General features: G+C 47.8%; 1 protein-coding gene across 1 annotated transcript; it reads left to right on the plus strand.

Annotated features, from left to right (window-relative positions):
* The first annotated feature begins 780 nt into the window (after positions 1 to 780).
* Positions 781 to 49739, plus strand: LOC119110029 (rhomboid-related protein 4). The gene is made up of 8 exons (XM_037233776.1): positions 781 to 942; positions 3237 to 3363; positions 4361 to 4548; positions 5159 to 5298; positions 5681 to 5920; positions 10098 to 10200; positions 43919 to 44028; positions 49672 to 49739. The coding sequence occupies exons 2-8, from the start codon at positions 3241 to 3243 to the stop codon at positions 49737 to 49739; spliced, it is 972 nt and encodes a 323-aa protein (XP_037089671.1). The 5' UTR covers positions 781 to 942; positions 3237 to 3240.
* Positions 49740 to 72089: the final 22350 nt, after the last annotated feature.

The raw sequence follows: 72089 nt of genomic DNA on the forward strand, positions 1-72089 counted from the left end.
ATACACCGCGGCCGTGGGGCCTAAGTGCACTCGTATCAAGTGATGATTAGTGACGTCACGCACTCAGGTGATTCGGTCAAGCTTTTATTCGACACGCAAATGCTTGCAGCAGACAGGTACGAAAGGTAAAGATGGAATAAGGCCTGTTGCGCCTGATGTTTCATTGAATGCCAGCGACGACATATCGTCAGGTGATGCTTTACGGCATTCATTACACCCAAAAGATCCCTAAAGCCTCACAACCAGTGACGTCACACATCCAGTCGAATACCAGTGACATCATATCGCTAGCAAATGCCTTGTAGCCTTCAGTTGGCCCAAAAGAACCCCGATCGATGGAAACCCATTTTCAGTGACGTCACTACGTCGGCTGATACCTGACAGCATTTCTCCATCACGGCAGTACAGGAACCCTGCAGCCAGCGTAGCTCTCCCCACCGTCGGCAATACAGGTACCCAAGTAAAAAAAAGCCGCTAACTCAACATCGGAGAGGCCAGAGCCCTCACTACAGAATTCAAATCAACACCCGTGTGTCTGAACCATATCATCCCAAAAGTTCAAAAATTATGCATACATGAATGCACGTCTATTGCGTCACCAGTAGTAAAAGCACTAATGCCCTTTTACGTCCACTAGCATTTATTCTTACATTCATGAATTTATTGTGTCTTTTAGCCGCCTCAACTTATGAGTTAATATGACGCACTAATGACGAAACTTGGGAGTGCCTGCCGCGAATCGAGTAATAACACGTAACGCTACCTGCTCTATGATGTTCTGGAGTGGTGCCGACAGCGCGAAGCGAGTCTGATATTCGACACATTCTTGGTTGATTTGAGCTTCTTCCTGCTGGTGGTGATACGGAAGGGAGGTCCGAAGCTTTGAGGAGGAAGAGTGTTTTTAAAAATCTGCTCGAGGCGCTGGTGCGTTTGGAAGCCTGTGTGAGTAAATGCTTGCCGCTGTGTCTGTTCCTGCTAGTTAGGGTCTCATTTTACGGTATTCGGCAATTTTTGGAGGATTGTTTTCAGCTCCCTTCCTGTCCGACGAACTTTTTTGTCCAGAACATGGTGGATCGACATTCCAGTGTATGCAGTTGTGCTAGGAAGCTCGTGCAGATTGCTGTGAGTTAGTGGGTAAACTCATCAAACCTGCACCATGTTGTCTCAGAGGCTACAAAAACTTACATGGCAAAGCCTCATATTTTCTAGATTCAAAATTCTCTGTTGTGTAAGTTAACAGCTTATTTGTCAACATTGGTTAGCTAAAGTAACTCAAAGTCAGCAGAAATATTGCTCTACTTGTAGTGGTGGCTCAGTCATGGTTGGAATATCCCTGAAAGGGAAGAGAAAAAGCAATTTGATTGTAGTTGGAATGTTTGCTGTGAAGTGTATTTGTGAGTAACATTATGCATGCAAATGAGATCATGTTAATAGCTGTATTTTGTGGAGAATAAGCAAGAGGATGGAGAAATAGATGTAAACATATATCTCTCTATTCCCCTGTTTATTCTACAAGAACTAAGACTATTAATATGTTTTCATCTGTACTTGGTGCAGGAATCATTCAGCCTTTAGAACCAAGCTGCTCATAAAAGTTACCAATGTACCACCCTACATAATAATCCATTTTCTGTGCAGCCAGTCTGCAAACTGTGGCATATTTTGATGAGATCTTGTTTAGACATAGCTGGGGCACAACTTACAATTGGGAGGCTGCTCATCAATGTTTTGTAGTAAATGTTATTAGGTTTGAATTGAATGTATGAGAATATATTTTGTGTGATACAAAACCAGTAAGATCACTGAAAATAATTGAATATTATAGCAAACCATGTGTTACAGAAAAATGAGTTGCTCAAGTTCTGCTGCAAGTGAGACAGCATGCTACCCTATTCTGGGCATAATTATGTTTGTCACAAACATCTAATTGACATGTTGCCATGATTTTCAGACCAGCCAAGCATGGCACCAAAGTGATGGTAGGATGCTGAGCATTGCATATGTGTGTGCCAAACACAATTTGTGTTAAATAATATTGAATATCATACTTTTTCTCCAAACATGGTTATGGGTAGATTATGGCATATTGCTTGAAATTATACCTACAGTATTCCTTCTGTCTACCCCAAGGTGCTCAGGTATACAGCATACATTTTTTAAAACAATTTTGGTTCAGTTCTGTAACTTTTTTGTCCCTCAAATTTTGCTGCTGTTAGACAGTTGTGCAGTTTAGTAGTTATAGCACAACACCAATAATAATCATCTAACAGGATTTGTTGCATCAAGCAGGATTTATTATATCATGATAAAAAGGAAACAGTCTCATGCTGCTATTTCCCAATACCAATGTTGCACTCAGCCAGTGATGAAGTGCTGTGGGAGGTGTAACCACAACAACTGTGGGCTGATGAAAAAACTAATGAGAGCTGCCTCTGAAGAAATATTAAAGCACCCAAAGCCTGCCTGGGTAATTGTTGCCCACAGCAGATTTTCAGTCTGTTGCATGCTCAAGAGATATGCATCAATTGATGTGTCAAGTGTTTCAGATCCCAAACAATACTCTTTATATACTATATATTATTCTAGTGTGAAGTGCCACAAAATGTTTTGCTGTCCCATACTTTATATCCAGTGTCTGTTTGGTGGAACATGCATTGTTTGGCATGTTTAGCCCAAGATTATGCGACCATGGTCTGTTTTTGCAACACCTTAAGGGTGTTGAGATTTTGTGCACAGTTATGTATTAAAATTGCTTGCATGCTGAAAGTTCATTGAAACTCACTGAAAAGTTAACTGCAAGCTGGAAAGAATCATCTAGAACTCCCCAAAATGCTATTTTTTGTGGTGGTGTGCAAGCTTGTAGGGTGAGAAGAAATCAGACATTGAAATCATACTGAAAACATCCTTGTTTGCTCATGCTTGTTGCCCTCCATATGGAAGCTTTGGAAGATACACCACTTATGTTCATGTCCATGACTTGTGTTTGCTGGTGTCACTGTCTTAATATTGAAGCCATCTGAATGATGCATCTTATTCTGTAAGCAATTGCGACCCTGCCATGGTGTCAATATAATGCACTTTTGAGGCAAAAGTGCCTTTGATGTCAAGCCAAGCCCAATGCCCTTAGTGTTTGCTAAGGGTTTAAATTCCCACCTGTTCCATCAAACAAGACAACTGGGAGACCAGCACAGTCCAACAACAGATCACTCACATCTGATTTGGCTAACGCATTTCAGGACGATGCAGCCCAGGCGGCGCGGCCAAAGCCAGCTGGGGTTAGGGGTGATCATGCTGGCCTCCCAGCTGCTGAACGTCGGTCTGGACCGGATCCCGCCCGTCACCCTGGCCACCATCGCCGCCCAGGTACGGACCGCCGCCGGTGGACCCGTCCCGTGCCGCTCTCTGTCGGCCAGCACGCCGAGCAGCGCCGGCCGCTGCCGCCCGGTCGGCGCGAGGAGCGCGGGGAAAAAGGGGTGGAATCGCCTGTGTAGGTGTCGCTGGTCCGCTCTGGCCTCTGCTGGTACTCGGGGATGGGCCGTGCTGGACACCAAGCGTCACGCGTGTAGTGACCGGGAGGTGACACTCGCTGGGAAAGGGGGGGGGGAGGCAGCTGACTTCTAATCTTGCGATGTTTGGTGCCTGTTCAGCCGGCTTCAAAATAGCCGGACTGCGCTACGGCTCACTGCCAAGAAGTGCCCGCAGGCCATAATGAGCTGGCAGGTTGGCACGACTGGTACTGAGCCATAGCAACGGACGGACCTTGCCTGCGAACGTAACGGATCTGAACGGGGCACTTGTGGGAACGCTGAGTTAACGCCCCGAGGGCACCGGGCAGCATTTGGTGGCCATGGTGCATAGGTGGCGCCATGGTAGCTTCCCCTCCAGCCTGTATAGGTGGCACTGTATGTGCATCCTTCGTGCCCCCGCCGAGCTCGGACGAGCTGGACTGAAATCAGCTCAGGCCATCCAGGGATACATCCGAAGAGGCTGCCGACGCTTACCGACCTTAATCACAGCGCCCGCTCGTTTTCAGTCCTCGGCTAAGGTCACTACTGAGTCCGTCCTGCTGCCCTTGACGTACTCGTCGCCGCGTGCGTCTCTTCGCCGATGACTCGGCCGTTGTCAGCCGCCTCCCCGCCCTGTTGAACCCGCCTGACCACCGCTGAACCCGGACCACACCTGAGCCGAACCCTGACCACACCTGAGCCGAACCCTGACCACACCTGAACCCGCACCATCACGCCATACGTCTCAGCGAGCCCCTCTCCCCCCCCCCCCCTCGCGGGCAGCGTGCCGACAGCTGTCCCTGGGCGTCTCCTGCCGTCACTGCCGTCACCATCACACGCCCACTGCTCAACAGGTGGCGCTGTTCCTGAACCTGGTGAAGCCGCCGTGGCACCGTTATGACGCCTGCATCAGCGTGTTCACGGTGCTGCGCCAGGGCGACTATAAGCGCGTGCTCATCAGTACGTTCGAGCACGCCGACGAGTGGCACCTCTACTACAACATGGTGTCCTTCCTGTGGAAGGGCATGCGGCTGGAGCAGCGGTAGGTTCAGCGATGTCTGACCTTCATACCGCTGCATTGCGGTGTGACGAACAGACGAGGCTAGAGCCGTCCATTACTCTTCTACTGCGTTACGCCTTCGCGTTCAAACTTTATTTTGCTTGGGGGGGGGGGGGTTCCTTGGAGCGCAAATAAAAAAGCCTAAATAAACAATGAGTGCCGATATTTCTCGCGTTGATCCAGCTCTTTCGATGATTGAGGCTTTTAGGCATCATAGCACACCTACAGCAACCTTCAGTCTCCTTGCCGGTCCGTTATTGTTAAGGTCGAATATGTTTCCGTGAAGTACGCCTCCTCACGCATGTATTAGCTGCAGAATGTGCAATCATTAAGCCATTTTCTAAAAGGTAGATATGATCACCGAAGGGGATTGCACGTTATCACAAGAATAACCGGCGGCTTTCTTTGTGCCTTGCCGCTCCACGCCTTGCATAGTCCGGCCCTCGGGCAGCAGCGATTGGCTGCGTTGATGACCGGGTGAATACGGATAAAAACCATTCAGCTAAGAATGATGTGAAGGCTCATTGCAAGTGCTTGATTCTTGCGAAGCTGCCGGTGTCGCCGTTGTCCAACTCCCGCCCGCGCGTTGCAGCATGGGAAGCCGCAAGTTTGCCATTCTGCTGGGCGTGTTCTCGGTGTCGTGCAGCCTGACGTATCTGGCGCTGGCCAAGACGGCCACCGAGTTTCTCCAGGACGAGAGTTACTCGAGACAGTGCGCCATCGGCTTCTCCGGTGAGGACCGGCGGGTGCGGCGGTGCCATTTCATGGACGGGTGCATCATCTGGTGTTACAGCGGGTGTGGTGTGCTGGTATATTGCTGCTTTGGGATATTACTGATACCTTAACTGGACAATGAATGTTGAGTTTGCTCCGTCTGTGGCTGTCACCCCGAGTCAAGCACAAGGAAAACATTAAAGCTTTTGAACTTTGAACTCCTGCACTCGCACTTCAGAGTGATGTCATGTGTGTTCCTGTGAGTGACGCGTGTGGCGCAGCATTTCCGCAACCGCCCGACACCCAACTTCCACCGGCTTGTGCTCTGTGCTCCACGCCATGCCTCTGTGCGTGCGCCCATCCCGCCCGTGACGCCCAACCGCCGCCCGCGCGCCACCAGGCGTGATCTTCGCGCTGAAGGTGCTGACCCAGCGTCTGGAGTCGGCGTCCGACTCGTGGACGTACCTGCGGGGCCTGGCCGTGCCGGCGCGCTGGGCAGTCTGGGCGGAGCTCGTGCTCATCCACATACTGGTGCCGGGCGCCTCCTTCGTCGGCCACCTGGCCGGCATCCTCGTCGGCCTGGCCTACACCTACGGCCCGCTCGAGTACCTGGTGGACACGCTCGACAAGGCAATCGGAGGTGAGCGCGGCCCGCTCTCGCGTGACCGGAGGCGAGGCGGGTTGAGGTGGAGGACAAGCATTTCAGCTTCAGGGACTGCTGGATGCTTTTGCTGCATGTAGGCTGTGGTTGAGAATTTTGGACGCGACCTCGTTTGTCATTTCGTTATCCAGCTGTGCGTGCCTACAGTCGTGTTTTGCGCGGTTGTTGCGTGAGTTATTACGGCGGCTTTGCTTTTTTTGTCATCTTTGCGTTCGTGGGGTATTTATGTGATGTGTGCGATATATGAAACATGTTGTTGAATGTGAGGCCTGTTTTTCAGGCCATTACCCACATATTTCATTCGTATCGTTTGAGTGCCTTCCACACAGACGAGCCGTTACCTGTTACCATCCTTACATACTGTCACCAGCTTTTTGGTTCGATTGTACACGCCGCGGGGCCCGAAGTCGACAGGAGTGACTCAGCCATATCAGAGCCGAACTTGTCACGCGCGTCAGACACGCCGTGATTACGGTTGTGTGCCGGGATTTGGTTTGGATGCATATACACTTGCAGTCGTTGTGCGCTGCTATTTTGGCACGGTGGACAAGCATTGGCATACATTTCACCCCGTCTATGTTCCTCTGAGGTGCTCTTTCGTTCCCCTGAGACAAGCATCTCCTATACGCGAATGATCTTGGCAACCGTGATGGGTTCTTAAAACATAACCTGATCTTGTGGATCCAGCATGTTCCGAATGACACCAGCTCCGGCGCTCCCTTCCGTAAACCGCGTTTCACCCACGTACCGTGCTGATTTTGGCTCGTACGCCATATTCATGCTATTTACTGTCACGGGTTGATCTGGGTGGTCTGTAAGTGGGACGGTTGGCGTTTTTTTCTTCCTTGGGCTGGAATATCCTCATCAGGTAGTCAGTCTGCGGCTTCCGAATCGTTTGTAGTGAAGTCGCAAACTCTGTCATATCCCTTAAACTGCCAGACGTCGCAAATTGGATGGATGCATTGTCGACGCACGAGTGACGCCGGTTTCCACCAATCAGAAGCACGCCTTCACGGAGGCTAAAAAGCAGGTGACCCCATTTTTCAATGCGGCTTCTTTGACGATTTGTTTGCGCGTGTTTACGTCTTCCGGCGCCTGTGTACTCCATCGCTAGCTCGTGGTGAACAACTAGGATGTTCAGGCAGCTTTGGGATGGCTAAAAGCTTCTACAACACTGTTTGTGTACACCAGTGGCCAAACACATTAACGCATCGAGTTACGATTAGTTTGTGTTCTTGTACGATCACTTGATTTCCGACACGACTCGGTGCCAAGAACTTAAACATCTAGATTGAATGTCATTGGCTGTTTTTTGTGGGTGATGTCACACTGACTTCACCAAACGGTGCTGAAAATTGGACTGTCTCATTTGATTGCGAGCGGTTATGTGTGCAGATCCGGACACAGTAGAAGGGCTTCTTCAGGAGGAAGCCCTGTCGCTTTTAAAGCATGTTTGCGCGTCCGTTCTGCTCACGTATGTCAAAAGCGTGCTTGTGCTTTTGGAAGCGACACAACGCGTTGAGCATTACCGAGTCCGGAAAGCCTCGTATTGTTTCTCTGCTAACGCTGTTCCAATACATGAGTTCTCAATGCCAAGCAAATGGCAATGCTACTCTACCTTGTTGAAGAGCGCCGCTACTCACCAGAACCACTTCTCTCCACGTTGAGCCATTGACAACTAACTCAGTCACAAGTCACAGCACTTCAGATTGGTTGTCATTAATACTGGCTTTAAAAACAACGAACCTTTGCTGGGCGCCCGCATTGACATGAGCCATCCACTGTCGCCCTGTCGCCCCGCCCTCCCCGCCGTCCGCTGAGTGTGCGCTGTCGCCGCCTAGTGGGTCACACGTGACTAACGAACGAGGCCGTTCTCGCCGTTCGCTGGACAGACCGTAAACACCGCCTCGTCGCCCCCACCCCTCCCCCCTCCCCCGCTAATGGTGCTCAGACCCGTCTGGGACCCGGGACTCCCTCCCTGCTCAGACCCGTCCGCCAGACCGTCTGGCACGTGTTATCCGCCGCTGTGCGGAGGGCCGACAATCAGGTAGAGCAAACAGGGCGTGGCGTTGGTGTCAGCACCTTCCTACCTGTCTCGCCCCTCTGCGAAAACACGTCAGCGACGGCCCGATCGATATCATTCGCCCTCGCGCGTAGCCGGGGGTACCCAAATAGGTGCGTCGCCCGCGCCGTCATTGACGCGTTCTGTGACGTCACTGAAGCGGCAGAACCGTCCCGGGGGCGTCGGAAACGGCGCAGTACGTCTCGCGGCGACGTGAGCGGGCACGGTGGCGGGCCGTGCGTGTGGCACCTTTGTGTGTTTTGGCATGTGTTTGTCTGGCTGGGGCGCGGTGTATTCTGGCTGGGTGGGGCTGTGGTGGGCGTTTGTCTGCCCGCAGCGCTCCGCCCGCCCACCCCCGCGCACGAGTTTGACGATGTGGTGTCCTTGACACTCATCCGTCCCCGTGTTCCCGTCGGCCGTCCCTGTCTAGCCTTTGCGTGCGTCCTTGTCCCTGACTCGGTTCACCGCGGATGTCGTGAGCGTCTGACGTGGCCGATGTGGCGGCCCCCGCGAGACTGAATGTGGCGGCTGCTGGCGGATCGGCTGCGGCTTGCCCTGTTGGCGTCCCTCGGTCGCTACCGTGTGTTTGACCTGCCCGGTCGGCCTGCCGTGCCTGCTCGCGCCTCGCCTCGTCTTGCCTCGTCTCGTTTCGTCTTGTCTCCGCTAGGCTGGCACCGCCTCAACACGGATAATCGTGTCCATTCATACGCAAATAAGAAACTTGTGTGCCCGAAATGACAAAGTTGCCGAGATAAGTTTCTTGGCACGTTGCCACGGACTTGTTGATGAGCGGCGCCTCTGCTATTTCGCCCAAGGATCACAATGGGTCCTTTCGTCCGTTTTTCTGGACCCTGCCGTGAGGCTGCCCGCTTGTTGACGTTCTGTTTCAATATCGTGCCTGCGTCGTTGGCGCGGACCTGGCTGCTGTTGGGAAGCCTTGACGGAAGATAACCGTGGCCCCCGGATGCATGGAGGGTTTCTCGCTCAGGATATGAAGAGAGAAGCACGTTACATATTGGGGCCCGACGTGGGTGTAGTCCGGAGCCGTGTCGGGGTTTCCTCCTGGCATGGCTTGCGATCGACGTTTCCTTTAGGCGGAGCCCGGCCAGGCTCTGGGCTGCTGCAGGAACTTTCCGATACAGTTATGGCTGAGCACGGCGACGCTGGGGCGGCCTCTAACCGAGTAGTGTGACGCTCGTTAGCACCAAACTTGCTAACAACCGCGACGACGTCGACATTCGAGAGTGTTGTGCAGAAAAGCCGCGTTCTCTTCAACGTTTGGATGTTGCATGTGGGTACGAAACCAAACGTTGTCGTCTGAGCGTTTTTTTTTTGCGTGTTTGCGGCAGGTATGGGTTGAGCCACCAGCAATGGATCTGTATCCGTGCGGTATGGGAGTCACGTGTGTTTGTTGTCAGGAATAATCCGCCGGAACTTGTTGGCCAAATATATTGTGATAAATGCGCAGCGTCCCCCCCCCCCCCCTTCCCCGATGATCTACGACTACACAACTCCAAGGCAAACGTGATAAGTCGTAATTTTCAGCTGTTCTTTTTTGTTACGATCAGCTACTCCTGCTTTGTTTTGAAATGATGCAAGAGTTTGGTGAATTTTCGAAACAAAAAATGTTTCGTGGATTCTACGTGCTTTACAGGCCACCTCGTAAATATGAAGCCGACATTGGCGCAATATCGTCTTTGATGTCAGCGCGCCCCATGCCTCGAAGCTATCATCGTAAATACGCGTGTAGTAAAATATTATCTAGCAGATCTATCCCACCTATGAATTTAGTAATTTCCAGTGACCCTAGCACAACCAAATTTTTGTCGAATGTGCTACGATTTGCGAGAACAGTACTCTGCAGCTCTCGTTAGCGGCCGCATTGATTGCAGAAATAATTAATCGGTGGAGCAAATTATGCAGCTCGCCACGAACCTCTAAAATGTGTCAGACCCCGTTACCCATGCTCCCCCGATGTTTGCACACTGTTTCAGTTAATCTTGAACCGTTCCTCTCTATTACTTGAAACACACGACTGTCGCACTCCTTTTTGCGGCAGCCGCCGCGTCGTTGACAGCACGCTGTTGTTCGCAGTGCCGATGGCGCGGGCGAGCACGAGCCGTCCGGCCGGCGCCTCCTACACGTACCACAGCAGCCGCTCCGGCCGTCGTGCCGAGCCCGACGAGCGTGAGGCGTCGTGGGGCAGCGGGGCGACGGGGCGCGGCGGCGCGCGGCCGAGCTCGTTCTGGGGTGCGGCGCCGGCCTACGGCGCGGCACCCGGCGCGCGGCCCGAGCCGACGGCGCCTCCCGCCTACGGCTGGGCGCCGCCGCCGCCGCCGCCGCCGCCGCTCGACGACGACGAGGACGCCGAGCTGGCGGAGGCGCTGCGCCGCTCCCGTCTCTCGCACGCCGAGGAGGCGGCGCGACGGCGGCAGTTCGCGCCGTCGGCGCCGCCGGCTTGAGGTGCCGGCCGTTGTTGTTTGTCGGCGGCTGACCGGCCGGCGCTTCCCCCCCCCCCCCCCCGCCCCTCCCCGGCGCCCTGTTACCGCTCACTGGCTGCTGCCGTATTGATCTGACCCAGCCAAATCGCATATTAAAATCGCCGTTTGGTCGGCGCCGCCGCCTGTTTTGATGCCGGGTGATTTTCGGCACGCACATTGCGTGACCGGGGCGGGTGTGAGCCGGTGACCTTGACCTAGAGCGATGGCGCCCCTCCCCGCGGAACGCCTTGGCACCCTGATGACTGGGCGCCAGCCGTGTGGCAGTATTAAGAAAGTTTCCTGACGCGACGGGCTTGCATTGATAATATGTTTGAGTTTGGCAGATGATGCGGTTTTAAGGGCTCATGTCATCGGATTTAGCAATATCTGCCGTTTTCTGAATTCAGGGATGGCAGCGTTAGGCTGTGCGTCATTTATGCGAAAGTGATAACAATGTGACGTATTACCTCAACGGAGAAAACCGAAAAAAGATCGAAAAGTCGACTTCACAATGCGTGATGAGCGACTTCCTCGATCCAGGATACTCAGCTGCTTACACTGACCGTCCGTGGCAGCTCCACCTGCGCCGTTACATACGGTCGCTGCTGTAGTGTGACAGTGCGCTCGGCATAGGCGTTGTGTTGGTCTGACCTTTTATGACACTACAGCCGAACAACCGAGTCCGGGGTTTGCCGCTCCGTTTGAGTGCTCAGACCGGCACGTAGTAACGCCGACCCGGCATTGGCCTCGGGCGTATCAGGAAGTGTTACGTGCAACGGCACCAGGGGGTGCGTTTTTCAGGGGTGTATCCCGCCGTAAGTGGGTCTCCTGCAACGGCCGTCGGTATAAGGACAGGTCAAGCACGATGGTGTTTTTTTTTCACATTGTATGCTTGTCGCCTTGCGTGCATTACTATTGTTCGCATGGGGTATTGCTCGGCTGCTTTCTGAATGTGGCTGAGATGTGCATGCTTTGGAGCCTGTCGCCCTATGGAATCTGGTGAAGTGCTGTGATGATTGCCGGGCAGGTAATACAAAGTAAGTTGCTGGCACTTATGTTTGTTTTTTACCGCATTCGTTTCAATAGTTTAAGTAAAAGGTATTACGTCATTTCTCATTCAAATGCACCAGAAATTCCTGAACCTCTTCCGATTTTCACTATGTTTGATGCACCTGTTGTAACCTGTGAAAGATCACAACACCAGTTTTAACTCACTGTGATCTCGGAGGTCAGAGTTACAGGTAACCTCAGGTCACGAAATTGGGCTGAGATGGGGTCATTCAGGTATGCTTATCTCTGCGAAGAATTGCCCTAGGCAGATGCAGTTGCCGCCACTTGGCTAAAGAAACTCAAGGCATTTTAGCACAGATACTTGGTATCGCATGACCTAAAGCTAACCTAGTCTGATCTAGCCAGGCTACACTAGCAATCTGGGCTTTGACAATGTTTCCCAGCAAGTTTTACGAAGACTCGTCAAGTAAGGCAAGATCATTGGCTAATTGTGTGCAGCGGTGGACCCAGGATTTGGTCAAGGGGGCGGGGCACGAAATACTGGGACACGATGAAAATATTTCTGCATCTCGGCCATTTAATTTGTACATAAGCATATATATATATATATATATATATATATATATATATATATATATATATATATAGCATATATATATATATATATATATATATATATATATATATATATATATATATATATATATATAGTCATACGTACTACGTGCGTGCGTGCGTACGTACGTACGTGCGTGCGTGCGTGTGTGTGCGTTTGATAAAACGGGAGCCCATCTTACTGTGCGCGGCCCTATAAAGCTAGGCGTGCTACGTGTGTACATACATGGAACTCACTCGTTTTCTTCCGATCATGTTAGATCCTATGATTATGCATCTAGGTTTCGGAAAAAACAGGCAAAAGAAACTCAAGTTGGCTGCTAAATACCATCAAAGCCAAAAATAGCTTCGTTTTTAGCTTATTTACGGATAGTCGACTGGACGACACAATCATCTGATGGCTGATGACTAATGCAGAATGTTTCCTTTGTTACAAAGGAGTGCACAATATCCTAACATTCAAAATATGTTAAGAACGCGATGCACAAGCATGATAGGTCGCACGCTTAATAGCCAAGGGAAAAGCCACGACATCGACTGCACGTAACGTCACGCTTGACAATTGCGCGTAGAAATTCATCGGCGCATACCCAACTGCTGCTCAGAGGCTAAAGCACCAATGCCAGTAGGGACGAAACCTGAGCGATCGTGGGTGCCGCAGGAAGCGGACAAACAGACTCCTGTCAACAAGTATGGGATCCTCAGAGCAAGCAAAAATAACTCAAGACCAACGTGGTGTGTCCGTTAACGACCGGTAGTGCCCCGGCAAGCTGACATATAAGGCCCCGGTCAGAGCACGGGACCCTCTGAGCCATAGGCGTAGGAACGTTTCAAAAAGGGGGGGGGGCAAGTTCAGAGTGTACTTCAGGAACTTTTCTGGAAAGCGAGCCCACTGACCGGGGTGGGGGGGGGGGGGGGGAAGGCAGGGATGGAGATTGTTATCGCTCTTATTCAAATGTCATGGCTGCTATGCTAGCTATGCATCTAGAGCTGTTTATCAGTGGTGCACAATCTTGCCTATTCGACTCATCTGGCATTTGGCAAATAAGGCTATCCAGCTTTCCTAGATTATTCGTCCAGTTTAACATTGTCTTTTCTGGGGAGACGAAATTCCACGAGCGGGTAGGAATTTTGGGTCATCAAGGAAGCATTTGCCTCCACAGCGTAGACGCCAAAATGCGGAATGGATATAGGCTGATGAAAATTTTGAAGGTGGATCGATGGCTCTCAGTGCGCCAGTTTTTTATGCGCCTTTATTTCGCTGGCTGCTCTTAAGAAATAAGGCTTGTCGCAGCATTTTAGGCGAAAACAAATTCGGGAGCTTGAAACTGCAGAAACAATGAGACAAAATCCATCAAACTTAAAAAAGTGACACGCTTTTCTTCGTTTTATTGCTATTTTGACCGTGCAACCAGAACAGAAACCAGGAGCTACCGTGAGCCCGATTCTGTTTGCATTTTGAGGTCAATAAGCTGCAGAAATCAGGCGTTGAACGACTGCATGGAAGAAGTCACCGGCGCTCTTAATTTACAATGATTAGCTGACTCTTTCTAAACCGATAGAATTCAGAAGCTTCGTCAATTTTATTATCTAGGTTGTACAGACATTGAGGACATCGCGAAGGTAGATTGTAGATCAATATGTTTGATCCAAATTTGAAGACGAAAATTTGATTGCAAATTGAGTGGTCAAAAGTGTGTACTAGCATGGCCAAGCCATATTTGCTTGGAAATGTTCACCATTCAGTCAGAATCGATGAGTGGTACAATTCATGTAACATATTTTTTGACATGCTCGCAAACCCTAGCAACAAAAACCTGGGTACCAGGAGTTGCAGTCTCCATGGTCCGCGGAGCGCTTGCCCAGTAGCTAACATTTAGCCGTGGCCCACCGGTGGACGAAAATGATGACGCTTCTGAAATGATTGTCCTTAAATACTTTAATCAACTGAATATACAAGTTATGTGGCGTAATTTTGAGCATGCGCACTGGAACATTTTAGAAACACCAGCCTCGCCCCCAGGCGTTGCAGTCTCCGTAGGCCGCGCAGCGTCGGTCTAGCAGCTAATATTAGGTTGTGGCCAAAAGGTGGACAAAAATGACGACGCTTCTGAGAAGGTGTTCTTGGACGCTTCATGACATCAGATCTTGTATTTAGAAGGCAGTCTGAGGGCATATTTCACGCGGACAATTTTTAGATTGATGAAGGAAACGGATCGGCCCCTTAGGCACCGCGAAGTGGGGATGGAATCTGTTGGTTGAACTGGAGGAGTGAAGTTAAAATCTATTTTTAGTGTTTCCGCAGCTATTTATTTGTCCAGAAGACAGATTAACACGGCGCCCGCCGTCTGGTGGCACTTGCAGTGGCCGAGACTTATCGATTTTACGGAAGTTGCAACCCAGACCATCCTTGTCCTTGCTCTCAATGTTGCGGGCGGGCATGTTCAAGCCTTTTGATGTAATTTGTTTCAATAATACATTCTGAAAGAAATGAACGTTCTCAGGCAAACATGGCATGACCTTGCCCTTTTTTAAGCTTACTTCGACCCACGTTATTCGACCATAATGAGACACCCATTTACACAACAACATCCCTGATCACCACAGGCAGTCCGATAGTTCTCACATAGACTCCAGTTCCATGTTTTTCTGTGTTCCTCAGAGATATCGAGTTCTCCCTGATTGTAGATTTCAGATGAAATGGGGTTCATAATTTGTATTAACATAGCTACCCCATGTTTGTCTTATAATGCTCAAGATCCTGTCAGAGCTGATTACTGATAAGAAAACTTCGTAATATGGTGCTGAACATGCGTGCTCGCAAGTCATAGCAATAAAAGCCTCGGCACCCGGCGTTGCAGTTTCCAGGCCGTGCGGCGTCGGCCTTGCGGCTGTAACATTAAGTGATGGCCAACGAGCAAACGAAAAAGATGACTCATCTTAAGGGAGATGGCTGGTGAACTAGGTAAATCGGTATGCATGTTTATGCGGTCCAAAAGTAAGTCAAATGCAACCTTAATCTGAAAAGTGTTAAAAAAAGGTTTAATCTGAAAAGTGTTACAGAAGCCGTTAACATTGCTGGCCCCCACCTTGAAAAGTGGGGGGGGTATGGCCCCCTGGATCTCCCCCCCCCCCCTGCTCCTACGCCCATGCTTTGAGCAAAGGGGAATTACCCAAGACCATGAATTAATGCCCCTGTGCGAGCAAGAGCATCCGGGCAGGTTAACAGTGAGAGCCTTGACAGGAGTGAAGTCTTCCGACACTGAAACAGGGCAGGGGCCCTAAATCAAAGAGGAGGGTCCCTGAGCATCGAGTGTCTCAGTGCCTTACTATATGTAAGCTCCAGCAGCAGCACAAGGCCCACCGAACAGGTGAAAAGAACCCGATACTAATGTGATGGGCGCTTGAGCAACTGAGTGTACCCTGGCACGTGAGGCCTCGCAAAAAGCGTACAGAGCCTTTCGGGAGAACGGGAAAAATCTGTGGAGGAAAACCTAGTCGATCACGAATGCTCAGGCGTGGAAGCAGATGAGATCAAGGGCAACGTGAAAAGCTCATTAGCGACCAGATTGACCCGGCAAGTGGACATATAGGGTCCGGGCAACAGCGTGATGTCTCTGGACAGCGTAATGAACCCCAAACTTTCCCCCAAGAAACACCTCAATCCCTCCAAACCAAACCTCCAAATCCCACCAAACCCTCAATCAGCGAAGAATTAACTTTGTCTGCTTATGAACTCTTCACTTTCGCCAGCATCCGTTCTTGGCCGCCCGTAGGCCCAAACACTTCCCATTGTGTTGCGTGCAATGTTTTGTAAGAAAACTACGTCCGTTCGGCCGTCCATATCCGCCTATATCCCCGTCTATATCCGCCACCGGCCCGGGCAGCTTAATAGATAGGGCCCGCCAAGAGCACAGGGCCATCCATTCAAATAAGAAGTAACCAAAACACAGCATGGAGAGCCTCGGAATGATCGACCGTGCCCGAGCAGGTAAAAGATGGGGGCCCCGACAAGAGCGCGGGGCCAGTTCCCGAGCAGCTTATTATACAGGGCCCCCGTCAAGAGCGTAGGACCTCCATTCAAATAGGAAGTCCCCAAGACCCAATATGGCCCCAGAATGATCGAGCGTGTGCGAGCAGGTAAACAAATACGACTCCTAACAACAGCGTAAGGCCCTCCATTCAAATAGGAAGCACTCAAAACCTAATGGAAATGGCCTCTGAACGATGGGGCGCATCCCATCAGAAGAGGCCCGACAAGACAGTAAGGCCCTCCATACAAATAAGAAGTGTCCAAACCCTGTGCAGAGGGCCCCTGAAAAATGGAGTGTGCCCGAGGAGATAATCGGATGGCCCCCGGCAGGAGTGCAGGGCCCTAAATTCAGAGGAGGTGAACAGATGTGGCCCCCGACGAGAGCGTAGGGCCATCCATTCAGATAGGAAGTCCCCAATACGCAATGTGGAGGGCCCCCGAACAGTCAAGTGTGCCCGAGCAGGTCAATAGATGGGGCGGCCGACAAGAGCAAAGGGCTATCCGTTCAAATATAAAATACCCACGACACGATGTAGAGGACCCCCGAATGATCGAGTACGCCAGAGCAAGTTAGCAGTTAGGGTTCCCGTCAAGAGCGCATGGCCCGCCATTAAAATAGAAAGTACCCAAGACCCGACGTAGAGGTACCCCAACAATCGAATGTGCCCGAGCAACTTTTCAGAAGGGGCCGCGACAAGAACGCAGGATCCTTCATTGAAATAAGAGGTGTCCGAAACCCACTGCGGGGCGCCCCCGAAGGATGGAGTGCACCCGAGCAAGTTATTAGATGGCCCCGGTAGGAGCGCAGGGCCCTGAATTCAAACACCACGATCAGATGTGCAGGGCCCCCGAACAATCCAGTTTGGCCGAAGAGGTGAACAGGGGGGGGGGGGGGGCGACGGGTGGGTAGGGCCCCATTAAAATAGGACGTACTCAAGACCCAATGTAGAGGGCTCCCGAACGATCGAATGTGCCCGAGCATCTTATCAGATAGGCCCCCGACAACAACGAAGAACATGCAAAAAAATGTACCCAAGACCTCGTGTGGAGGGCCCCAAAAGGTCGGGTGTGTCGGAGCAGGCTATCAGATGGCCAAGACAAGAGCGTAGGGCCCTACATCAAAATACCCAACGTGCAGGGCCCCAAACAATCCGGTGTGCCGGAGCAGGTTAACAGATGGGGCCCGACAAGTGCAGAGCCCTCCATTTAAATAGAAAGTACCCAAGACTCAATCTGGAGGGCCCCGGCCGACCACGTGTGCATAAGCGGGTTAACAGATTGGTCCCCAACAAGAGCGGAGGGGCCTAAGCAAGTGACATAGCTGGAAACACCCCAGACCAATGCAGAGGGCCCATGACCATATCGCAAATGTGTCGGTAGGTGAACCGAGACTAACGTAAAGGGTCCCTGAGCAACCGAGAATACCCCGGCAGGTTAACATATGGGGCCCCGGCTACAGCCCACAGAGCCTTTCTGACGAAAAAAGAATACGCGGAGGGCCCCTGATTGACAAGAGCGCCCCGGCACGCTAGCACGACGGGCACAGCAACAGGGCAGGGCCTTCTGAGCAAACACAAAAAAGTCAAAGGCACCATGAAAGAATCCTTAACCGTCGGAATGCCTCCGCAAGTGGTCATATAGGTCCCCAGAAACTGCACAGGGCCCCTGGATAGCGTAATAGGGCTTAAAATTTCCAGTTGCTAACTTGTTCAATCATTAAAGGCCTTTTCTCTCTTCTCGTTGAACCTTCTCCTTCGATTGCAGCTGTTCTTGGTGGCCTGGAAATCCGACATCCAATTTTGTTGCGTTTTTGTGTTTTAAAAAACTGCGTCTGTTCGGTCGACTATAGGGCCCTTCGGGGTCCAAGAGGAGGAGGGGGGGGGGGGGAGGGCTTGGCTCCGTGGCCACCCCCTCTGGATCCGCCCCTGATTGTGTGCAAATAAAATTAGGCCTAATTGGTTTCATCTATTCTGTGAAAGATGGATAGGGAGGAAATTTGTGGTTCCACCTCCTCGGTTTGTGTCTCCGTATCTCTGAAACGGTTTGGAGCAGGTCGTGTGAATTTAATGACTTTTCCTAAGCATCTTTTACGTATCTGGCGTATTACCATCATCTAAAAGACCGCTGGGCCAGTTCAAGGGGATAAGAGGATGTTACAATGAGTACACGGACACGGTGAGCGACAGCCGCGGGTGGCACTTGACGGCGGCAGCAGTCAAGCTCCAGTCACGTGTCTCTACTAACCTTCATTGTTATCATGTCGTATGATAGGATACAAATCAAATGCAGAAACATTCTTAATGAAAATGTTTTTTTTTGACAAGGGCAGCTATGTCTCCGAACCTTAACGGGAAAGGTGACAAACATTAGGTGGCAGATAACAGGAAAAACTCCTCTTCAATTTCTTTTCCTCTTGAGTTTGCGGCAACGGAAGTTAAGACGAGTTGCTGCGTCAAGAGAGCAAAGTTTTGGGCCGCACGTGAAATTCTTGGAACGAGCACTCAAATAGTTACCGTTCTGACGCGCTACTAAATGCTGCAGTGTCAGTGACGACACGTGATAGGACCAAATTATCTCAACTCGAATATGGATAACTAGCCCAGTGATGTGAGTGGGGAAGCACCGGAGTCAACACTACAAAATACAGACAGACGGAACGGGCCGACACGATAAGACAGGTCATCGCTTGTAACTGAAAATGATGGCCTTTAACTTCCCACAGCGTGTCTTGTTTTATCTTTATCTTATCTTGTTAAATCTTTTACTTGTTTACGCTTCCCGTCCACCGCCGCCGCGCACCCCGCCACATCAAAGACCACCAGGGCAGCCGCGCGACCCACGGCGACCGGACGGCGAGCCTCGCCCTCCATTAGCCCCACGTCCCGGGCGCGACTCGGACGCATTCGTCGCCCACACCTCGACGGCCGAGCGGTTTTTCCGCGCGGCGCGGGGCTTCCGTAGAAAACACCGTTCATTTCAATGCAAGATTGAAAGTAAACAGGCCGCCGCTGTCGTCGCCGCCGCCGCCGCCGCCACAAAGGCGACAGCGCTCCTCCGCACGGCTGCTTTTGTTGTCTACGGGCGCGAGACCGCGACGGGAGAGGCACATTCTGCCGACATGGCGCCCAGGGCAGCGCCAGCCGAGGGCGGACGAGACGCGGCGCCGCCAGGCCAGCGGTGATACGCGGCCGGCTGAGAGATTGATCACCAAAGCTGTACAAAGCAGGCCGTTGCCAATCAGAGTGAAAAGAGGCGTGATGGGCGCGAACGTGTGTTGATACCCTACAATGTTCGTGAAGATTTCTTCCGAAACATTTAGTGATTCATTTAGAGATGAGTTTCAATTTTGCCGAAAATGTGTCGGATGCTTAATTTTGACCCGAGAACACCGAATCTCGCATGCTTTTTTGATTACTGCGTGACCTTCAAGGCCATCTTTCTAGGTCAAATGACAGGAAACGCAACATTTCTCAGAAGATATCCAATTCTTAAGCATCGGAATAGTCTTCAGTGCATAAACTAGCATTCTTCTACAAGTCCAATTTTATCAAGGACACCTTTCAAGGTCAAATAATTCAGGCTAAAAAAACGGGGAGCTTGAATTATTTGGTCTTGATTGACAAGCTCAATTCTGTGTCGATCAAAACCAGCGCAAGAACTAGTGTATGCCAACAAGTCCTGACCTATGAAAGCCAATTGTCAAGGTCAAATGCAAGCTTAAAAAGAACAAAATAACGTCGTTACTATTATGTATGAAATACCAAGTTGCCACGCCATGAATGCCATGTGACTTTGAAAATCCCTGGTCGATATACCTTTCCCCATTTTCACGGTCGTGTAGCGCGGAGAATAGACGGGCGTCTTGCGTCTTAAGAGGGGCAGGATTTTGAACAGCACCGAAAGGTCTTCAAGATGGCTATTTCAGTTCAAAACGACCTGTAAATGTGGAACACTCCCCTAAACAGAGAATTGTGCTCTCCAGCCACTATACCGATAGCTATAGAAATAATATCGATATGTATAGTGTGTCAATATAATACTAATTGTTATGAGTGAAATAGTGATATGAGGGCGTGATAATAGTAATGTAATAGTCATAATAGTCATAAGCGAACTTGTTTAATCGTATATGACGCTTGCAACGCGCCCGCAAACATGGGAAAAGATATATCGGGGAGAGTATTTCAAAGTCACCTTGACATTCATGGTGCATAAATATGACATTTGAACCCTGTCATTCCAGAAGCCGTGCGGCCATCAAGGCCAAGAGAAATGGCATTGTCGAGCCGTTCATACCTGGCGTTCGTGAACGCAATTTACAGATATAGCGGCCGTCAGCTGGTCCTCAATCAATGTTGTGCAAGGTACGATGACGTAATCCAATCGTGACACATTGAGCGGCACACTTACTAAACAGAGAATTGTGCTGTCTAGAGCAGTCTTTTCCACTCAAAAAACACACCAATGGTTATAAGCAATCTTGTTTCATCAGATCTTATGCTTGCCTCAAAACTTCATACGTGAAACATTCCATTTAATGTCAGTACTTCTCAGTTACGTTCCCTCACTTAAATCGTGTCAGCGGCCTCCTGGAAGAAGGTTGGATCCTTCGAATGAGCCTGAGTAAATGTGCCTTACTTCTTGTTGGCTTAAACATTGATTTTCTTTAGGGCGTGTCATTATATGACAAGCTTGCTTACAGCGTGAAGAAAATGTCACATTTGTAAAAAAAAACAATAATACAGATACATAACGTCGTAGAGCAGTGGCATTTGTTTCCAGGACAGTCATACGGTTAGTGCGTTGTTTTCCAGACCAGATTTTTTCAGATTTTTTTCAGAGGCCGGCTATGTTCGTACCGTAATTGCCCTTGCTATTACTCTTATGTATTTCGGTGGGTTCATAATGCTATCTATCGAAACAAACAATTTTCAAACATGCAATGGCACATCATGTGTAGAAAGATACTTTGGGGCGTCCGAGTACTGGAGCCAAAGAAGTCACGAGACGGTCTGGTGTGACGCCTCTTTCTGACTCTTAATGGTCCCTGACATGGTTCTATACGCTCTCAAAGGAAATGCTCCATATTTGAAGACACTGAAGGAAGCATCAGATCTCACGAATAAGCTCACTGACAACTAATGATGCACCTTTAAGTGGAAAAGACTACTCTAGACATCACAACTTCTCTATTTAGTATATATTCTCAATACGTCACCATTTAATTAGGTCATCATGCCTTGTACAACATTGATTGAGAGCCGATTGGCGGCCGTTACACCTGGAAATCGTGCTCACGAACGCCAGATATGAACGACTCAACAATTACATTTCTATTGACCTTGATCGCCGCATGGTAAACGGAATGACAGGATTCCACACTGCGTTTTTATGGCGTCATGCACGCCCGAATGAGTTCGTGTGGCTCAGAAACTAGACGAGGTTTAGGGCTTAAGAAGAGGGGGGGGGGGGGCTGTGAACTGCAGCGGATGATCTTCAACATCGCCATTTCAGTAAAAAAAAAACGATTTGGAAAAATATAATTAACTATGGCCATAGCTAATGTATATCGATTGGGGCGATGCACTCCTATTCCAGAGTGTGCTAATCATCTTCGGCGGCACGACCTTTTCGGCTACCCACGCTTTCTCCTTTTCAGCTTTTGATAAACATGGGCCAGTGGCTTATAACCATTATACCAAGACCATGACTACACGTGGCCATATGCGTAGCCGTGTGTAGCGACGGTTCTGAAGTTGGGATGTGGTGCTCAAAGTTGTCCAAAAGGAGGTTGCCTGGGAAAGTTTTCAGATTTCATGCACTATTTCTTTCTGGTCACCAGCACCTAACATACCTATTAAGAGTATGTACGAGTCCGTAAATCTTTCCGTATGTCGATTTGTGCCTATAACACATACGTGTACGTGTAAAATTATATAACGTGTACAAATTTCCTGACACGAAACATGCTATCGCATCCCGTATTACACATTGCCCAAGGCCGACTGCTCTTTTTCAGCCATTTCAGTTCAAAATTCGATATACACCCACTATAGGTACTCCGGTTGTGCATTCGGAAGTTTGACGCCGTGCACCCTAAAAATGAAAATGACCTTCCTGATCTTTGATTTCGTCCAGTTTGCCTCAAAATCTAAACTTTCCCCTCCTCCTATGCGACTCCATGGCCTGTGCCCAGAACGTGCTTCGATAAGCCCGAACGGATTACATATGTGTTTCTTTCCGCTATCTGGTGCTCACCCCTTCTGCCTTTTGAGCTTCTACATGTCTCCATCACATAACCCTTTCCACATTCACAGGTATGTCGGTAAAATACTTCTTGTCTTTTGGCCCCTGTTTACCTTATTCTTGGCTGAGCGAAGTAACTTCCAAGATTTGCACACGGTCTGATGGCTACACAAGCGTGCGGCTTTAAAAGCCGTGTTAGATTCTCCGATGCCCCTTCCACGTTAGATAAAATCATGAACCGGCGATTATCTTCTGACGCGTTTTGTGTTTTTCAATAATTAAGGTCTTGGCGAACTTTTTGAACAAAACGCTTCAGGTACTTATTGAATTTCAAAGCTTCGTCAGCGTACTTACTCTCCCTCCCGTTTTTGTCCGGGCTTGTCGAAAATATCTGTGATATTCGTACGAGCGATCTAACCACTGACTTTGTGTTGATTCCTGTGATGTGGCGTGAAGTGAGCCGGTAGCGCGGAATGCTGCGCGCCTTGACGTCAGAACGCCAAGGCTCTGATTCCAGCATGGTTGAGACCAAAGTTAAATTTAGCACTGATGCACCGAATGTTGGACAAAGAGACGACCATTGAACAGGGCTATGTCTTAAGCTTCGTCATATGTTTTGGCCCCAGATAAAGCACATTCATTCTGGTCGTGAAAGTTAGTGGCCGCCATTGCGTGAGAACTTGAGCATTCTGGGTATGGTAGGCTAGGTTTGTATGGTTCTTCAGATGGAGTACAGCTGCTCCTAGAAGTGGATTTACTCTCCATTTTGCGCAGATTTCAGTTTACCTCGGCTGTCGTATTGTCACAATGTCACAGTCTGAAGGCTGGCTTGCAGCTCTGTTTTCAATTAAGATGGTAGAATCAGAGGTGAGACAGTCCTCTTCAACTCCTCCGAGTGCTTGCATTTCGGTCAGGTCATTTTAGTAGGATGTAGAATTTAGGCAAACATAAACCACAATCCAAACAGCTGGTGTATCATTCAAAAGTTACTGCCAAACTGACACCAGACTTTGTTCAGATGTGGCGAGGCCGACCTTTATTTTGCAAGATATATGATTTCGCTGCTATTGTCATGCTAAGTTTGTAACATGGTATCACTTGCAAGTTTCAGTGAGTAAAATATTGTTTTGACTAAAATGGAACAGCTGAAAACAAGGGAACACGAGTATTTATGCACCATGTGAAAAGGAATGCTTCACTTTTGAAGATATTTAACCAAGCATCAGATATGACGCAACAAGATCACTTTATAACTTGATATACGTTCAAGTAGAAAAGGCCGCTTTAAACATCACAGTTTCTCTGCTTAGTAAATATGCTCCTCGATGCGTTGTTGTTTGATACGTCATCGTACCTCGCACAACATTGATCGAAAGGCAATTGTCGGGGGTTGTATCTGGAAATCGTGCTCACAAACGCGAGCTATGAACAACTCGACCATTCTGTTTTGCTCAGCTTTGATTGCCGCATGTCTTATGGAATGACAGGATTCGAATGACGTTATCATGGCGTCATGAATGTCAAGGTGTCAATGACAAGGTGACAATGCTCTTCTCGGAGTAGTCTCCCCACTTTTGTGGGCGTGTAGCTCAGAAACCAGGGGTTGAGGTCTTAAGAAATGCACGACTGTGGGCAACACCAAATGATCTTCAAGAGGACTGTTTCAGTTCAAAACCGCATACCAATGTGGAAAACGCGTCTTTAAGCATGCCTTACTGGGGTTAAAGGATGCCAGGCTGTTGTCTTCGACAGTGCAGCAACGTTGTAAGAGGACCCTGTGTATCATAAGCCTGGTGAAAACTAAAACTGCATGGAACTGGCAGGAAACTTGTGCACACTGTGCTTGTCTTTGTCCCTGCTCCCTTTAAGACGGGCAGCATTGTTAACACCACCGAAAGGTCTTTAAGATGGCTCTTTCAGTTTACAACCCCCATATAAGTGGGAAACGCTTGCTTTAAAGGAAATGTTCCAGGTCATGCGTTCATCACGCCTCAGGCATCAGCGTAGTCTACCTCTTAAGACGGGCAGGGTTGCCGAGCTGTACCGGAAGGCCTTTTATTCCATTTCTGCTGAGACGGTCTCGTTCGGGGCTTTGGCGAGGACATTTCGGTCGCTGTGGCACATTTTGTTGGGGTACGCACGGTTCTGACACACGGATCCCTGACGACGATTCTCTAACGCGTGATTCAGCAGGGCGTCAGCTGCTTTTGATTTTCGTTTTGCCGGGTATCTAGTGAAGCTTGAAGGGTCGCGTTTTCAGTTAGTACACGCCCATTTTCTACCAGAAGACGTCGATTTTCAGCGTGCGCAGCTTCAGTGTTGACAACGCTGGCCGGTGCGGAAAGAGGGGCATACGATTCTGTCCTCTTCTCCAGCATAATCTGTCTGTCAACCTACCTTGCCTGCCACGAAAAGCTGTCTGCAGCTTCCTTATGATATTTTTAAGACAGATGCGAAACATCTCACTTCCACGTGGACGTTTTGTCTTTTTAGCGCCTCTACCATCTTGTTCACCTTATTTGAGCCCGATGTCAGCTTATACACTACAAATCTACTTGCACCCATAACGTTATTCTTAGTTATACATGAATCACAGCTTTCCACTTTGCCCCCTCTCGAAATCACCGGCAGACCTGCGCCCCTGTCGCCCCGAACTTAAACTTACCACTTACCACACATGAGGCGACAGCACCTCAGCCTCAGCCGTACGACCCCCAGGTCATAAAAATAAAAATGCACACTTCCCACACTGAAATGCACCCTGAAAATATGTCTACACCGAAAAACATCCTAACTTTTTGAGTGACCAAGGACGCACCATCAAAATAGCCTTAAGCACTGAGGGCACTAAAGCACTTAAGCACTCAGTGAGAGAGGTTCTACATCTTACACAAAGACACCGAAAATATATCACATATTACATATTGCACTTAATGCTATCGAAAGCAATGATATCCTATACAAGAACTTCACACATTCTAAAATGGGTTTAGGCACAGCGGTAGGGATTCGGGCTGCTTCAGGTTCAGAACGGTTATTATAAGACAACAGTGACGAGTACTTTGAATCACTTGTCTCTAGAGTGCATGGCATCTTAATTTATTGATCTTGGTAGATCGACACAAAAGCTGGAATTTATTATTAACATTATCTCATCATAGCACTAGCCTTTCATTTGAACAGTTGTAAAATGTATGAAACGGTGGTGATAGTGCACTTTTTGTCGCCGACCAAATTTTTGGAGGAAAAATTGTCGCCAGTAGCGTAAAGCAATACCATATGACAAAATGGTCCTTCAGTCCATGCCTAGTAGCGTCATCAGTAATCACCATACCAACGAAAGTCTCTTTCATCACTTCAATTTTCAATATCATGCACGTAACCGAAACGTTCAGTCATACACTGTCCTTGGACAAATGTCAGGATAACTGCTGCTGCTTGAAAAGCAGACACACCTGCTCTAAACTCATGAGACAGCCCAATCACAACATATTTTTTTCATCCACGACACTTGCCGGGCCCTCACATTTAAACTCTGTCTACGGCTGGATTTGCTTTCTTCGATCGCAAAAAAGACACTGAAAGACCTCGACAGCCAGGGCAGCAGAATGCATGGCAGATTCCGAACCAGCAGCAGGTGGCACTGGAAATGACGTCAAATATGGAGCCTTCATGACGCCATGCTCCATATGAAAGTCACGCGTGCGCTTCGAGACCTATCTCAACCGTCCTTAAATTATCCACCATACCTTAGGCGTGCTTCAAACCTGGCGCGGCATGTTTTGACTGGTGGGTGTCTCTCGCCGCGTTCGAACTAAGTTGTATCGAAATCTTTCAATAACTTCACATCAGGTGGGCGATGCGACCCCCCCCCCCCCCTCTACGCTTTCCTGAGGATACCAGTGCGGCATATTGTGCAGTCTTACTCAAATCTTTGGTACCCTCTGGGGCATCCATTGTGCGCGTGTTGACACCAAAAAAGAGCCCCTGGCAATTCTGATTTAGGAGAAGCAATGTTTTTACGAGCACTGAGAGACGATTCAAAGCCGGCGGGTGCGGCGGGCGACAATCGACGATTCTGCGGACCGCGCGCGGAGAGCTGGCACTGTTACATGAACGAAACCCTACATTATAAATATATGCTCCAAACAGATAAACCGCATGCCACTTTACTCATCATTAACCAAGGGGCACACCTCTCTATGTTCCATGTCACTTCACTGCATGGTTTCATTCCTATCAACATGCAAAGTTGACGCTTGGTTTTCAGGAAAATTTGACCTTCGACTTGGTCTAGTAGTGTCAGTTAACAACAGGGGACTTCTGACCAATCACGACATCTCGCTAAAGACAGTTCACTATTTGTTTGTTTTTACAAAAAGCGGCGAATCAGGGTAAGGGCTAAAATTGTTGGCTGCCATCCTCTTTTATCTATTTTAGATATGTCGATATAACAATCTGCATTTCAGATCATGAAAACATCAACTGCTACAGCAGAATGACACATTTCATTACCAATATCTAGACATTGATAGAAATTCAATCAGCAAGCCAAAATTGTCATTTGCATGCAAGTAGCATGGAATATGGCTATCTGTGATGTGTGTTATGTGTCATGCAGGAGTATCAATTCAAATCAATTTTTGGGGCCCTACCCAATATCTACATTGGGTTGGGCCCCCTCAATGCTGATTCCTTCTCTCCCACAGCCAACATTTCTAGCTGAAAAATTACAAAAGGTGTGATTAAAGCTTCCTTTAAGGCAAAACCTTCTCTGGACTTAATAGATTGACCATGATCCATGGGTCGCTATTTTCTCCTAACCATGCCTACAAAATTAGCCCCCTGTCATTATGCCACGTTCACACAGACTATATTGATTTCTGATATCAATGTAGGCTGCATATAAGGTAGTCTGTCTGCCTTCACAGTATGCACTTAAATTATGCAGTCATTGTGCTACTGGTTCCATCAGAACAATTTTAAATTCAATGTTAGCAAAAACAGCAATGAACACACCATATATGCACCCATGCAATGCTCACAAGTGCAAAGAAAATACGCACATGAATGAACACTGCAGAATGAATGGCTTCCAGAGCTTTTCTGTTGCAGTAGAGGTGCTTTCATCAGGAAAGAGCCTACATTGTCCTTCAGATACAACCAAATGCCAACCTTTCACTGACCAAAACAGTTGGACCAAAATACCATAAAACCACCTGTTATTTGAAGTAAAACTCTTGGTTAAGGGGGGACGACGACGCAACCTGCACTCCCTCCCCCCCCCCCCCCTCCTCATTGCCCACATTTCCTACACCACTCCACTTCTCACCCCTCTACACCGCTCCACTTCCCATGGCCTATGCCATTGGGTATCATATAAGTTTCCAGCGACCAAGATTCATGTTAGCAAAACGTTAAAATGACAAAAATTGCTTGAAAGCCATCAAAACAGTGATGCGATAATTTAATTTTAAGGAGGGGCATAGTCTTTGAAGAAAGCTTAGGGATCAGTGAAAAATTATGCAATGTACCCCCCAAAATATGGACGCCTCCCAGATTAGCACACTTCTTCAAAAACTTAGCGGGGGTCGGGCTGAACTGAATAAGAAGCAGGAACACTCCTGGTTTGAAGATCTATGTGACTGGTAACCATTCTCATTATCACCATTATCACCTCCTGTTATTCTCCTTCATGAGGAGTGCGATCAGACAATATCAAAGCCACGGTTCTTCAAAAGGGAAGAAGAAGGCTGGCCGCTTTTGACTGCTTCAAAGAGTCAACAGCCTTTTCGGTGTCTTGAAAAGGTGGTTTGGATAATCACAGGTCAATTTCCACCTTGATCGGATCATCCCGCCGACTTGCCCTGAACTGTAAATGACTATCGTCGCTGGGGACAAGAATCACGGCACAGCCAGCAAAGTAAACAAGGCCAGAAATTAGACCCTAGGCAGGTATTCATGGCACTGCAATACCAATGACACTTGCAAAGTTGCAGTGCATTGAAAGCCACTACTTACCTCATGTCAGTCGCATAGCAACAATTGAAACACGCCCTTCCGGCCAGATGAATCCCCATATCTAGATATGTCTGAGCAATTTATACTGTCTAGTTTGGGACACTGAGAGTTGACTGTTAAAACAGCGAATCGGGTGACCAGCGGAGCCACAGCAAATGCATTGATTTGTCGCCGACCCGTTACCGAGTCGGCCGGCCAACTGAAAATCATAGGATATTTTTGTCGCCGTGTTGGAATGAAACCGAGGAAAGATACCTGGGTGCCGTAGAATACCGTGAAGAATCTTTACAGAAACGTTTGCTTGTGTTGTGTGACGAAGTTTATTACCATGGAGCCATAACATCTATGTATGGATACCTCGTGTTATGGTTTGTATAGTGTGCTGTATTTTTTGTCTTGGCCGTCCGCAAAATTTGCTGTTCAAAAACGTTCTTGGCACCACGCTTCTTGTGAATACATGCATTTTTGTTGCCGACCTCCACGAAGTCGCCAGGTTTTGCCACCCCTGAGATGAATGGCCCGCCTGGGTCTCCACGCAATGAAGCATAAAATAACTGGATCCGTGTTTGCCAATTCGTTAAAAAATTTCAACACTGAAAAGCAGTGACGAGAATAAGTCGAATGAAGAGGTCGAACAGTGTCATCTGATTTCTCAATTTCAGTTTTCAATGCATACTTGAAGTAACGATCGCACTGGTTCAGAACAAATGCAAAGAAATGCTGGAAACACAACAGTTGCATATCAACGCCGATAGTCTTTCAGCACACCTCCTTCGAGGCTTCCCCGTAGCCCAAAACGTAATATGTGCACAATGCTGTTAGAAAACGCGGCAAGGTCGCCACATCTGTCCCTCGGCGCTAACAGGAGAGGTAGAAAAAATACAATTTGTTGTGTTCATTTAACTTATGATGGCTGTTGTGAGCGTAGTATTTTGAGAGAAAAAACGATGATAGCAGGACTTCTATGCGCCGGAATGGGTTGTTAAACAGCTGAAATGAAAGAAACTAATGCGTCTACGGACAGTTTACCGCTCAGACACGTCTAAGATAATTTATACGAGTGAACTTTTCACAGATAAGACAGAAATGTTGGTCTCATTCCTCAGAAAACAGGAATGGGGATATAGTTACGAAACCATGTCCCCAGTAGATATAGTGTCCATCAAGAAGAATGGAGATATAGTTAGGTTGATATTTCGGCAACATGCCTTTATCAAAACAATAGCAGAAGTGAACAGAAAAAGTGAATTTACTTCCGCTATTGTTTCGATAACGGCATGTTGCCGAAATATTAACCTAACTCCATTATCCTGTTTTCCGAGGAATAAGGCTAGTACTACTGCGTTATCTAATGTTCCACGCTAATGCACAGAACAACTTACGCAATTTTAAACCGAGCGGAATTCTCCCATGAGTCGGGTTTACGCGTCAGTTCCTAACGTCACGTCACTTGCCACAAGTGGGGGCTGTTCTCTTTCATTAACGCTACGTCATCCTCACCAAGCTATGGACCGTCGTTTCCAGCAAGAACAGCCATTGGCCCTGCAGTGAGGACAGCATGTGCAAGCGACGACTCCCATGTCTCGGTAACATTCCTCAGTGCATGCTATCTTTAAACTTGGAGATCATTCGTTCATTCCAACTACCCCCACTCTCCACCGTTCCTGCAAAAGCCGGGCTTGGTAGGCGCACTGTGCACCGTAACCATGCTTTAGCGTAACTTCCAAATCGTCCCCAGTGTCTCAATAACTGACCGTGGCGTCACAAACCTCTCCTCAAGCCTTCCCAGTCACATGGCCGTCTTTCAAGGTTTCGCTCTGTGAACTCTCGTCTCCTCGTACGTTCTTGCACCTTCTCTCTTCCGCTTTTTTATGCAGCGGCGGTCCAGTATGCGGGTAACTTCAATATTGTGGCCAGCTTTAAACTCTGCTCAAAAAACCATCGTGCGGATGAAGAGTGTTGTGGCCCTTCTTCTTGTTTGATTTATTAAACAGTCTACGGGCGAACGCAGACAAAACTAAGCTAAAATTGTTCGGAAGTCAACAAGCCGTGCGCACCACTTGACGTTTCACAATCAGATTTCGCCATCATTATCTCGTTCCCAGTTCGGGAGCAAACAATGTCGGTCGAATCTTCGATTGGACCCTCAACTGGAACACAAACGTCTCTGCCCTCTCTCTCATCACGCACCGCTGTATCGACATTTTGGTTGGCCTTTAACATTTGAGGCACTGCACGCCGCCCAGCAGCACTGAAACATATATGCCAAACAGCATGGCTTTTCCGCGAGCACATTTGATTTCGTTGCTCAGGCCATGGTAATAAGACCTGTAGGTGTAACCGAGCTGCAATCGGTACATGTGTGATACGGGAAGCACTTTGTCAGCATACTGTTTAGAAAACAGCGTGCTTGTGATAGCCATCGCATGGTAAGCGGCACAATTTTAGCATGAACTTCGTTTTGTACTTTTGTAACGTCAATGCAAAATTTTGCTTAACTGGTAAGAAATAGTTTGGGAACTGTCGTAGTCGTGTAAGTTGATCTTCGAAGACTTCTTTTTAAATGGGTGTGTGACTGGGCGTTGCCAACTGTTAGTTGTCAACACAAGCTCGACCGAGCCTTGGGGATGCGATGGATGCGAGACGGCGACGCCCTGTAACATTGCTTTAACGTTTCTTCGGACAACTCCAAACATAAAAACAGATGGGTCTCATCTCACCGAGCTCTGTGGAAATATGTAGCCTGGATTGCTTGGTGCTGATAAACTTCAGTACGAGCATCCTCAAAATAATCAATGACGTAGAGATGACTCGATAATTATATTCCTCGCAATATGTGTCAATGCATGATTTAATGACAAATCGCAGCCCGATCATACCAAAAAACATTAGTTTTAGATCCTGTGGCGTCACGCATCTTAAGTTGGGGCTATTTTCGATGCAGCGTTTTAAGCCTAAGGGTAGGGGGGGGGGGTCCACATTTGCATGGGGTTTGAGCCGAAATCGCCATCTTAAGATTATTCGGTGCGGTTCACAGGCCTGCCTTTCTCACAGGGCAGGCCACAAGTGTATTAGACACGACTGCACCAGACGATTGCATTAGACACGTGCGCATTAGACACGTGCGCATTAGACACGTGCGCATTAGACACGCGCGCATTAGACACGTGCGCATTAGGCACGTACGGTGTTTAAAGGGAGTATCCCACCTTTGGGACATGTTTCAAAAGCATACTGTGGTGAGAACTCAGGACTTGTCACATCTGATAATACCATTGGGTAGTGCGATTGCAATACCATCAAGACAATATGAATATCAACTTTATTTATTTTTGAGTCCAAATAAAGCTGGCAACGCTTTGTAACTGCACAACACTCCTTCCCTGCAGTTGCGACCGCAGTCATCATGATAACCACTTTGCGGACCTCTGCTGATGCGGATAAAGGAACCTCTGTGATTTACCCGGCGGGCGAGTGCCTGTTATCGAGAAGCGCGTTAGTTGAAGCTTGAACCAGCACGTCACGTGGATCATGTAATACTCCTATTCCCAAAAGCCAGTGCGCGCTCAGAAAAGGACCACTGTGGTATACGCCTCAGAGGAGAGATCAAAGTCATAAAGTAACGTTTCGTTGAATTCGCAGGATAATTGCTTCATGTTGGCATATCCATTCATATAAGCAGTGTTTCAACCTTCCTTAGCATTTGTGACGCAAATATTTTGACATATAGGTTACAGAACATACGTGGAAAAGCAAGGCAGATGAAATGTATCACCTTTGTAGAGGTGTGCAGGGAGTTAAATGAGATTTCTTCCGCATGGTCGAATGCTTCAGATCAAAATTCTGAGCTGCCCAGGATTTCGAGAAAGCTAGTAACACAAATCAAATCGCACGTGTCTGATGTAGCAATACGTGAAATACAAAAAATGAGATATTCCCTTAAAGATCTAAACCCGTCTAGCTTTTAGCTCAACGCCAGGCGAGGCGTGCATGCTATTTCGTGCAGGCTTTCAGTACCGTTCAGGCAGGCATGACACCATAACGTCACTCAAATCCTGCCACCCGATAGGCCAGGCGACGTTCAAGGCAAGGAAGAATGTGGTCGCCCGGCCGCTCAAACCAGGCGTCCGTGGGCACGATTTCTAAATATAGTTGACATCAATTTGCTCTCAATGTTCAGCGAGCTGCACAAGTTTTAATCACGAATCACGGTCTATGCTAAATCGCGCAAGAAGTTGGACATGGTTTCCTCACTTTCTAGTTATCATCAAAAGAGGGCATGTAATCGAGTAACTTACAAATTACGTCATTACCGAGCATGTGAATTCGGGAAAACATTTTAAACTAACAAATAGGTACGAATACCACGGGAAAGCGCCAAAGCAAGAACACACAATGATATTTCACTCAGCCAACGCTTCGAGCACCGCCACTGTCGTCCCGAGGCAGGTTTGCAGTGCGTCAAGTGAGTGCTAGGGTGTCAGTCTCACACAGCTAGCTTGACAGTACCTCAACGTCATACAAATGTTCCACGACGCAATCGAACAATGGCGTAATGAAGAGCATATCTATAAAAACGAGAAATTTTGTGGTGTAGAGCAGTTGAAGATCAGTGCATCGTACTTAAGTACAGCGCATGGGCACCGACATTTGGCTTTACTGTCAATCTGATCACAATCTGACCAATCCAAAAATGTGTATCATGTCCGAATTCATAGCCGGCTTGAACTGCTCTCATAGCTAAAGGCTCTATATCTGCGGAAACCAAAACTTGCTGCTTGGTTTGCGTAGCCCCGGTTCAATCCTCCAGTATTATGGAATTTATCACGATTTTGGTGCTTGGCGGGCTGGAATAAAGAATGAGTTCTTTTTATTTAGTCTGAACCTTTCATACGGATGGATTTCTGAGATAAGAGCCAACGCTACGCGCTGTTTGTTGTGAAGCACTGACCCCCGTCATTTAATCGTGAGATTTCAGTTCGGCGACGAAATTTGGAGGCGAAAGTTTAAAGAGAGTGCTCCGAATTCATATGTGGATTTCACTGAGTGAGACATCTTTTAGAAATTTCGGTGCTGTTCACATCCCTGTCCTTGAGTCCTCTAGTTTCTGAGCTACACGCCCGCGAAAATGGGGAGCATTTCATAGCCACCTCGGCATTCATGACGTCATAATAACGTCATTTAAATTCTGTCATTTCATAAGACATGTGTCGATCAACGCCAGGCAAATACAAATGTTGAGGCGTTCATATCTGGCGTTCGTGAGCACGGTTTCCAGACTTAACGGCCGTCAATTGGCTCCCAACGTTGTGCAAGGGACGGTGACAAATAATGACGCATTGAGGAGCATGTTTACTGAACACATAACATATACGCGGGCGCGAATCGTACTGTCTGAAGCAGTCTTTTCCACTTAAAAGTATACCAATCACTGCAAGTGGGCTTTATCATATCTGATGCTTGCCTCAATATCATCAAATGTGGAGCGTTCCCTTTAACGTGCTGCGGTGCGCAACACGATGCGTTCACGTGCTGCGATGTGACACGTTCGGGCCCATGTCACCTGGTCTTTAAAACGGATGCTGCCATCGGCCGCACGCCATACCTGTCGAAGGCAAACAGTGGGCGCCTAGGGCGACTGGAGTCCAGTCCGCTACGGGTGGATGGGTCGGGCGGCAGGCGCTCCAACCAACTGAGCCATGGGGCGGATGGATATTTGCCAGCTGTGTCCCGCGATGAAATCTTTGTTCTTTTCCTGGGTAAATAAACTATTTAATGGGCATGTATAAAATCAAGATATGTAAGACATATTGTACCCTCTTCGCCGTTTGAAATATGATGCTCTTAGCCCGCTGGATTGAAAACGCAGGTGCGGTGGCAAAATGAGTTAAGAGTAAATTTCACGTTATTGCATCTAAGGCCCACTTTACCTGGCTCACTTCACACAAGTGAATCCCTGTGTATCAACATCCATAAAAACTTGCAACATATTTTATCTGCTATCCTTATGAAATATATCCTGATGAGACTTGCAACAAATTTTATATTCTCATCAAATGACTCTTAATAAAACTTGCCATCATTTTTATGTTCTTTGAAGCCAATCACAATCAAACACGTCAACAGTAAATATAACACGACATTTCTAAGTAATTTGTTGTATGTCAAGAAATATAAGCATTCTATTAAACACTGTTCACGGATCACGTTCACGCCCCAGTGCCCTGAAACGTAGGTGTTCGGAAAACAAGGAGATTGGAGTCACCATTTCGCGCGACTTCATCCATAAAATCCTTCCCCCAAGAAATCAGCGCGCGCCAATCGACCTAAGCCCTTCCAGTGCCTGTGCTACACGCCCGCGAAGATGTGAAGACTTCAAGGTTACTTAAGCGTGCATAACGCCATAGAAACGTCCCATTCAAATCCTGCCAAGCCTTTGGCCATTCGGCGTTTAAGGCCAATAAGAGTTTAATCATGGAATGAGTCATATTTGGCATTTGTGAGCACGATTTCCAGATAAAACGAACGTCAATTGACCTTCAGTGAATGTTGAGCCGGATTTGCAACCTTCTGTGCAAGAAAATCACGAGACATGCCAATACACGAGCACATCGCAATATTTGGTTAAACAAACACTTCAAGCACCGCGCGGCGCTGCGGCCACTTCTCGGGAGATTGAAGTACTAGAAGTGAGTGTCAAGGTATTCCCCCTTAAAAGTATACCAATAGTTATAGATGAGCTTATTTCATCATGTCTGATGCTTGTTTCAATGTCTTCAAATGGGGGGCATCACTTGCATATGTGTCGAAGTGCCCAACCACCCATGTAACAAACGCGAGGAAATTAGAAACCCCGAGTGGCCGCGTTCGGCCCTTGGTGCTGATTTCCCTAGTGACGTCTAGGATATTCAAGAGCAGGTGCGGGTGCGGATCACAATCAAGCCGGATTAATCCCATCTTTGGACGAGGGAATGGAATCGCTCCAGGCAGTAGTAATACTGACTCATTTCTATTAATTAGTCCTTTCAAACCCATCCCGAAGACAACGTTTTTTTGTTGGAAAATAACGAATTCCCGCGCCCGGGACTGCTACCGGCTCTCTCGCCTTACCAGCCTTGCATAAAACTAAGTGGCGTCGCCCCACCCTGTGCTCCAGCCGATGGCCATACCGTTGATGTTGCTGAGCACATCAGCCCTGCTCACAACGCATAACTCGGTCAAGCCACCTAAGTGAGTATTTGGCAGGTCTAATGCTTACTTAAATTTAGATAGAACTGGTCGAATAGGTTATGCAAAGCTTAAGGTGACAACATACGAAAAGCAAAATATTTGATTGACTAATTAAATTAATATCGATAGATGTTAAAATGTTTCCTGGTGTAATGATTGCGTGCGTTGAAATATCCTCCCGTGCCAGGGTATGGTATGAAAAATGCGTAACCTCTAAATCATCTAACATTTTCACTGCTCCCAGCATGACAGCTGGAGCTCATTGTTTGAATGGAAAATGCAGAGTTTCAACTGTGCTAAGTGAGGTTGTTCAGTGTGTATGATTACTGAATTTAGTTTGTTTGATTGCTGAATTGATAAATATTTGCGTGTGTTCTCGTAGGTACATAGGTTCGTGTACGTACCTAATTGTCGGCTACACACGCATCCGAGTGAATGCGCATCCGTAGTTATAAAGCTACCATACCCAAAGTTTTCATTTTCGTCTTCAATGAAAAGTGCCCACTCTCTTCCAGGTATGGGAGCTGATTATTCAAACTGATTGGGGCTGATTATTAATATGATTTTGTCAATTCTTTATTGTCGGCCCATCGTTGCCTGCGGTGCTGTAGTCTTGGCATTGATATCATGTGATGCGCACAGTAGTTACTTTCTTTATTGTTTGTACCCGGAAATGCGGTGCCATGCAAAAATGAATACATTTGTAACGTTGCTGTGAGTTGATTGCCAAAGCATTGCTACTGCTATGGTAAGGATGGTAAGGTTAGGCTACCAATATATATATATATATATATATATATATATATATATATATATATATATATATATTGCTTAACATTATTTATGCAATTTATAATTAACCCAGAAATAACCATTGTGGTACAATGACATTCTTGCTGTTGATAGTCCTTTGGCATCGTTAAATCAGTTGCTACCAGTCATTCATAAATTATAAGCTGCTGTTCCGTAGGCTTGACAGAGTGGTCAACCAATGTGGTACAATGAATAATGGACAATGATATGGTTTTTGTACTGCAATCCATGCTGCTTTCGTAATGAATTCCATTATGAAAATATGGGTCAAGAATGCATCCTTGTGATTACCCCCTATCTGACATATGACTGACCAAAAACACATGATACAATATATAAATCACATTCAGCAAAGCAGACAACCAATAAGTGGCATCACTTGCTCAACCTGTTTTGGGAATCCACAAACGTAGGTGAGAAAGATGCAAACACATCTTCCACTTCCACAGTCATGGAACGTGCTGCAGCCATTAGGCTGCTTTACTAAAAAAATAACAGGGCAATTTTACATGTGAAATGACACTTCAAACATGCTGACCTCGCACAAGGCTGGAGACATCACAAGTGCATGTAGTTATGGTTGAATGGGAAAAATACAGGGAAGTCATGAAGCTGCCAGCGCACACAAGGCCCATGATACAAATATTACAAAGTGCCATCCGAGACACCAACAGCAATACTTTCCACTTTTCTCAGTACCCACTATCTCACGCGAGTGGCAGTGACTATGACATTGATGACTCAAGAGCAATCATCGCCTGCATACAAAAGTCGTGAAGGCAGTACAATGTAGCAGTGCTATGCACGATTGCATATCGAAATTGTTTTCGGCATGTTCACAGTGTGAGTGAGAAGGGTAAATTTGGTAGCAGCCAACATTTTTCGGAATGAGTTTTGAAAATGACGCAATGCTTTTAAATCCCTGAAGGAATGAGCGGGCACTGCAGGCAGTGCACGGTCGCATTGTGGGTCATAATATCAAGTAGCCGGTAATCTGACAGAAGATAATTGCCACCGTCGGGGTTGCTTCCCTATTAGGTGTGATAGGTGAGTCGGTTGCGATAGGTGGCGGGTGAGATGGGCGCTTTAGGTGTTCAAAAGGCGTGGTGGATGAACATCGTCCTGTGCTTGTGAGCATGTAAAGGTATGATGTACTTAACGTGGAGTCGGTAAATTTTAAATGACGCTCTCACACCCTTAATTGTTAAAACCAGAACTGATTTTGGCCCTTTTGATGTGGTGGTAATCGTGCATTTTTGTCCAATGTGATTGTGATAGTGTAGATAATGTGATGGGCCTTGTTTGTATAACCCTCCATGCAAAATTGCACTCCTAACAGGCAACCAGCTCTGGTACGTATGTTGGCACCCACTAGTTTATGGCAACCTAGTGTACATTTTTTTCAACAAGTTTCTAGAATCTAAGATGCCCAGCTAAACCAGTTACGCGGAATTTTCAAAAAAAAGGCCTTGATATGGGAGCGGATTGTTACGGATTCATCTCATGCATTGTTACAGCGGACCGGGCGGCATTGGATTAAGAAATCTAGGAAAAAGGGATTGGGGACGGATTGGATCTCGACTGGCCAGATTGGACTGGACCGGAACCTTAAATTTCAACCCGTAAAGTGCTCTAATTGCGCAATCAACTTAGTCGATTTAGTCCGTTTTAGGGAGCGTAGAGCCTACACTAAGCGACAGCTCAGGCATCCACTGCTATACCCAGGAGTGCACTGAGCAGCTGAGACGTTTGTCAAGGTGTTCAGGCACGCACACCGCCACCACTGCGCTGCGCTGCCAAACACCTGCCTCAGAGAACCCAAATAGGAAATTCGCTGTAACAATAAAACAACACGGTATAAAGCTAACACATCCTGAAAGGAAATCTTTCACATTTGGCGATATTGAATCATGCATCAGACGTGATGAAGCAGGCTCACTTATAACTATTGATGTGCTTTTAAAGTAGAAAAGACTGCTGTAGATAATAAAGAAATATAAAAATAGCAAATAGAGAAATAGCCACTATTCTCTTTTAAGTAAGTATGCTCCTCGATACATCAACGTTTGCGTCATCGCACCTTGCACAACATAGATTAAGAGCCAACTGACGGCCGTTATGTCTGGAAATTGTGCTCACGGACGCCAAATACCAACGACTCGACCACTAGATTTTTCTCGGCCTTGATCGCCGCATAGCTTATGGAATGGGAGGATCTGAATGCGAAGTCTTTGAGCTACACGCCCGAGAAAATAAGAAAAGTTATATCGGGGAGAATATTGCAAGGTCATGCTGCATTCATGACGTCATAATAATGTCATTCAAATTCTGCCAATTTGTAAGCCATGCGGTGATCAAGGGCAAAACATACAATTGCCCACGCGTTTACATCTGGCGTTTGTGAGCGCGATTTCTAGATATAATGGCTGTCAGCTGGGTATCAATGAATGTTGTGCAATGAACCATGACATAATTAAACCATGTCGCGTTGATAAGCATACTTACTTAGCAGAGCATTATGCCGTCTAGAGAGTCTGCTTCCACTTAAAACTGTAAGCCAACAGTTACAAGTGAGCTTGATTCATCTCCTCTGCTACCCAGAATTGAAAGGAATTCCGATAAAAACATTGTTAACCTTCGTATCAAATGCAATTTATATAAATGCAGTCAAGGAAAGACGTTTAACTTGAAATTTTTCTCTTTAAAGCACGACCTGAAATGGCGTAGCATTGCATGATTTGCGTTGGAGGAAGGCCTGCACTGAAAATGGCAAGTCATAAGGACTGGTGAGTCTGTTTATTTGAGGTGATGTCCAGTTCGGCTCAACGATGGTACCCTATAAAAAGTGGCTGTCACTCTGGAACTGAACTGAAACAACCAAATTCTCCCGGCATGCAATGTTCAGCTGCATATGTGTCATATATACAATATACTGGCCCGTCCTAACATTTGCACTTTGAAGTGACTTTTTTTTAATTTTTAATCCCTCAGAAGTCAGAGATGAAGACATGGTGGTGGTCGGAGACAGTCGGTTCCAGGTTGCCGCGGCACGGTAAGGGCTCGGTTAGATGCCTCCAATCGGCAAATGAGCAGGTGGAGACTTTGACATGGAGGAGCGAGTCTCCCTTGAGAAACAAAGAAAAAAGACAGGAACGTGGTATGAAATAGATTGTACAGACCAAAAACGATTATTCGCATCGTAGGGCTTTGAACATCTTCAGCACCTCCCTCCCTATCTCGAAGTTAGTGAAAGGGAGGGACGCCAGATCTGGGGCCCGCCAGATTTCAGAGTCGTTGTTACCGTCTGCGTTTCATTCCACACAATCCTCGTGGCAACATTTCTAACTTTTTGAATTCCTCTGCGCGTGACACTTAATGGCACCTCCGACAAAGATACAGTTTGCATTCCTTTTCTACGGACAATTAGACCAGTTGACGAAATGATTTTCTTCTCAGGCTTGTCAGGCGAGGACATGTCTTTATCGAATCAAGCTGCACAGAACAGATGCAAAGCATGTCCAGCCCCGACCGTCGACGCCGAGCATCAGACATCCTCGAATCTGGGCGTCCACGCGTGACAGCCGTCTCCTATTCAGACATGACCGCAACCGGACCGTTACCACCGGGTTTCGACGTCGGCACGAGCTCCGGGGTGACTGATCTGCATACTGTTGCGGCCCACGACCAGGTCAGGCGAGGCACCAAGACGAAGCAGCCGTCCGTCAGCCCGCCTGACCGTCTCCAGCATTCCGCCTCGGATCCGAACGCAGGCTCGCGCTCCACGGTGGCTTGGAACGCGGCTAGGGAGCACGCGGATGCGATTTCTTGAAAACGCTGACTCGCTCGAGTTTGCGATAACTCCCAATGCAGCCCCGGAGGTGCGAGCACGGCAGGTATATGAACTTTCTCAGAGAACAACTGCCGAACCCAACAGCACAGCTGCTCTATTGGACCAAGCGGAACATATGAGATGCTCGGCCAAGACCCGGGTTCTTACATACCTTCCCACTCTGTCTAACCACGCTAGTCCTGGAAAGAAAATCGACTTGGTCCTGCACACACCGGGGACCGGCGCAGCCTCGTAGGGCACGGATGTCGAACACGGCAAACACTGGCTAGCAACGTGGGCAAAGATGAGGTCAACGCGCGCATCAAGCTGTTCGACTAGAGACAACAAAGAATGCATGGTGAATCTATGCATGTTCTCCTGGTTCCGTCCGCCTAATTCAATCCTGGGAATCTCATGCGCTTATCGGAATAGGTTTCCTTTCCCCTTGTTTCCGTGGCTTCCGCATCTCATTGGGAACTGCGGTATTGTCTTTTAACCCTCCGCAGATAAGTAACTCGAACAGCCCGGTGAGTGGATAAGGCTGCGTGAATTTCGGACGCGTCAACTGTGATACCCAGGTGACGCAAACCAACGTGGTTGAAACGTAGTGTTCCTCCCTTGGGGCAATTTCAAGCGCGTATTCTAAGTGAAACCTCCGGACCTGTTACGTCTAACAAAAGCTTTGGGTAATGCTACTGCGGCACTGTCAGTGCAAATAAAGGAAATCAACTTTGATTATTTTCGTGTATAATTTACGCTGTCAACGCTTCAAAGCAGGAGCTATGCCTCTTCTCTGCAGTCGCGACATCCGTCGTCATGACAACCGCCATGCAAGAGGGTAATAGATAACGGGTAGAGTAAAGTGCAGTATAACAACTGCAGCATGACATTGGAGTTACATCAAATTTGTGATGTAGGGTAATGGCTCAAGTTTATATTAAATATTTGGCAGCGGGTGACTGGAGGTGGCATGGCACACACGCCACAATAGTGAATATGTTTAAACTTTGAGTTAATGCTGCGCCGATACTTTTTGGTAGGAACTCTGAAGGAATTGTACACTATACTGCATTGACAGTGCATTGGTTGATAGCAAACATCGCATGTTACATAGCGAACAGGTAGAAAAGTGCTGGAACCACTGCTTCGAACACACAAAAAAATATGGCGTACCGTGCAAGAGGCCACCTCCTCTCACTTTGACCCGGTAGGCCGTGGGAGGTCGGTTTCTCTAGAAACAAAAGTTCGGTGGATTGGCTCAAGGCAAGTGAACAATCCTTCGTTTGGTACCAGGCTCGTCAAAATTGGCCTGATGGAATTGGATTCACAGCTCTGAAAAGTAAGCCTTTAACACGTGAACCCCACGGACTAGAAGGAAAAGCCTGTCGTGGAATGGTTGTGCTACCAACGTGCTTCGGTGAGGGCTCGCCGTGCGCACCCCTACCGGTGCGAATAAAAGAACGTTTGTGATTGGCCCAGCGGGGGCAGCCGACCTTGAAGCACCTTCAAAATTGGGGGACAGAAGTCTGAAGACGAAAAAGAAAACTCGGTGCTACTATCAATGTGTACCAGGGTGAAAAAATTCGTGCCAAGGTGTTACCTTCTAAACGGTGGTCTCTTGTGGCAAAAAAGTGGAAAAGTCCATACATACGGAATAGACAACGATGATCTGTTGAACAACTTGACTTTGTAATGTGGCCGCTGTCAGTTCGCCTTGTCGGAGGACGTTTGTTTACGGTTGCCTTTGTCCAGCTGGCGTTCCTCGGGCAACCATTTTGGAAATAAGAGGCCTCCCGTTAATGTTATCAATGCAAGGAACTTATAACGATGATAACTTTATATATATATATATATATATATATATATATATATATATATATACAGCATCAAGTGGCGACTGTTGTACGAAATGAGTTCGAAATTCTAACAGCTGTCGGTTGACCTTGACGGCTGACGTTTTGTTTACATTTGCACCACGGTTGCTCGTTGGCATCTCTGGAATGGAGAAACCAACAGATGGCCCAGGTCTGTGCTACGTGTTATTCCACGTTACCACACTTCCCGACATGACATTTCATGGTGTCTCTAGGGTTTGCTTTTCTCATTCAACAGTCACTCGGGTGAGGGTGTGTGAGGTCAATTTCACCCTCCTAATGTTACTACAAAATAATTTTTGAACAGCGCGACTACGCTGAGTCAAACTTTGCATAGATGTCGGCCATCGTATGGCGACTTTTTTGTATACAAATTAGACACACCTTGTAGGGGTCTGTGACCTATTACAGGCAGGGGTGTTTATTTCTTGAAAACTTTCGGGGTGGAACCCAGGGCCGATTCAGCCGCCAAGTTTAGGTAAAAATTAGTGCTCAATTTGTTTAGCCCCTCTGTTTGGATTCAGTCCAGAATTTCTAAAAAGTCCGAGGATATCCGTCCCATAATTTGGGTTTAAGTTCTCTCTGTTTTATAACATGAATTTTTATTGAGTCAGGAACTGGTAATGAGTAGGATTCACTCCACTTTTGAGTAAAATATTCAACCATTTTGGGGAACGAACACGCTTACGCTTCCTGTCGCGTTGTGGGGAGGCCATTGCCATTATACCCCCCCCCCCCTCAGTTCTCTGAAACAGCCAAAGGAAAGAGAAAGATCGAAGGGCACCACATAACAATGAGGCTCTTCGGATTTCGGCCTATGTATTTTCAGCCAAAAATAGCACAACCTTTAAATCAGAGTAAAAAGAAAGATACAGTTTCTTCTCATCAGTTGAGGGAGGGGTGACCATCGCACTCTCGCGTAATTTAGACGTAGCCTCGCTGGAGCCGTTATGAGCGTTGGTGCAGCACTGTTCAGAAGCTATGGCGGCGGCGGCTTAACACTAGACGGCAGCGGCGGTGGTAGTGGCGGCAGCATAACGCTGGACGACAGCGGCGGCAGCCGAACGCTGGATGGCGGCGGTGGACACTCGCAAACATGACGGTCTACCAGCGACTGAAAGTGTTGCATCGCTGAGTTGGCACCGAGCCAAAGTTCTTCGGTTCCACCCGCAGATCAAGGGCATCGACGTCTGGGTATGTTGTCAGGACAACGGCGTGATTTAGCCACTCTTAGCCCAGTGGAGCGCAGCCTTCCCCTCAGACGACGAAGAAGGCTGAACTCCCCCTCTGCCGTGGACGATGTTGCTGGAGCGATCAGGAACAAACGCAGCAGCGAGACAGCGGCTGGCAGCACCTGCCGCAGGCCCTCATCGCGCAATGGTGCCACCATGTCGTCGAGTGAGGCCAGTGGCGTCTTTCTCCGGCTTGACGCCACATACACTAACATTTGGCAAGGGAGGCTGAGTCGCTCTAGGTCGAGGCCGTGATAAGTGGCGGCTGAGACCAGAGCGTCCTCTTCCTACGTGAGGAGCGTCCTCTCGGTCGTGGTTAAGATGGGCTCATGAGAGCCAAAACGGCCGCTGATGGAGCCAGCCAACCAGTCGACCGCTTCGCAGTACACCTAGCGGTAGCGGTCTTTAGGACAGGCATGCTGGTGCGACTCGGCGTCCTCGTCCAGTCGCCGAGGTGGTCGCATCGGATGTCGCAGCCCGGGACAGCGCGCTCCTCGACGCTTCTCGTCTGACATCACCTCCATCCAAAAGCGCGCTCGAAGCAGTTGTGCCGGTACAGGACGACTTCTCTGACAGCGCGTACGCCCTCAAGATGACAGACAGCGACTGCGTCTGTCCCTACATGGTGCGCATCATGGCGGGTGTGGTGAAACGGCAGAGCAGGCGCAAGCCGAATAGAAACTTGTGTTCCCCAGGGCTCTTTCAAACCTATTAATAGTGGCTGCCACTTCCGGACGTATCTTTGGATCGTCCGCGAGCACTTCCGGACCGATCACCAGGGCGCATACTCCTTATCCACGGAGGCCAGCAGCGCCTAGCTGAACGTCCATCGAGTAGGGCACAGCGGACGCAAAGACGCCAGTTGGTGTCAGGCGCTGCCATTGTGAGCTCGAAAGCGCTCCAGCGCCCGCTTCCACGCGCAACATCCTCGAGCTGGGAATTCAGCGTCATGCTTTGAGGCAATCCTTAGAAGCCCCGATTCTCGACTGCGACGCGTCTCTGGCAGAGGACGCCGTCCAAAAGTGAGATGTCCTCCAGCCAAGGGTAATGGCGCCGCCACTCGGTTCGGAGCGTGCGCTAGTGTCGTGACTGGGGGACGGGTCGTCGCCAAACGTCTCGGGGATGTCAGCAGGGGCTCTTGTGACCTAGGATCTCACACCTCGGTTCGATCAGTAGCAGGATTTGATGGATCGGATGGATTTATGGAAGAAATACAATGTTTCGATTCCAACCAGCGATGCACTGTGCATTTACTTTAAAATGGCTTACCTCCATACATGCATCTAACAGTGACCTTGACTGTGCGATACAAGAATACATAAACCAAGATAGGTTTATGGATTTTGATATTGCACAGACGGCGTACTTCCCGAGGGTTTTGCACAACAATGGGCTTATTTTTTCCGGGCATGCGAGTATGTTCACAAAACAGGGCGCCAGGTCACGCAACAGCGACCAACCAACCCACACGCTCGAATCACACGAAATAGCATCTGCTGTTCGCTCCGAGACCGAGGGGAGGCCGCGAAGGTCACCGCCCAATCCAGAACACATGTTTACAGTTCATCCCAGGCCATCGCTCCAATTCGTTTCAATGGTGTCATTTAATTCGATCAAATTGCCTTCCCTCTTCAGACCTATCTGTCCATTCACAACGAGTCGAGCCCAATCCGTTTGGTGCCAGAGTTGAGCCAGGCTTTTAGTCAAAGATAGAGAAGTGGGCGCAGCAGGCTAAAAAGTGGACGAACGTGGTACCGTTCGAGACCAAAATCATGGATGGTGTTTGAACGGAGCGGTCCAAAGCCTAGTATAAAGTATGTCACCAATTGCGCATGTTTCACGACTAAACAAAATAGTCACATGTTAAAATGTCCTTTTGCAGGTCCACGGCTTTCGAAATCTGGAGCATTTATATACATATATGCTCATATTTTTGCATATATGCTATATACATATACATATATATGCATGAAAATTGCATAGAAATGCAGGTTGAACAATGCTCTTTCCATTTCCGGAATTAAAAGTGTGCGCCGTGGCACGCCTTTTTGAGCTATTACGTAAAGCGTACACTTTCACGTGCCGCGATGTCAAGGCGTAGGATCGAATCCCGCTGCCGCCAACTGGCAGTTTGTGTATATATATATATATATATATATATGTATATATATATATATATATATGTGTGTGTGTGTGTGTGTGTGTGTGTGTGTGTGTGTGTGTGTGTGTGTGTGTGTGTGTGTGTGTGTGTGTGTGTGTGTGTGTGTGTGTGTGTGTGTGTGTGTGTGTGTGTGTGTGTGTGTGTGTGTGTGTGTGTGTGTGTGTGTGTGTGTGTGTGTGTGTGTGTGTGTGTGTGTGTGTGTGTGTGTGTGTATGTGTTAACCATGCATAGCCTGACGATGCATCCGTTGTGCTGTGAAGCGTGTTGCGAGTTACTACAGGAAATGCACGTTATATGTTTTGACATCTATAAAATATACCTGCCAGGTGTTATGCAGCTGCCGCGCTACAGGCAGCAGCCTGTGGTACAAGATGCATAGCTTTAATGTGCCTATGGAACTCATCGCGACGGTAGCCGTCCAAATCTGGCCGTCCCAGCGCGGTCAGAGACAGAACAAGGCACCGTGCTAGGTGCTTAAGTTGTGATGCTGGCGGCGACTCCTGTGTAGGGCCGGCAGCGCCGCCTCAGGGACAGCACAGCAGCGATATTACTTGTAGCTGCCGTCCATTGCCCCCCTCCTCCCGCATGTCCGGTCGGCGGCGCCGTCTCAAACACCATGGGACAGTGTGCATTCAGTAACCGATGGTTTCTCCTGAAGAGACGTCCGCAAGGTATTTCAACGGAGTAGGGCCGGACGAAAATAGCTCGCCTCCGTGACGCCGGTTCTAACCTCTTTTTCCAACGTCGAGGTCCTGGTCGTCATGCAGCGTACCGGTTGAAAGTTGGGACGTTGGACGTGCTGGCCTGTCATGGCGCTGTCGCACCGTCTCATGCATCGACTCGACTCACGCGCCGCACACTTCTGCATAAAGCCGTCATTCCGCAACTAATGCAAGGCGCTAAGTCCGCCAGGGTGTCCGAACAGGAAATACGCCGGCTGTGTCATTCGTTCACGAGCAGACTGCGTGTCGCAACCACAGGCGATGATCTTGAACTCTGCAGAATCTCTCTTGCCTTCTGCTCCCCGTGGATAGTTGCCACCACGGACGCCTGTCTTGGAGGCCTTGAAAATAGGGACGTAGCCGATGCTACAGTCACAATTCCCACTGCCAAACTGTACTTCAAGCGTTTGGCGACTGGAAAAGGCGATTACACTTAATGGGAGTGTGTCCCGTCAGGTTGGGATTTTTAACCGTGCACGTGGGACGGTAGGGAGTTTCGATAAAAAATTTGGTGCCGTTGGTTTCTACCAATTCACCTCCCGTGACGAGATATTGCCACAGCCGCCAAATTATCTTTGGTATGTGTGGCAGAATAAAGTTATCGGGTGGCCCCAAGCAATATTCACTACCAAACACATCGATATCATTGGAACGGTATCGCTAGCTCTAGCCAATGGTTTTGCGAGGATGTCTCTCGTCAGCACTGACAGAAGCTTGCAAACGCAGCGATGGTGGTGGCAATTATGTTGATGATTTTTTGTTTACATTCAGTTGAGGGCTGCGGGCGCGCGAGATTGGCCATATGGTAATGTTCGTCTGTTGATACGCACCACGATTAATTTATGTTGACCTACTTCGTACTGAGATGGAGCACAAGTATTTTGTCGTGTCAATCGGCTGTACTAGGTTCTACGAAAATGTGACTGATCTACGTTGTTTTGGCAGCGGCTAAAGGCGGTTAAATTTCTATACCCTGAAATTAATGAGCGAATTCCGAGTGCAAATGCACCGAATTCAGCGTTCGAAATTGAGCCCCACTAAAATGGAGGAGCTTTTGCAAGCACACAGCCATTGCGCCTGTGCACAAATGCTGGATGCTCCATCCTTTAGAGGAAATGATTGTGCTCTGTTGTTTGTTTGTTTCACATCTGAAAAGGGAATGTTTCACATCTGGAAACATTAAAGCAAGCATCATATATGAAGAAACAAGCTCAGTCATAACTATTGGTATTTCTTTTTATAAAAGACTGCCTTGGACAATACAATTACTCCGCATAGTATGTTCCTCCATACGTCATTGATAACGTCATCGTACCTTTACCTAGTTGATTGAGAGTCAATAAGCACCCCTTATATCTGGGAAACGCTTGTAGATATGAATGATCCTACGATAGCATTTTTATTGACCTTGATCGCCGCATGGCGTATGAAATGACAGGGTTTAAATGATAAGAGGCCAACGATTTTTTAATTTATTCTGAAAATTTTTGATTGCATGAACTTCTGGGATTAGCACCCATGTTAAACTGCGCTTATTGCGCGAGATGTCACCCCACCACCTGGCCGTGAAATTCCGTGTCAGTGGCAGAACATCCCAGCAAAACCTTAACGGGTTGGAATGCTGAGCATGGTCCGTTCTGCCTTCTGTTGATACCTGACCTTTACCGCGGCAGATATCACCAGCCGCAATACGTCCCATTCAGGGCAAGTGGTAGGCACCGAAGCAACTTCAACGCACTACGCTATGGGTGGGTGAATTGGAAGATATGCTCTCTAGACAACACGCTGTTGGGCTAGGACTTGTTTGTTGGGTAGCATCAGTAAGCTGCCATTTTGCAATCGAAACGAGTCAGATGACCCTACCAATTCCTCGCGGTTCCACCGCCGCATTACTGCGTAGGATGGTGGAAAAGGTTGGTTGGAAGGTTGCACCCCGCTGCTCCACCCATTTCATATTTAAACAAAGCCGAAAATCTTTCAATAAATGCTACCGCGTTGGAGCACTTAACGGAGTATGTCGCGTCTCGCCTAAACCCACCAGCCAGCACAAATTGATCTAGCCCACCGGACAATTTGGGCTGTAGCCTTCCCCGAGTCTGCTTTCCGGGGACTGAACGTGCCGTGCAGAACTCTGACACGGCCGCACCGGGTCGGAGTGGCTTTATTTGGCTGGGTGTCAGCTGACCTTCATACACCAGAGGCCTTCACGGTAACACGCGCCCGGGTGGCCGGCCAGACACACTTGGCTCGGGTGGGGAGTCCATTTGACCCCCACCCGAGCTCTCGAGAACTAAGAAAGCTAGAGACACCAAATTTTCAGGGTGTGTTGACCTGTACGTGAACTCGCTTTGGTCAGGTTTTGAGATTCCTAGGTCATGACCTTCGGGTAAAATAAGGCCAAACAAAGTCAAATTCAGGTTGCTCTCCAAAAGGCCCCTAGAGCCTAAATAACTGTTTCTAAGCGAAAGGTAATTGCTTATATAAGTTCAGTGACCTTGTTCAACGTTTTTAAGGCATGGTGACTAAAATCATGCAAGACTGCTCTGAGTTAAATATGAAAAGTGCGGTTGAAGAAACGATAAAGATACCGCTAGGCAGTACGTTTCTAAAAACAAAATATTCACCCGTGCCATTTTAGGTTAATAACCTATTCTTACCTCTAATAGGTCCATGTAAGATGTATACTACGGTCCCCGCTATCAATCAATTCGAAATGAGCAAGGAAGCTATCCCATACAGCAAGCCCTAGAGTAATAAAACAGGTTGGTTTTGACATTGGTTTGACCTTCATAACTGACCTTAGGTCAACGTAATTTGCTCATTCAATACTTGTGATTCCTAAAAAAAGCATCTCAGAGATGTATGGCTTCGTCTAACACTTTGCTGCTGCATCAGATTGAAAAAAATCTCTAGACATTGCCTTCGCTGAAACCATGGCCTGACTTTGGCCTGCCATAGGTCAGTGACTTTACAAGGTACATCTATATTGCCTATGTCAAACGATCTGCTTTTCAATGGTCTACAGCCATGCAAAATTTGGCATGGCTACGCCGCGCCGTTTGGAAACCATTTTGGACATTTTTCGGGGGAATGAATTTGACCAGCAGACATCAAGGCAAGGACTGCCGTATAGCACCACCACCAGCCCCCCCCCCCCGCACGTGACCATACGCCCTGCCAAAAAATCAGCCCGTCATACACGATTCTGGTTCGTTGTGTGTATGTGTGTGTGCGTAACGCCAGTCGACCACATCATAAAAACAGTTCCTGTGCGGAAGACCAGCCTGCTGCACACAAAACCGGCAGTTCTTTTGCTCAACACTGTCCTGACACACAAGTGAAACAGATTCAGTAAGCCACACCACACTCCGACACCCCTCATGAGCAGCTCCGGTCCGCAGCAACAGCTCACGCGTCCACCGTCCTCAAGAACATCGGCTCCTGCGCGCAGCACCAGCTCTGCACGTAAGCATCAGCAGCTTAAGTGTTCGTCGCGCTTATATCCCACACCCGCGTCACATAGGATCAGCAGAAGCCGCGCGTGACGCCAGCCCGAACGCACAGGATCAGTGGCGCCCGTGAACAACAACGGGTCGTTTCACACGACACCAACAGCGCCCGCGCATGGCACGCATCCTCCACACACCGCGCTGAAACCCCTGCGCAGCGCCGGCACCACCGCGCGGCGTCGACGGCTGCTGTGAAACAATGGGTGCTGCATGTGCAACGTCGGACTGCCCACACATCTGCGACAGCTGCCGTGTAACACACCGCGCCGTGCTCCAGCTCTTCCGCGCGGAACACCGGCCCGCCTCACCCAGCAGCAGCCGAGGATCGATGCGGAACACTCTCGGTGTGAAACGGGATCCCACCAAATAGGCTGCGCTGCCGCCGGTGAGCGGCCGCAGCCCGCCGCGCCACAAACAGTAAACAGAATGCCACCGCGCCGCGTTCGCCTCGCGCCGCGGGCGGCGTCGCCGGAGGGCACGCTTCGCTGACCGTCGCCGCTGAACGGCCGTGGTGGATTCGACGCGGAGGTTGTGGGTGGACAGCTGGACTGTGGACGTGTCGAGAAGGCCTCACAGGGGTGGACAGTACAGGTGAAGCGCGGTGCAGGTGCGGATCACCCTCCTGTGAGCTGCATAGACTATGACGCTCAGCTCTTAAACCTGCGCTTGCCTCAGTTATCTTCGGATGTTCAGTTCCGCTCTCGTGTTGGTGTAAATACGCCAACGCTGTCGCCCGAGCTCAATAGATTTCTGGACGAGAGCTCGGCTGTATCAGGCTGCGTTGTCACTTTCAAGCGTGGCACGCAAGCTGACAGCCTTGGGCTCGAGTGGCAGCATGACAGATGGGAGCGCGAGGCCGGAGAATTGATCGAGTTAAAGTTAGAAAGCTTCGCATCCTCTTCAGACCTTACCAATCACAGATTATTCGGCTTCTAGGCTCCTGCTTACGGACTTTGGAAGACTATGGGCTCGGCACATGTGCGGACATCCCTTCTGCGCGGCTCAAACTCAAAATAAAACAATGTTGAACGGCGATGGATTTTTTTGTCGCAAAATATATTCCGCCCGTTTGTGCAGTCTTTCGTCTCGTACGGCTGAAAATAATGACTCAAACTGACCGCTTATTAGGGACGCCTGGGTCATATACTCCAAACATGGCAGGAGGCTCTTGAGAAGCATGTTGTCTTGGTTGTCCTGCTGCGTGAGCGCGTCCGGGGTGTGCATAACCTGGGCGGCGGCTACCACCGTTTTTCCGCCATTTCGCTGGTGGCCTGGTGGTCTGAAAATGAACTCGTTGATGAGAGTCGTGCACGGCAACACGTCAGAAGGCTGCGCATGGGTAGAGAATGGGGAGGAACGCACTCAAAATACCCATAACACCCAGTTCACTAAACTACGGCCAATGACGTCATCGTGTCGTTCGGATCCCTGCATGCGTTACAACGCATAGGGAAGTAGAATAGCGACCATGTTGGAGGCGCATGTAGGCAACCAATCGATAACAATAACGTACTAATCTAAAACAGTCCTATTTGACGTCTAAGAACCGAAGGCGGCCCAATTGAATATTTTTTGAAAGATTTTTGTGCATATGTCGGGAGCATTTTGGCATATAGATAAAACAGCACAAGAAGCCTTATTTCTGAAAAAAATCATGGAATAACCAGCAGAATGGAGAGATAAATGCATTGATGTTTCGGCTACATGCCTTTATCGAAACAAATATCAGCAGAAAATTCAAAACAACAATTCAAAATTTTGAATTTACTACTGATCTCTGTTTCGACGAACGCTTGTGGCCAAAATATAAATTCATCTATCTCTCCATTCTGCTATTGACTCCACGAGCAATAAGGCTATAATAAGTTTTATTTTCTGAAAAATGCTGAAGTCGCAATGAGCAAATATCTTCGCAGGCTGGTCTTCGCGCTGCGCACTTAAGGCGCCATGTTACGCATATCACGTGACACGCACGGCAGGAAACGGATGCACTCACGGCAGTGCACAGAGATACAGTATTTGATGTCGCAGATGGACCCGCCTTGCAGAGCTTTCAAGAGACCGCTTGGTGGGAATGGCTGACGCGTCCCGCTCCAGACCTGCGCGAGGGAAACATGGCACGTTAGGCCGCATGTGTTCATCACATTTCGTCAGTCTCTTAACGGCCAGTGTCCAGGAGACCTCGTAACTCACCACATCGGCTGCGGTGAGAACACGTTATCACAGCATCACGGTATCACGTGGCAGTAACGCCGGTGGTCGCACCAGCACGGCGGCCGGTGGCGTTGCCGTCGGAGGCCAGTGAGCACCTGGATAGACTGGCGGTGGCCGGGGAACGCTTCACTTGACCCGGGCCGGCGTTGCCCGCCCTAGCTGTTGTCAGCTTCATGTCAATGAATGTGGCATCCAGGACTAAGTCATATTTCAAAATGGCGGACGAGAAAAACACGTCAGTAGAAGACATCGACAAGGGACTGTAGAAGGCTAGATGATTTTCCGCGGCATAGACCGAAAGTTCGTCGACACAATGCTGCCATAAAATGAAGAATTACTCAGTGTTTTACTATATGTCACGAAATGCCATATTTAGTCTTCATTTCCAATGCACACGTGGACATACCAGACCTGGGAGCTCGTATTTCGCAGCAAAGAAGGGAGCTACGGCTGATGCGCGCATATTGGTGCAGGTCCTGCAGAGATGAGAGATAATGGGGATGATATCAACCGCAACACATAGCGCTCACCAGGATGAAGGACCTCACAGTCGGGATGCATGGAACTGACATAGGAACGGGGCGGGCGGGTGGACAGGCCATCGGCTAGTGAACGTTCGCAATTAACCCGCGGTTAAAGCGGGGCAAGAGCCCGCTCTAAAAATGGATAGCAATACCCACTGTAACACTGTTCATCCGCTCTTGTACCACGCCATCGAGCGCTCCTGAACTGAAGATGGAGGATTGGGGAAGCACTCGCAAGTGTCGAATGAAGTGGTGCCTTAGTGATAGCCTCGTTCAATGATTCATGTTTTCGGAGTGAAAATGCGCTGATTTGCGCGTTATTTGTTGGAAATTATATGTGCATTACTCAGCTGTGCTCCATACGGTTGTGGACTGATGACGGCGCCTAAAAACTGCACCTGCGGCTCCCACGAGCTGGGAGGGTGGGCTGCTGAGGCTGCTGACCTGTTGGGTGCGTGCGATTTGTCTTCAAACTACCGGTAATAACCACGCATAATTCGTCATCGCTTCTTGCGTTCGGCATCTAAAAACCGTGGTGTGTGGATCGTCAACCAGGTACCAACGGGCATTGGTAGAAAGGAAACCAAATGCACCTCAGAGCTACAAATTATGTTTCCTCCCTGGAGCAGAATGCAACACTACGTCGACCATGATAATGGAAGACAGAAGAAAAATCCTATTAATTGAGATTAGTTTCGTACTTCCAGCTGAAGGCATTTGAGCATTAGCCTGCGGGTGGTGAAGTAGGTCTCCTACTCTCACTGTCCAAAGGATGTTCTGAGACTGCAGAAGGGGACAAATGAAGTGCCGTGAAATTTGCCACAGCTGATGGCACATTAAGTTGGACATTCAAATGGGGTGTGAAGTAAACTTGCCATTTTGAAGACGATACGGTGCATTACACAGTCCTGCTCTTTCTAAAAGCCAAACTCTTCTAGTTTCTGAGCTACACACCCGCGGAGATGTGCAAACTATTTCAAGGTCATTCACGCCATCCTGCCACCTCAAATCCTGCCTCCTTCTTCAAATGCCATCCTGCCACCTTCTTCGTCCAAGGCCAAAAATAAAATTGCCGTGAAGCTCTTCAGATCTGGTGTCTGTTACCACGATCTCCAATTATTATGGGCGCCAGCTGGCTACCCATTAATTTGAGCAATCTGCGCAAGTTTCAATCACCCTTTGGAGATGATTTTTTGTTACGGAAATAAGACTTGCAATGGAATAAGCTAAGAAAAGTGCGATGACCTAGTGTGTGAATTCGACTCAGCTTATTGAACCTACTGATAAACTTTCAGGAGCATCACGAGAAAGGGCTAAAACACGGCGCATAATATTTGGCTCAGCGAACACATCCAGCATCGTGCTACCATCTCTCAGCGAAGTCTTTAGTAGTCTCTCAGTAGTCTTTTGCACTTAAAATCTTGCCAATCATCACACGTGAGTTTTTTCCATCATATTTGATGCTTGCCTAACATCCTCAATAGTAGAACATGCCGTTTAATGTACACAAAACTAGTCTGCTCTGTCATTGCTCTACCACCCACACAGTGCACGATTACTCGCGAAACAATGAGCCGTGGGAGCTTGATTCCTTTGAAAATGTGTCCAAACGTGATGATTTTTCGTGGCGTTTTTAACGGGATTGGCCGTCCCAGATCATGCTGCCGTGATACTGATATGGCAGTAAACGTTTGCTGCATTGACGGTGGATGTGACAACCTCAGGATTCAAGCTTTGTGGCGACTGGAGCGATGTTGATCACTACAGGCCGTGTGTTGTATGTGTTCAGGCAAACACGTAAACAAAACGTCACTTCTAATTATGTGTATACTTTGAAGTGAAAAGGTTGCTTTAAACAGCAGAACTCCCTGTACAGTTAATTTGTTGATAATGCGTAATGGTTTGATCATGCCATCGTACCTTGCACAACATTGATTGAGAGCCAATGGACGGCCGTTACACCTGGAAATAACGCCCACGAACGACAGATATGAGCGACTCGACATTTTTTATTCTTAACCTGGATCGTTGCATGCCTTATGAATTGGCAGGACTTAAATGACGTTATCATTATGTTATCGATGCCAGGGTAACTTTGAAATGCTCTCTCCGATGTAACTTTGCCCATTTTTGCGGGCGTGCAGGTCATAAATTACAGGGGTTTAGGTCTTAGGGGCAGGATTGTAAACAGCACCGACAGGTGTTTAAGGTGGCTATGTAACATGTAAGTGTGCAACAATCCCTGTTATATGCATGTGAATCAACGTGAACCGTTGAAAGGGCAAGGCAAACATTTACAAATAAGTGCACTGAAAACACACAATGTTTTCATACACCATGCAAGAAACTTTGCGGGCGTGCGGAGCTTCCACATCCGTTTTTTTGTGTGAAAATTTTGAGTTGCCTCTCACCACCGCTGCGAGATTGTTCATACCCCTTTGCTCGGTGGAAAGGCTTTTCATGCACACGGGCACGGAGATGCAATTGCCAATAGCACGATGTTTTTAGGCACGCCTTGCATTAAATCCGTTTCAGCGGTTTCTCCCCGGAGAAGGCTCTAACAGGGATGACACGGCGTTTTTTTTTTTGCGCAGTGAAGTAGGCAGAAGTCACCTGTTTCCATCAAGTCAAGCGGCCATAGTTACTTGCCGCTTAAACTTGTTGTGCATACGTAGGGCTATTTCACTGGCCCTCTCTGGTAGCTCCCAAATGTGAAACGAGGCGAGAACATGTAGTTTAAAAGTCGGAGAGTTCGAACGCCCGAGTAAAAAACACTTTCAAATTTGCCAACGTAGATCGAAGGCAGCTTGAAGCTACACCGAGAGCTTCAGTACGGCTGGGTCCTGCAGGTTGGGTTCGTCGGGGCTGTTGGCGGTGGCTCATGCTGGCAATTCTAGGGTATTAGGCAATGCTGTTCCTCGCCGGGGGAGGTCAACAATTGCCACTAAGCACTTGTCTGGGATAATGGGGAAACGCCGCATCGTAGCGCCTTCAGCTAAGCCGAAATCGCTTTGATCCGGGCTCCAGTACAAACCCTGTTCGGCTGCGGTGATTGATGGTTAAAACGTGTTTCAAAAATCTGGAATTTCGTTTTTATCGCATTTTGAAAAGGAAGCTTTTAATTGTCATAACATTTTGAATAGAGATAAATGAATGTACTAGGGGTGTTCAAAAAGGTCGTTTACCTGCTAATAGCAATATTATAAAAGATGATATACATACATATATATATATATATATATATATATATATATATATATATATATATATATGTGACATAAGATGTCTGTCGATATTAATGTTTCATGTGTTTCGGACCGTCTGGGACCATGTTAGGAAGTATGAGGCCTGTACCGGTAATGCCAGAGATTATGCGAAGAAAGCGAAGGTTGCCGACGCTTCCAGCTGACTATATCATGATGTCACGATCAAAAGTGATATTTTTCAGGTCTTGCAGAACCACGATATGGGAAAATGGAAGGCTACACGTATGCGGTTTTGCAAAATGCATAGGCCCAGGGAGGGGCGCGGGAGGACAAAACAGTGTTTGAGCCTGTTGACGGAATGCGATGGAAACAACGTTCTCTTCAGACTCGACCCACTTTCTTTTCAGGGTTAAGAGCAAACGCAAAGGTTCTCAAAATGAATTGTGGAGGAGGCCTGAACCTTAAAATGATGATAAATGGCGAACGATCAATGAATGATAAATACACCGTGGACGTCATTTTTAGTTATATTGATTTAGGAAAAATTTAAGCGATAAATTGAAATAGAAACTATATCACTGGGTTGGAGGCGCAGGCCCCTCTCCCAACCGAAATGGAAAATACACCCCTGTATGGCTAGTTATGTTAAGTACGCCTATACCTGATAATCTCATTAGATTAGTGTCAGGTGAGCATTGAGTGCTTGATGGGTTGCTGAAGGTCATCCAGTTCAACGGCTGCTTTGGAACAAAACCTAAACAGACAGTGATGACTTTGAGGGGAACCTTTACCATGGACATCGGACAGCACTGATTTTGAATGACGCCTAAACCATGGCACCTGATAGTTTTTTTTTCTGACGCGAGTCTGTCTGCGTAGTTACACTTAGGGCACGCCGCCTCTCCTGCGCCGGACACCCGGCCGCTCCTGTGCCGGACACCCGGCCGCTCCTGTGCCGGACATTCGATAGTCCCAGTTTTCGAAAGAGCGACGCCCCAGTCAGCTGCTCACCGTCGCTGCTATGAGGTACTGACGCCGCGCGCCCTGTTCAGATGCAGAACATTGTAATGGCGCAGTGCGCGTTAATGCATGAAGCACTTCAAACCTTGTTGTATTTTGTTGCGAGTTCCTTGTATGCGATCATTACTCCTCGGGTCCAGAGCTGGAACATGTGATCTGCTGTACGTGAATATGCCTGTAACAGGATAGCGGACAAATGCTATGGGCAGTTATGATGCGTACGCTGTTAAAAAGTCGCTGTCTTGTCCCACGAGCGGCGCTGAAATTCTGATTGTTGAGAAATGCTTAACGAGTCCATCATGTGACAAAAAAGTCTCAGCGCCTAAAATCCGAAAAAAATCAACCCATGTCGGTGAGCACGGCTCGTTACAAGCACCCTGACCCGTCATCCACGCGAAGCACACTGTCTAGTGTTGGATTTCTGGCTGGTGGTTTTGGAATGGGGAGTGAATATTTATAAAGCGCGGATATACGCTTAGAAATATGCATTTTGGGAAGCATAGAAAACTATGAAGCTCGCACATACTATAGCTATAGACACAGGTTATAGCTGTGCCTATTAGTAGCACCGCAATTCCCAAATTAAGATGACATAGTTTGTAACATAAAAAATGATGTATATTCTGATAGCAAAGCGGTGGGCAGTAATTTTTTTGTGAATGGACTTGACCTGCGGAATCGACGTGCTAATTGGCCTGAAACCTATTCCTCCGGTCATCCGTGCCCTAAAACCTGTGTTCTTATTACCGAGGCTTTTAGCACGGTCAGCAAATGACACCTTACTGCAAATGAAACTCCGGAAACGAAAACGTTTGGAGTTATAGCGCATTGCATTTCATTTATCTTTGTTCGTTGTGGTTTGTCGCATTTAGAGTTATCTTACAGCGATTTCTGATGGGTGTGGCGCCAGGTGACGACTTAGACTGTTCCAAGCGCCGCTGGTGGCAGAAAAGATACTCTTTCATTCCTGCCAAAGTTCGCCCATTTTGATCAATTGAACGTTGTCAGGCGGGGTAAATCCTCCACATTACCTGACGCCTACTTTCCCCGTCTATCGACTGGAATAAGTTCTGGTGTCCGTCACGGCCCAGAAATTATGCTGAAGTCATCGATGAGCGCCGTCGATCGGTCGTCATCGATGCCACTTGTCATCTTCCTTCCTGTCCAGCTATGCCTTAACTGTCCCCACCTATCAACGGAGGAAGCCCCAGCGTCGGTAACTGCAGGGAGTGTTTTGTTAGTTATAGATGTGCGGATCAGTTGGAGCGATTTCCTTTGCGATGTTTGGCGTTCTGACAACCGATTTGCAATGATGCGGTCAAGAATCACGAAAATAACATAAACAACCGGAAGGGGTTTCTGGGAATCACTATTCTCATGGCGCACAAATCGCTTTGGATCCATGTTCAAACACGGGGCTTCAAAACCACTACGTAGCACCATTGCGCATGACTGACGTTACGCTGTGTTCGTAATAAATTTCAGAGACAGCTCTGCTTGCTTTTTCTCGTGGTTCTCATCGCCATTTATTGATGCACAAAACGGTTGGGCAATGACAGTCCCCCTCCCCTCCACCTATGCAAAGCTGTGTAACGTAATCGTCGGTTTCCCCAGCCCCCTACTCCTCTCTGTAACGTTTTGTTACGTACCCGCCGATTCGCCCCTTACATCGCTCTGTTATAGCATACAGGGAGTATTCCACACTTATACGGGGGTTCTGAACTGAAAAAGCCATACTGAAGATGATTCGGTGCTCTTCATAACCCTGCCCCTCTGAAGACCTAAAGCCCTCTATTTTTTCCTAGTCGCCCGCAAAGATTTGCAAACTATGTCAGGGGGGGGGGGGGACTGTTTAAGGTCACCCCGGCATCCATGACGCCGTAATAACGTATTCAATGTAGGATTCGTGAGCGCGATTTCCCGACATAACGGCCGTCAGCTGGCTCTCAATCAATTTTGAGCGAGGTGCGATGGCGTACTCAAACAGTGACGCATTGAGGAGCATGTTAACTAAACAGAAAAATTGTGTTGCTTAGAGCAGTATTTTACACTTACAAGGAAACGGATAGTTACAAGTGAGCTTATTTTATCATACATGATGTTTGTTGTAATATCTGCAACCGTGGAACATCCCGTGGGATGGATGGCCCCCGTAACTTTGAACCCGGGGGGGGGAGGGAGTCACCCATCGCAATCGGAGCACTTCACGGATTGGACAAATCCACGCATTGCGGATCAAAGTGCGGGCTGTATTGGACATCAGAAATTCCACCAAAACGTGGATTTGGACCAGACTAGATTTTCAAATTTGCTAGCTCACACAGATTGAATGGATTGAAAATTGATCGATTGAAAATTATTAGCAACTAGTCCTTAAATGGTCAATGACGACATCAGCTCAGAAAAGAGCGTTCAAACCAATAAAATACAACACGTTCGATTCTAAGCAATGCACAGTCAAGCTACATAGAATGTAACTCAGCCGCATATTTCACAAATTTTGTGATGAAAAGATCACACTGACAACTTTATATGAATGGGAAGCAGCTACAATGGTATGGAAAACATAGGTTTTCATTTCGTCCAAGGTATATAAATTATCTAATGGTGTAATATCTTACCTTGTCACAACATAGCTACCATTTCTCCAGATGTTGCCAGCAAAGCCGTTTAACCCTTGTAGGCAACACTGCATTTCAGAGTTACAACACATAGCAGGAGCATGTTCTGTTAACTAATAAAAAAAACACACCACATAGTCTTGAAATACAAAATGCTGTCTGAAGCAGTAAGAAAGGTTACTACTCTCTGACAGCACTATAGTTTCTGTTTCCCAGTCAGTCAACAAAATGTACGAGTTAAACACTAGCATCAAATTTAGTATGCTGGTCAACTGATCCATTTCCAGGTGTCGGCCAGAACAGATTGTCGCATCCTCACAATTATTTGTCAACCCACTCCCTTCCCCAACTAATGTATCTCAAAGGATGAACAAGAACATCTACAGCCATGAACTGAGGGCAATATTCTCACCGAAAAGTGGCACGTATTTTTTGCGTCATGCAAAATAAAAAATCATATTGGGTGGGTCTTTGTTTATTTGTCCGCTAGCTATCCTTCTTCCACTTGCATTAACTATGCATAACTTGAATGCGAACAATGCATTTGCATGCCTGTGATTCTCCTGCAATAATTAAGAAGGTCCCACGCGCTTTACACAGAGTCAAAAAGTTAATGTGGGTAAACCCGCCACCCACTCATTTATGCCTTAAGTGAAGGCCACCCATGTAAACCTTAAATGCGGATATGGAAATACTTCGAACCGCTTGTGCGATCAGTAGAGCCCATGGTAAATTACTAGTATACATGTGAGATGTTGAAGTGCCGGCGGTCATGGCAGATGTCGGATGATGGTCGACTAGTATGCACCGAACACCGGAAACCACGTTTTGTGAAAATGGGAGGATTGTATTTTTGTCTGAGACACTGGCGGTGCACAAGGGACGGTACACACTGACTAAAACAAAATATTCGTGCTAAATCTATTAGCGCGTTGAAAACAAAGCAACAAATGACCAAATATACACAGGCACACACACACACACACACACACACACACACCACACACACACACACACACACACACACACCACACACACACACACACACACACACACACACACACACACACACACACACACACACACACACACACACACACACACACACACACACACACACACACACACACACACACACACACACACACACACACACACACACACATATATATATATATATATATATATATATCACCGCAAGTGTCATTAAAGAGTATGGTGGATTGTGCTGAAATTTGGATGGAAACGCGATTGTTTTGATTGATCTGCTAGTAGATTAAGCAAAGGAATGTATAAAGATCAGTGATGGAAAGTGGGGTGTAGGTTTATTAATTGAGGACATAGTAACACAAAATGTCTACACCCGTTCTGCAAAAAATATCCATCCACTGCACTGGACACCTACAAGACATCTGTGTGAACCCTGGCCAGGCCAAATTGAACTGGCTTTTTAAATTATTTGTGAGAAAAAATTTTTTTGGGTATGTTGGCCTAAGCTAGTACCTTTGTGACGTTAAAATTTATTGAAACATTGGCTCTCTTATCACTGAAATTGATGGCACCTGTGTGTCAAACTATCAACTCTTGGGTTTGTAGACCCTATGCTGAAATTGTTCCCATGATGTTTTTGTTATGCCGTACATGTCTTACCCCCACAACAGACACGCAGGACGTTACGTGCATTTTTTCAATCTTGGTCTTCATTGATGGCATTGCCTGTTCCATGTAAAAAATTCTCACAAACAACCAGCTGAATACGTGTGCAATAGGACAGGTCATGGCGGGGCTATTCTCCAAAATCTATCTTTTTTAAGGGGTGTGATGCAATGAATTCCTGCTAATGATTTTAAATGAGCACAAGCAGCGACAGCATTTATGTCATAATAATGACCTATGTGCTCAAATAACTAAATATGCTTGACTGCTATCAAATCGTTTTCTGTGCCTTGGTTTACAAAAACTCAGTCTTTTAACACGCTTATGGCTCTGGCACGCTTTGGAATGCCCGTGATCTGACATGCCTGTTTACTTTCTCACAGCCACCGACTGGTAGACAGAAACGACGTTTTTTATTCAAATCTGCGCAGACCCTGGCCATAAAGAGATACTACCAAGGAAAACAATCATTCCAGCTCCCGCATTCGAACAGCTGATGCCTGGTACAAAAGGCGATGGCGACACGAGGTGCAAAGAGCTAAGCCAAAAGTTCTAGATAACCACAACCGGGCTTACCGTTACAAATACGCGTCCCAACAGCATCCGTACAGTGCATCGGGCTCCTATATCCTAACACCCGATACCCGATGTATGCAGAGCGCTGCCCGAAACATGACAGCTAGGCTGGAAGGCTTCGAAGACCCGCGCCGAGTATAAGATTGCAAGGTGATGTGCTAGTACTCAAAGCATCACTACGGAAGCCATCGTTCCGCCGGACGTGTACCTCACATTAACCGCTCTGCGTTTTGCAAATAATTATTGCAGTGGGTTTGAACACCTCGCCCGGCCGGGGGTCTGAGACAACCGCAGCCGGCCGGGAAATTTACTTCCCCCTGGAATCTTCAACTCCAAACGCCGAATGAGAAAAAAGATCCCGTGTTAAAGTCTCGCCAAATTATGAAGAATGCACCCCAAATGTTTGGCCTTCGGTCAAACGTGAGGGCACCAAAGGCCAATAAATGTCAAAAACGGCTGTTCCGATGGATGCAGTTAAAGCCTATGTCAATACATCACGACGGTTCTTGAGAGCACAGAAATGAATATGAACACGCGCTCGGGTGGAGGTTTAAATTGACCCCTCCCCGAAGGTTTTTCCGGAATGGTTTCCGAACGGCGTGGCGTAGCAAGTTTGCATAGCTGTGAACAATTGAATAACGGACCGTTTGGCATAAAAATTAGATGTACCTTGTAAGGTCGCTGACCTATGACACGTCCAAGTCAAGCCATGGTTTTAGCAAAGGCAATTTTTAGGGAATCGTTCAATCTGATCCAACAACGGAGTGTTGGAAGAAGCCATACGTCTCTGACATACTTCCTTAGGCAACACAGCAATTTAATGAACAAGTCCCATTGACCTAGAGTCATGTATTGATGTCAGACCAGTGCCAACACCAACATGTTTTATTACTCTAGGGCTTGCTGTGTAGGGTAGTTTCTAGTGCTCATTTCGAATTTATTGATCACCGAAACCACATTATACACCTTCCATGGGCTTCTTTGAGGTCAGAACAGGTCACTGAGCTAAAATGACCCAGGTTAACGTTTTGTTTTTAGAAACATACTGCCTTGTGTAATCTTCGTCGCTTATTCAAACGCAAAACTCAAAGCAGTCTTGTATGATTTTGGTCACCATAACCGTCAAGTGAGGTGACTGACCTAGACTGGGCATGTGTCCTGCTGCTTAGAATAGTTATTTAGGTTCTGGGGTCTTTGAAAACCAGCCTGAAATTTGACCATGTTTGACCTTATTTGACCCGAAGGTCACTACCTAGGAACCTCCAACTTTGAGCTAGGTCAGTTTACGTAGAGGGTCAACACACTCTGTGAATTTGTTGTCTCCACCTTTTTTAGTTCCTGAGATCTCAGGGGGCAAAGTGACCCCCCACCCGAGCGAAGGGTATCCAGCCGGCCACCCGGGCGCGTGTTAAGGCTGTGGGGAGTTCGTTTTGACCATTTCTGTTCCTCCACATCGGTTGGGTCAGATAAGATAACCTTTCAGAATTGATCCATCAGTGATCTGCAAGCACAACTTTTTCACAACATGCTTCTGACAAGTACATTCTATTCGGTGCAAATGTGGTGCAAAAATATTCCAGACACAAAACTATCACTTTATGGTGACCTAAGTCATTTGTGGTCAACTTAGATCAAATTTACGAACCATCCAACTAAAAAAAATGCTAGCAATTAACTGGGTCTACGTGACCAGTAAAATACTTGTTGCGACCAGAAAGTGGTTTTGACATCTACATGCATTCAAGATTGCGTAGCTGATGTCTTCATTATATACCGCCCCTGCGACGCTTGGCAATATGTTTGTAACAAACTGAGAACAGGTACGCTGGTACCTGAAATTATACGCCATCATCTTCACAAACAAGATGAGGAGGTGGTGACACGCGTCGCACTCGTTTATCTAGCCTCTCCTCTACTGGCCACATAGGGTCATAGGCCTTGGATAACCTCACATGACCTTGCATGGCGTATTGTGACCTCAAAATTAATTATTAGTTTTATTCAAAACGTTTTCAGCATAGTGCTCAAGTTCTTCGGCCAAAGTCGCCTAAAAACTGTGTATTTTGATCTCAGAATGTATTTTGCAGAAGGCACCCATAGAAAAATGGCATGACCTGGGCCAAGGCCATATGCCCTGTAGTCATATGATGGCTGCGCATGGTAGTTAGCACTCTTTTTCTCATATGCAAAACCAAAACTACACAAAAATGTATACGAAGTTGCATTAGTTACGAAAAATAGCAGCAACTGACCTGACATTTGTGGAAGACGTGGTGTTGGCCGAAAAATATTGAATGCACAAACTGTAAGCACTTTTATGTTCTGTTTCTGTACCCAATTTGATCAAATGAAAATGACCCACAAAAAAGTTATGTGTGGTCAAAGTTATTTAGAGGTTGACATCTTTGACCTGACCCACGCCACTGATCTTGTTACATGAAAACTTTAGATTTACACAAAGGATACGAAATTGATAAATGTACAGGCGCTGAAAATTTCGTGTCGTTGCGAATGTTTGTTTTTACCTGTGCTCGAAAAACCGTAGTGAGGAAAGTCAATTCCCCCCCCCCCCCCCCGGCCGGGAGTGGATTATGAGAGGTCAAAACGTGGTGACATTGTCTCAAACGGTCTCAAACTCAAACGCAAACAACTTTATTCAGAAACAATTGGAGGCTTAAACATTTTCGGGGTGTTGGAAGAGAAAGAACGACGTGGCAGCTTACAAAGAGGACCATGCTGTAATAGTTCGTCAGACATCGAGTCAGAGACAGTTGTCTTTGTAGATTACACAATATATTGAGAGGACGCACATTACCTTCTTGCAATGAAATCCGCCGATTTTCAAATGAAAATTTGGATCGTTTTTTCTTGGCAGGACAACGTGATACGCCATCTGGATGATTTGCCACCCTGAGGACGGAAGCCAGCCCCGGCATAGAGCCGGCGCCGGGGCCGTCCGGGAAGACCACTGAGACGTCAGAGCAGTTCAGCCTCTCACGGAGAACGCACTAGACCGAGTCGATGACGACAGTGATGACGATGACTCTGTGGATCCCCCGTCACTTCAGATCGCCAGATCTGCCGGCGCCGGCAGTGGTCAGCACCCTCCCCAGTCTGTGGCTGACCCGACGGCCCGTGCACGCAGTGCCGTGTGGGATCTCCTAGGCAAGATGTGGGAGTCCACTCTTCAGGATCTGGACCATCGCCCTGAGGAAGATCCGACATGGAACAGCGAGTTTTAGGCATTCATGGCGGACTGGCGTGCCGCCACGTCCTTCGTCGACTGTCAGAGCCAGCTCTATGCGCAGTGTCAACTGGGCCAGCGGAAAACGTGGCCACCATTCCTGTCCTCCGGCCGGAAAGACGGAAGAGCAGTCCACTTTGCGGACGGCGGCGGTGCTCGCCGGTGGTCCCCCGAGAGCCGGATGGGGTGACCACCCGAACCAGCGGCATCTGGGGCAGCGTCGTGCCGCAGCGTCGCGCATCCCGCAGGACTGCTTAGGACAAACCCTTGCGCTTAGTCGCTGAGGGTGTCACGTCATCATGATGTTATGAAATGATAGGCTTGGTAGTTGAACAGACAACGCACCGTATAAATGGTCTTACGCGAAAAGCTCTCATTTTGGTGCTTTGATCATTGCATTTACGTCTGGTGCCTTCTTCCGGAAATTTTCGGGTCTTTCAGTATATTACTTTAGCTACAGGTTAATTGGGCGCTGCCGTCTGAGGCCATAGAAGTTGTCTCGAATACGGAGATTGAGGTGATAATATGCAGTTAAGTCTAAATGAGGATTTGGGAAAATATGCAACACAATAAAACCACATGCAAAATATGTGGTGTTTGCGTGGTACCCAAGAATAGAAATGGTGTAGGCAGGAACTTACAAAGTTTGTCTTACCCAGCCGCTCGCTATCTGCCGGTCCCGGGTGCCGGCCCGGCTCGGGTCGCTGCTGTGCTCAGGGCTGAGAAGGGGTCCGGTTTAACTTTGCGGAGTCTTTGTGTTGTTTGTGGCTGCGGAAGCGGGGATGGCTTGATGCGACGACGTGTGATGGTGTGTTTGATGATGTATTTTATGGTTTGATGGTGATGTGTTTGCCTGAGGACGGGAAGCTGTACGCCGCGCTTGGTATAGTCTCCTTTGTAGCTACTTAAATCACTTGTACAGCATGCGAATGTTATTTTATTGCACTTTGAGATTGCATTGCACTTTGTCTGCTAAAGTGTGTTTTGTCGCTCTGAATACGTTTGCATGACATGATAAAGCTGGCATCTCGCTCATATCACCGTCCTGAATTTGCATGCCTTCCAGCATTTAGCCAGCATTACGCGGACCACTGGACCATCGCCATGATATGTCAGTGACGTTCGGTACAGTGCACCACCTCATTTAATGGCTGGGTTATTTAGAAAGTACAGCCAATGAGGTTCCAGGAAACGAGGAGAGGTGTCAGTTGACACATTGCGAAGCCGTTCTGTTCCAATCCGGATCCTGTGCAGCGAATAGTCTCGTGGGATCAACCGGTTTTACGTCGGTCTTTACACACGATGCATGAAATGTGCTATAAATATAAGGAATTTGCATAATTAACATGCTTTAGATTCCGTAACTTTGAAAACAGATGTCCAGAAATGTGTGTAATGACTACTTATTTCTTAGGGGACATGGATTCCTATCAGATGTCTAGTTTCCCCAAATCTCTTACGGAAGGGAGTGAGCACGCGGTTAATCAACCTGGGTTACCGTAAGCATTACTGAAGCCTAACCGAGCTAAATGAATGAAAGGGATTATAAATTGAAGTATGAATGCCCATTATCTCCTCATATGGCCTTGTTGCTTTGCAATGCCAAGAAATAGAGTGTATTTAGGTACACAGACATTTACGTTTTGCTTTTGGTGTCTGAGGTCTGTGTGGTAGAAGAGAACCAGAAATTGGGAATATTGCATATCCGAATGAATATCCAAGGATATTGCATTTTCCAACGTCCTTGAAGGAAGCCGACGTTCCTAGAAATTCGTACTAGCATGATGTGCCATTTTTAAGGAACCAATCTCAATATGGGAGAGTAAGCCGGAAGTGGGAAAAGGACGAGGGGGCGGGGCGTACACTGGTGGGTTCAGCTGTGATTCGATAGGAGCCCGAGAAGTCGAGACCCTCAGCGAAATGTGATTTTAAGCCCCTGAATCAATTAGCGATCGTATCACCACTGGATGGCTCTGTGTGACGCCCAAAGTACTTACAAAACTACTTAGGAATAATTGATAAATGCAAACACAAATGTTTGGGAAAGTTTCACTGCATTTCATCACGTCCATGCCATCTTTAATCCACAATGTATGTTTAAGTGGCCTGAACTTTCATAATCCAAATAGCTGTTTCTCGTTGTTCTTGAAAGCTAGTTGTACAGCCACAGGAAATTATAAACACATGTACAAATCGGTGTTCCAAATCTGTTTCCCGTCATCCCTAATATTTCGTTAAAAAAAACATGTCAGAACATCAATGGCTGGACAATTTCGGTCAGCACTATTTCTAACACCACTGACAGCGGTTGCTAGGAAACGCATGCCCGAAAAAAATGCAGTCCGAGAACGGATACACACCGAAAATATCATATATGAGGTGAGGTGGGCGTTCTACTTATTCAGAAAACCTTATAGATGAACGTCATCCTGCGCTTGTCAACTGGGTGCCTTTGGAAGTGTGTGGTGGAATGTGTAGGTGTGTTGCAGCTAACTTGGGGTCCGAAAATGTTGGATAATGCGCTCATGCCTACAGGTTATTGCAACGAGAAGTGATTGTGGCTTCTGTAATGCGGTGGCAATCGTGATATATCGGCCAAAATAATTGTGATACGATGCATCATGTGGTGAACCTTGTTCTGACCTCCATGAAAAAATTGCATTCCCAACAGGCAATAAGCCGTGGGAAGTGTGTTGGCACCCACTGGCTATCGGTGACGCGGTTTACATTTTCCATTGTTAATGCAAATATTTTCCCTGTCGCGTTCTGCTGGTAACTTGCAGGCAAGAGTTGGAGACAAGAGATCCTTCATAAACTGCGTTACGCATTTTGTTCATTTCTGTACCCCTCTCTTCACCTCCTTAGCTGTCGAGAACTCAACGGATTTAATTTTTAGGATCCGGTCCAGTCTAATCCGGCTAGCCCAGATCCAATCCGCCCGCCAATTCGCTTTTTCCCAGATTTCTCAATACAATCCGACCCGGTCCGCCTTACCAAAGCAATTTTTCAAATGATTCGGTGTCAATCCGCCTCTGCATTAAGGACTTCAACCAAAAAGAACAAAAAAACGGAATATTTGGTTCATATAGGTACCATAAATTTAAGCAGTTGTTTGACCTGCGTCTAGCTGCCAGTCTCGCTGGACTGCGATCACTCGTAAACATATCCGTTACCAAGAAAAAGAAAAGAAAAGCTGTTTGTCATTGGCCACTTAGGAATCCATCTCTTCCTTGTTTTTTGTAGGCATATATAGGTGTGTTTCTATGCCTGTCTCCTTGTCTGAAATGCCTGTCTTTGAATGATGGAACGTTTCCAGCATCCCGAGAAAAGAAACAGACGTTCATATGCCTATTTAGCATGAGCTTTGCCATGTGTCGGGTTTTCATCTGATCCGCACAAGACGGTGACGTCACTGGTGTCGAGAACTTAACGTGGCGCGGCCACTGGCCGTAAGGGGCAACACTGCAGGGCATTCGGAACATCGGAAATCTGAGTTAGTCTAAACTTAAGAAACCTAAGTCAGAGTGCGAGGTACTGAAATGAATAAACTGTTTGTGGTCGGTACATGTTGTGACCAAAACGCTAGTCGTGTGGAGAAAAATGGAAAATGACGATGTGCTTTGCAAGCTGATATGGTCAAACATTACAATGAAGTTGGCATGGAAATTGAAAACGCTTATGCAAGAACTGCTGCAGAGACGGACAGCTAGGACATCGGACTATCTTTGCAATGAAATGAGCAAACTGATAGGGGTAAATGTATAACGCCAGAAAGCCGAATGCGAGGAATTTTAAGTGAGCATTCCACAATTATATTGAGTTTTGAACTGAACTAGCCATGTTGAAGGTTTTTCGGTGTCGTTCGCAATCCTGCCCTTCTCAACACCTGAGCTCCTGTAGTTTCCAAGGTACACGCCCGCGAAAATGGGCAGTGTATCGGGAACAGTAGTCAAAGTCACCTTGACATTTATGGCGTCGTAATAACGTCATTCAAGTCCTGCTATTCCATAAGCCATGCGGTGAACAAGGCCAAGAAATGAAGAAATGAAAAAAGCTATCGAAGCGTTCATATTTGACGTTCGTGAGCACGATTTTCACGTATATGGCCGCCCATTAGCTCTCAATCAATGTTGTGCAAGGTATGATGACGTAACCAAACCATGACGCGTTGATAAGCATGCTTACTCAGCAGAGCATCATGCCGTCTGGAGCAGTCTTTTCCACTGAAAATGTAAGCCAATAGTTACAAGTGAGCTTGATTCATCATGTCTGATGCTGGTCTCAATATCTTCAAATGTGAAACATCCGTTTAAAGGGGAGCATGATGTGACAGTTGCAAGTTCACACGCGTAGCAGTTAAAATCCAGTCAGCGTGAAACACGAAAACGTGCACGCACCAACTGTTGAAGGCAGGCAGACTGGACACTGTGATACACTCTTAGCAGTAGCAAGTAGATCACCGCTGGCGATAAGATGCATATGTATGCGACCTAATGAGGTAGAAATAATGTCTGGGAACCAAAATGTTGTGCTTAACGAGCTTATGTTCAGCGAAGCCGTTGAAATGAAGTCGGCGTGAGAAGAAAATGCTCTAGCACAGGGCCGCCGGTAAAAGCGAGGCGGATGAGCCACCCTGCTTTCTGAAAATATAGCTTTCGCTCCATGGGCGTTGGTTCGGAAGACGTAGCCAAAATGGATGTCCCCCCAACCTAGGAGAGCTTGCTTTACACCTGGCGCATGTGCGATTGCTGCCTGGCATCTTACGCTGAGCGTTAATCGTATTTTTGCATGGTTAGGTAGTACAGCGTTATCGAAAGCAGTTTTAAACAGGAAAATATCCTATCTTGTTCCGGGGCACACACGTCGCCACGGAAGACCGAGCAAGCGGCGAGCGAAGCCAAAGCACAGCCAGCAGTGGACCGGGTTCACGCCGGCGCGAGAGCTACTGAACAGTCGCCGTACGCGTAACGGTCTGGGGGCCCACGTTGTCGCAGCTTTTGAGCGCGCGTGACCGAACAAACTAAGCTCAGGGGTGGAGTAAATGGAGTAAATGCAGTTATAGGAGTCCACTGCCAGTCGTATTAAGCGTTTAGATTCAGCAGCTGAACAGTTAGCGCTGATCTGGGTGAAATGAACGGTATGACAGACACATCCATATCATGTTGCCTACCCCGTTTGGCCATGAATAATTCTGCCCTCATGCCACTGGCATCAAACATAGCAACGTACATAAACATCTCAAGAACGCGACATACATGGCTCGACACTCACGGTGGCCATGCTGCCAAGAAGTGGCCGAGCACTGTTGACCGCGCGTACAATTACGGAAAAAACACAGTCGGCCCCGCAGACAGGTACAAACCGAGCACGGCGACTGCGCGGCCAGGTGCAGGTAGCCATTAAGTCTCTAGCCTTCTATTTTAAGCAGCCCAGTGTAGCACAACGTGAAAGCCGTTGAGAAAAGTCTAGAAAAGACGGCGAATAAAAAAAACTGTGACCATCACACTCAGCAAAACATACAATGGTTATGGGATAGGGCATGTCGCGGTGCACCGAAAAGGGTTCAAGGCCAAGACGCTTGCAAAAATACCTGGCTCTTTCCAGTGTTCCCAGGCAGCATACCGGCAACCAACCAACCTACGCCTACGATATCACCCCCCCCCCCCCTTATCACTAGATTGCCACGTACATCATCATGTTCGCTAAATTCTACGCGGTCGGCTTACCGATGCCATAGTTGCTCCACTAACAAGCTGTTCGTTATGGGTACGAGGATGACCCAATATTCCTGTCGCCCTGTTGTGGACGAGTCTCGTGCGCACTTCTCCGATTTCCCTGTCATTGCACCGTAATGGTTTGCCGCATATGCTTCCAAAGCACATCGTCATACGCGCCATACAATCAGTGTAATTGGCTCTGTGGTTATATGCACTTTCCTTCCACAGCCTTGATAGACTGTCTTTTTGTGACATCATTACGATGATTTACGACGAAGGCTAAAAAAGTAGCGACGGGCTTATGAGAGCATACCTCGTGAGGGCATACCTTCGCGCAAGACGGTCGCCGGCATGAGAGAAGGCGCGTGGGCTGTCTGAGGCCGCAAGGACTGTCGACTGAGGGCTGTCGACAGAGGCGACACAGCAGCGTCATCCCCTGATGCTGCGGCGCCGACCACCCTCAGCCAGCACCGGCGGCAGTCTACCAAGGCGGCGCCTGGTCTAGCGCGTTATTGCTCACGAACCCCATGAGAGCACTGGAGAGCAGGCTGATGCACTACGCGGGGGCATACTGGAAGCAGGATAAGGGCCGCTCGGCTGAGCGTTTATGGACCGTTCCGAGAACTGCGAGACATGCTAATATACGCGGCAAATTACTCCAATGAATGGACAAACAGCTCCTTTGTGTGGCGCGACAGTTGATTGGCACTGCTGGTGTATGCCGTTCCACGCCCGTCTTGCGCATCAGGGGGCAGCGTGTCGCCAATGCCGACGCCATTCGCGGCAAATGCGTCGGCATTAGTGGCAAACTTGACGCAGACAGTTCCAGGAATCCGCGACAATGTGACGCAGGCGCGTTCCCAGCTAGCGACAGATTCGAAGGCAAATGTCGTGTTTTTCCACTGTTCGGGGGATGGCAGCCCCCAGCGCAGCCGTGGCGCCCCACCTGGGTGGGGCTGCTTGCGTTGGCGCGAGAGGCTGGCGGTGTAGAACGCACCTATCTCGGCTGTAAATCGGACATGTCGCACCTGTGCATAAACAAGTCAACGGCCAAGAAAGGCGCACAGGCCACACGTAGACCGACTACCCCTGGGACAAGATGAACAAACGCTACTGGGGACACTCCTTGGCCACGATTGGGCCTTTCTGTCTTCACCGCGGGCAGCAGGTGCTTTAGAACGAGAGGGCATTTTGGCAGGTGTGTATGGAAATTGAGTTGTAAACCCCTGGTCACTGCTGATCTAGGACAATGTCCAAGCTGATTCTTATCGAGTGACATTTCCAGCAACCATGTTGCATCGTTGGGTAGACGTGTGCTGATCTGAATAACTGTCGCGCCCAACGTCATTAACATATTTTTGAAGGCCTGATGCCATGACCTGGGCAACGTCTCGAGGCATTCAACGGCACCTGACCGGTACAGATCTGCATACCTAATCACTCTTTTTGGTGCTGCACGAGACTGCTACTCGAGAAAGAATTAAATGTTTGGCCAGTCGGGAACTGACCCGCTACGGAGCGTAAAAATAGTC

This window comes from Pollicipes pollicipes, unplaced genomic scaffold, assembly GCF_011947565.3.
Source record: "Pollicipes pollicipes isolate AB1234 unplaced genomic scaffold, Ppol_2.1 Scaffold_7231;HRSCAF=8579_pilon_pilon_pilon, whole genome shotgun sequence".
Classification (NCBI taxonomy): domain Eukaryota; kingdom Metazoa; phylum Arthropoda; class Thecostraca; order Pollicipedomorpha; family Pollicipedidae; genus Pollicipes; species Pollicipes pollicipes.

Excerpts from the sequence above, each read along its gene's own strand:
- LOC119110029 (XM_037233776.1), top strand. The coding sequence starts at position 3,241 with ATGCAGCCCAGGCGGCGCGGCCAAAGCCAGCTGGGGTTAGGGGTGATC. Across the intron at positions 4,549-5,158 it reads GGCATGCGGCTGGAGCAGCG|CATGGGAAGCCGCAAGTTTG; the intron begins GTAGGTTCAGCG and ends CGCGCGTTGCAG. Across the intron at positions 44,029-49,671 it reads CATGGTGCGCATCATGGCGG|CAACAGCTCACGCGTCCACC; the intron begins GTGTGGTGAAAC and ends TCCGGTCCGCAG.